Source organism: Lactuca virosa, chromosome 5, assembly GCF_052849685.1.
Source record: "Lactuca virosa cultivar CGN04683 chromosome 5, Lactuca_virosa_CGN04683_v6, whole genome shotgun sequence".
In the NCBI taxonomy this organism is placed as follows: domain Eukaryota; kingdom Viridiplantae; phylum Streptophyta; class Magnoliopsida; order Asterales; family Asteraceae; genus Lactuca; species Lactuca virosa.
This window is the reverse complement of record NC_136430.1, coordinates 419,306,340-419,378,428: the sequence shown is the minus strand read 5'-3', so window position 1 is coordinate 419,378,428 and position 72,089 is coordinate 419,306,340. Positions and strand designations below refer to the sequence as shown.

At 37.0% G+C, this 72,089-nt stretch overlaps 1 protein-coding gene and 1 pseudogene across 1 annotated transcript; one reads left to right on the top strand and one right to left on the bottom strand.

Moving 5' to 3' along the window:
* Positions 1-30,749: 30,749 nt before the first annotated feature.
* On the bottom strand, positions 30,750-31,286 carry LOC145114060 (uncharacterized). Its single transcript, XM_079050069.1, has one exon. The coding sequence runs from the start codon at positions 31,284-31,286 to the stop codon at positions 30,750-30,752; it is 537 nt and encodes a 178-aa protein (XP_078906195.1).
* A 13,110-nt stretch (positions 31,287-44,396) lies between these two features.
* LOC145114058 (uncharacterized) lies at positions 44,397-45,353 on the top strand (annotated as a pseudogene).
* The last annotated feature ends 26,736 nt before the right edge of the window (positions 45,354-72,089 follow it).

Below are 72,089 nucleotides of genomic sequence, written 5' to 3'. Positions count from 1 at the left end.
GCGTATCAAAGACATTCTGAAATACCCATTCCAGACTAATCCAACTTGTTCCAGATATCGATTTACAAAACCGGGCTCCAGATTTTATTCTGACACATTCCGGAAAAGTAACCACACTACAAACACATTCCAACCACTACTACACATTTTGGAGTTAAGAACCAAAGAAAGTATGAAACACGATCTTGATGATCTTGTCATTTTACGAGTAAGTCATTTCCTCTTACACTTTTAGTAGTTTAATTTTAAGATTATTGGTTTTAGTAACTTAGTCCGGAATGAACAGAACACGTTCCACTTGCAGTAGATGCTTACATTAGATTTATGACCAACCCAATACTAGTTTACTTATTTATATTAGGCTATTATACATCGAAAACTTGTATTCCGAAACAAAAAAAGTACCATTCCGGAACATCTTTGGAATGTCCGGAACGCGAGGAACTACTCCGGAATGCGAAGAACAGGTATGGAATGTTCATCACATTTTGTTCCGGAACACCATTTAAACTTATGATTTACCTTAAAACCAGTTTGTTTGTTTTTATTTGCAGCATGACAAAATTTTTGAAGCATTAATTACACTAACTTGCAAACCCGCAATTGTTGTGGATATTATTGCGGCCTCAAAGGTAGACCATCATGTGAGATTATGTTCAAAAAGACCTGTTTTGGGAGGTGGTTATTCATTTGGGGGTAGAAGATGATCTTTTACTTCTACATTACGTGTTTTTCCATGAAGTTATGACGGACATTCAAAGCGAAGTAGAGAAATGGTTGTTGAGATTGGGGGTACGAGTTGTCTTTCGGGAAGAAAGAATTATGTCTTCTCACCGACTTCCATTTTGGTGAATATTTTCTTTCCTCTGTTTCCGGTGCCTCCTTCCAATCTCGTGTATTTCCTATGGTTAATAAGAATGTCTTTGTGAAATTAGAACAAGTGTTCATGTGTTTGAAAATCCACTTAATGACTTATCGGACGAGGATGCGGTCCGTGTATGTCTTTTATATTTGTTAGAGAAGGGTTTCAATGGGCGGTTGCCTCGTCAACATGTGATAGAGGAGGATTTCGCTTTGCTGTCTAACCTTGATGAATTTAACAAGTATCATGTCGTTAATTTATAATTATCATTACTACTATTTTAAAAAAATTTAATTGTGATTTTTTATATCGCAAAGCTGGACTCTCAGCTACGCACTGTATTCGATAAGGTTAAGAAGATTATACATCCAGTGCTACGAAAACCTACACAACCTCAAAAAGTAACGTACACCCTAAATGGATTTTTATACGCTTTTTCGGGAAAATATATGATTAACAATTAAGCATTTTTTTGTTTGATAATATTCTAATACGTGATTCTTTCATATATGGAATTTTGAGAATTTTCCTATGAGTAGTTTGTTTGGTACCCGACAACCGAATGTGATCCCTCAGGCTGTTAGATGGTCGAAACTGAAGAAGATGCATGTGGATAAGTGTAAGCAGTTTCTAATCATTAACGACGTATGATTACTTATATAATTTATCACTTTCACCTATATGTATAATTATGCTTATTTATAACTTTACAATTTTGTTAGCAGGATAATAGACTTATAGAGAAGTTGGGGTCGATAGAAGATGAGACTCATGTTGAATGGTGGACTTTTAGCTCGGCGTGGAATGAACGCCCTGCTTTAGCTACCACAAATGCTCACATGACACCTTCTCTAACACCATCACCCTAGCACTCGTCTAACTATGAGTCTCGACAAAAGAAGGCACAAACAGATGCTACGAAAGGTTCATATGCATTTGACCCTCCAAAACCACCTATTGTACCATCAACTGATAAGGACCGAATTGTTATTAAGTTGCAAAATGAGATTCGTGAATCTCTCAAGCATTTAAGGGCACATGAGATGAGTTTTGTAGAACTTGAAGCTATGGTAGCCATGCTTCTAAAACTTAATAATAATGCTATGAGAGATGATGTTGGTACCGCAATGGGGGTGGAGGTACTTTGTTAATTACTTCAATCTTGTACATTTTTTATTTAACTTTATGGTATACCCGTTATTAAATCGTTTATCATTAAATATTGTTGAACCATACAGGTACTTATCATGGATGATATTGGTACCAAGTGAAACAATGACTTATGGGAACATAATTATGGGTTAGGTACACCTGAACAGCCGCTGAATGACAGACCTGAGCAGATGTCTACACATATTGACTCGTCGGATATAAAAGTGATTCCCCGGGAAGAATACAAAACGTTTGCAGCACCTCTTAGGTGTTTTCATAGAGAAAGACATGTATTTGTATGTTATAAGTCCTCATATATATAAATGAAAAAGCAAGGCATTGCACGTCAATAACCAACACCATTGGATAGTCTTTTAGACCCTACCATTCACACTTTATATAAAGAACGAGATGTTTCGCTGTTGTTTTCACTCCATTTTATCACTACTATACCGACGATTGAGTTTTGTATGCGCTTATATAGGGATAGTCACACGAGCTGGTTGGAATATGATGTAAGTTATATAATTATGTGATAATTACATAGCACACCTTTAGTAACAATACTTACTTTATTATATACATGTCTTGGTTGGCAGCACATCATTATGTGGATCTCGTTATTGATAGAGCGTAGACCGGATGATTCTCGGCGGGCATTTGTGGCAACAGCCTTCAGCACAGATGCATATGACTTGAGTAACATGGTTGGTGCACCCATTTACACAGCTTGGTCGGATTGTGATACATTATAATTGGGTTTCGATTACATTACCTACATAATAGTCATTTATAATAAATTATTATTTGAAGATTACTTAATTCCAACATTTTGTGAAGCTTTACATCCTTATCAATATAGTGAATGCCCACTGGATTGTAACATTCACGGTTTACGGGTATGTTCCTTTTAACCCATGCGTGTAAATTCTTTTCATTATTGGTCCCTAGCTGAGTACGATGGGTGTACTCTATGAGTATGTTAAGCGTACTGGCTCGAAGAATGGATGTGGAGGCTGTTGGGTTTTGGTATACTACAACATCCTATGGTGCACATACAACCCTAAATACCTTGGATCTATGTTTTCACTAATTATACATGCAAATGGTTTCCAAGGTATTAATCTTACAACTAGCATGCATTTAACATAAAATTATAATATACTAGTTAACATGACATACCTTTTGATGGAGCTTGAATTCTTGGTGTATTTGGCCTTAAAGAGCTTAGCCCCAATAGTGTGGAAGCCTCAAATTGAATCACAACACACCATGGACAAAGGATGAACTTGAGAGAGAATTCCATGCACACAAAAGACACCATGAACTCTAAAAAGATACAAGTGGCGATTTTGGGCAATGAAGTATCTATTTATATGTGGGATTTCTAGGGTCATGGATATAACCCAAATCCATACCCATGGGTTTTATGATCCATGGTTCATGTGGCCCAACTCTTTATGTATCCATACATAAACTTGGTCCAACATGGATCATAAGCCCAACACATATAAATATAACTAATTATCATAATTAGTCCCCATAGATTTAATTAGTCTCTTTCGACCACTAAATTAATTCCAAATTAATTCTTGATCACTACTAATTAAAACATATGATTTCATATTAATATATTATTACTTATAATATATTAATAAACCATAAATAACCTTCTCTCAAAAGTCCATCCTAACAAATTGTCCTGATGATATGCAACCCAAATGGACCATGCTACTCTCGGGTCGAATACATACCAATAATAGTTATGGGCTTAGACACCTAATCCAACAGTCTCCCACTTGGATAAGTCTAAAACTATTATTCAAGTATGACTCCAAGATCCCGACTAGCAATCGTAGCTCTTAAAGCCGTTGTCAAACTCTAAACAAATCAAATGACATGTCCATTAGATAGGGGATCATATATTCCTCCATTCTAGATATCATATGGACTGAGACATGGATTATAATCATTCTCTCTGTCCATTTGTTGTTTCCCGATTTCCGATTTATGACGACTGACTAATTGAACAAATCAAATCAGTCCAGGCCCGGCCGAGCACTTACGTTTGTCATCACTAAATCATCGAGGGGCCCACAGATATCACTTTTATCCCGAAGGTAAAAGGAATGGATAAACTTCGACTCATATGGCTTGTTCTACTACTTGTTGAATCATACACAAAGGCACGTTTTATAACATCGAGTTACCAATGCGTTTTCGTGCAATCAATGTATAACCAACTCATAGTAACAACTCATATCTCTAGGTTTGAAGAATATAAGATATTATCGTCTCATGATCACTCGTGATAAAATCCATGAAGTGATTCCAATGAGCGCGGGTTGAATCCAATACTCAGAACTTATGAGCACTCATGAGTTTTGTAGCCCTTTGTCCAACATCTTAGACCTCTACAAGCCAACCCATGACAGTCTTAATTCATATCTACTTCGAACATATGACCGACTGTGGATGGTTTGAATAACTTAGTCATCCAGAACAATGACCTAGTTTATTCTGGAAGTCAAAACATGCAAAATGAAACACAAGAATAATTGAATCGAATATGGTATCAAAACCTATGAACGTAAATAAAACACCTTTTATTTATCACCATATGATTACACATTATTCATTGTATACTGTTTTAGCTATCAACTTTATTCTTGAATTTAAAACAATAGTTGTCCCATGCTCCAAGCATGTACATTATGTTTTCTAAACACTAGTCATGCCATACACCAAGTATGCATACTATGTTTGTCTATGATCTTTACTTTGTGAAATAGATCAATTGAACATAACTCCAATGATCCTCTTTTCATAGTCCCAAATCCTTACTACAAATGCAAGAATTCCAAATTCATGCCATTTACTGAAATATGTTAGATTCTAAACTTATATGCATTGATCCTCTTGTAATGATTATGCACAAAGTCAGATAGACTTGACAAAAACATTACAGAGCATTCCAAAGGAGATCAACTCCTTGGAAACATCCTTCTTGCATTAAGTTTCCTAATCTTACACAGATTGAATAATTTCTAACTTTGAAACATATCCATATTCCATTTTGACTATCACTTCTGAACAAGAGTTTCCTCCTTACAGATTATGTCAATATGGTCCTTCCATAATTATCATTATACTTCCAACTGTCCTTCAGCAACCAATCTTTGGTAAACCTTAGATTGTCCTCGACAATTGTTTAATCCTTTTAGTCATATCCAATTCTAGACCTTTTCCCTTCTTAATGCCCCAGGCATTTGGAAAATTTTAGAAAGGATGAATATAGCACATGCAATCGATCCTATATCCGAAGCATATGGGACACGATTCATGATGTATCACATAAAGACTAAACCAGTCTTTTTCTATAATATTTCCATTTCAATTTGCCAAGTTCTCATAATTCAGATTATGAAAAGGGATGTCGTAATCATAATCGAATTTTAGAACGCAAATAATGGACCCTATATTAGAATTTTCTTATGTTGAGCCATTCCAACATAACGTTCATATATATACTTGACTAAATACGATTAAAACCTCAATCTAAGCTTTTAGATTTGAGATGAAGTATAATTTCCTCTCCCTTAATTATAGCAAAACAACTTTTTCCCAATTGAAACCTTTTGTTTTCTATAATTAACATTGCTAACTTGCAACCTTTATCATAATTATCATGCTCCCACTAACATGATGATTATTAGCATAACACTTATGCTCCCAATAGCTTTGACATGTACTCAGAAATTAGTTGAACTTCTAGAAAAAACAATACTTTATTGACTTTCTTACCAAAGTTCAGATTTCTGATACTAGATTGCTTTGATAAAACTTTATCAATATCATACACCTTATCTTAGATAGCTCACAGGTGTGTCTAAACAATTTCAGAACTATGAAAAGGGATGCCGTAATCATAGTCTCAATTTTTTAGACCTTTGCCACTTCTCACAAGTCCATGTTAGTGTGTCGGTTAACCACACAGCTCCACTAACGACTTTGAGAATGCAAATATCGCAATTGCTATCTACTTCAAATCTACTTGGTGGAAGTGTTTCCTCACCATCATTTTCATGAATCGGAGAGAAACCTTATGACCCTTAGATTTAATGGTGTATGTGTTCTTATCCATGTGAATTGTCAAAACCATAGTCACAAGACAAGGATAATGACAAATCCAAACTCATATGGACTGAACTCAATCTTAATTTCTTGCCACCTGGCAGCTCAAGGGCCTGCCATTGCTTCCAAGTTGTTGTGCAACCAATTGAGAACTCTAAGAACTCATATGCAAAGCCAACTTTAACTGGAATGGGCACAGAATATGTCAACACGATAGGTTATAAACCTCAAGTCGTGTGCTAGTGAAGAACTTCAGGTTTTATTCTTGATTAGTTCTTGAGACTTTCAAGACCTTTAAGACTCCCACTGTCCTCTTGACATATAAGACTTTCTTGTCAGATATTCAAGAGATAGTGTGGATTCTAATCAAGATAAACACTTCACACAATTGGCCTTAGTTGGTCTTTGTTTTATCCAAAACATCACAACTTACCAATTTCAAATGTACAAGAGTAGAAAACTTTTACTCTTACATTTGATAAGTGTTTTAAACCTTCTTTAAGACATGTCACTCAAGTTACAATCTGAGAGTATAACTCTAAGAATTGTTTTTGGAACAAAGTATGAATCATCTTCTTGATTTAACCACTTCAATAATTCATAACTCCTCTTCTTAACTATCAGAATGCACTTAGAGGATGAATTGTGATAAGGTCTCAAAATCATTAAGATGGTCTTAAAACATGATACTAAAGTACTCTCCCATCTTTTCAGATTTGAGAAACTTTTATCTTTCTGCCTAAATTGATTCTTCTTATTCGCTCTGCCATACATTGGAACCTTTTCCAATGTCTCAGAATTACACTTAAGCTTGTAAGTATAACCATATTTACTGAGCTATAGTAAATTATGACGAATAGTCTTATCGATCTTTTGTGGTGGACTCTGACCAGTGCACAAGAATGTGTACCCGATCCCTTAGTCCTTCACTTGACTCACACACCCATGTGAACAAGTAGTTAGTCTTAATTTTTCCAATGCTCGAAAGTTCTCATTCATCATGCTATACAACTTGCATGATTCCAAGTTTCTATCCAACTGAAACTTGGGTGATGAGAATCTTTCCTTATTTGGTAAATTTAGACACTACCACAAATGAAAGAATCAAATTCCTATTTCCACTCTTGCTCTTAATGGAATCTTATAAGCAACACAGATTTTCACAAATGCCATTGTAAGGATATTTTAAAATAAATAAAATCAAAAGATTTACCTTTTATTTTAAAACTTTGCGGAAAAACTTATCCTTACAATCCATATGAAAACTTGTTGTTATCTATTCTTAAGCAAAATATCATAACTCCTAAGAAGTAGCTCAAGAATCCGATCTTCAAACTATGCGATAGAAATCCATCTACGCGATCAGATTCAGCATATTCTTTCTTTAAGTTTCTTCATTTTTCTTTGATTCTTAAAACATCAACATGTGACCCAGTCACATCATGTATCAAGAATCTCAGAATAGAAACTTAGCAGAGTTAGATAGTGGACTTTACCTGAAGTAGAGTCAAACTTATTGACTTTAACATCCTTAGGTAAATTTGGCAGCTTCGCAACCAATGCCTCTTTCTTTGGCAATATAAACATATGGACCCTTTGGTAATGGGACTATCTCAGACTTAGCTTTTCTCTTTACCATTTGGTCAACCGAGTTGACTATGGCCGATCCATTTCCATTGGGAAGAGAATGCTTTTTTGGATTCCCAGTGTCATCATTGTCAATGTCCATAAAGTTTTTAGGAAGTTGATCTTAGCAAATAGATAAGATCATTAAGGGTCTTGTCATAGTCTGTTTCATAGGTGTTCCAAAAGAACTCACTATGTGACTTAGAAAGTAGTTGAGCCACCAACTTTCTCAAGACTTTGACACCCAACTCTCACGGCTTGTCAATATGTGACTACATCTCCAAGATGTGATCACACATAGACCTTTGCTTGCCAATAGGGCTTGAGTGACCTTAAACTTTTCAGGAACTTGTGGGTTAGGGAGAATAATTGGAGGAGGTGAAAGAAGTATGATTTCCATGGGACATCATCTTCATTTAGGAAAGCTTGTTTCAAGAGATTTGGGAAGATCATAAATGTCTAAACCAGACATCTTTTGGGAGATACTCAAGATAGTTGATTTAAAGTCCTTAATATAACACCCAATATGAAATATTAAGGCTAGGACCCAACACAATACTTTTATAACTTGGAAGAGGGATGCCGTAATCCAAGCTATAAAATATTTGAAGGTAGGCGAATGACGATTCACCAATTTCCACCATGAAAACGAAATATATATTATTAGGTTTTAATTGGTTTTTGAAACTCCTAGATCTTTGAGATTCATTAAACTGTTCAATGGCATGTTTCAATCTCGAGTGTGCCCTTCAGGTTTTGTGACTGGGATGCCGAGGATCATAAAACAAGGTGTGAAGTAACCATGCAAATTACTTGGTACCCTTAAGTGTTTACCCCTCAATCGATGTGCCGGTTAACCACACACGCTCCATCGATACTATGATAAACATTAGGTTACCCTTTGCCTACCTTGTTAAATACGAGTTAGTGTGCCGGTTAACCACACACGCTCCACTAACCGACTTAAACAAAGTGCAAAGTGTAATTTCATAGATTAGCACCTTATTCACTTTTTCCTAAGTAACTAAGATTGGGTATTTATAAAAGGTTTAATTACTTAGTATTTATCATTAATACTTTTAATGAAGGGAGAATTATAGTCCTTGTCCTACCCGTTCGGCTAACGACCCTCCACCGGTCAAGGAAGCGGTAGGTGAGAGTGGACACCCATTAAACTGCCATTTTATAGGCAGTAACCTTATACCCCCCTTATAGACCGGCTTCGTGAATGAGGCCTACTAACGGTAAGACTGACTTTGTTCTTATATATATATATATATATATATATATATATATATATATATATATATATATATATATATATATATATATATATATATATAAGTATTAACTATTAATATTATAATAGTATAAGGGTGTATTTTAAACATTTAAAATACTTGGTGGTTTAATCTATTAATTAAACTATACTCTTAATTTAATTAAACTTAAACCATGTCTTTATGGAATTATTAACTCTTTTAATTAGACACTTTAATTAATTTAATGAAGTCCATAAAGTTTGAACTTTAACTTTTAAAATTCTTGGGTTTGGAATTAAAGTGTATATGGGGTTTGACTTTATAAATTCCAAAACTTGAGGACAAGTTTTGAACAATTCAAAAAACTTATGGTTTCCATAACTTATGAATTTTAAAGTGGTTTAATGGAAAAAACCCTTCAAGTTCCATAACTTGTAGACAAGTTATGGAAGACTTTAAAAGCATTAAAAATGTGACTCTTCATTTTTTCATAACTTATGGAATTTTTATGGGTTTTAAAATTCATAAATGTGACTTTTCATGTAGCTTGAGGACAAGTTACAAAAACACATATTATGAACAACTTCAAGATTAATTTGGATTGAAAACAACTATCTCATAATTTTTCCTATTAATCTAAACAAACTCATAAACATGAACATTCATAATCAACATTTTTCAAGCATCATATAAACATGTATAAAACTTGAAACTTTGATTATTATCCTTTATTTGGATGAGAATAAACATTACCATAGTATCAAAAAACAAATTTTATGAACAAAAAACCCTTTGCGGTAATGATTCTAATCCAAAACAGGCCAAAAAACTCGAAAATAAGCTGTCAGGGGGTCCAACTCGTCGAGTGCATGAAACAACTCGACGAGTTGGATGAATTTGTTCATGGACTCGTCGAGTGTGCTGTCCCGACAGCAAAAAATTCGATTTTTTTCAGTTTGTTTTTCAGCAACTTGCATCAAGTATAATTGAAAACAACCCATGGCTCTGATACCACTGTTGGGTTTTGGTATACTACAACATCCTATGGTGCACATACAACCCTAAATACCTTGGATCTATGTTTTCACTAATTATACATGCAAATGGTTTCCAAGGTATTAATCTTACAACTAGCATGCATTTAACATAAAATTATAATATACTAGTTAACATGACATACCTTTTGATGGAGCTTGAATTCTTGGTGTATTTGGCCTTAAAGAGCTTAGCCCCAATAGTGTGGAAGCCTCAAATTGAATCACAACACACCATGGACAAAGGATGAACTTGAGAGAGAATTCCATGCACACAAAAGACACCATGAACTCTAAAAAGATACAAGTGGCGATTTTGGGCAATGAAGTATCTATTTATATGTGGGATTTCTAGGGTCATGGATATAACCCAAATCCATACCCATGGGTTTTATGATCCATGGTTCATGTGGCCCAACTCTTTATGTATCCATACATAAACTTGGTCCAACATGGATCATAAGCCCAACACATATAAATATAACTAATTATCATAATTAGTCCCCATAGATTTAATTAGTCTCTTTCGACCACTAAATTAATTCCAAATTAATTCTTGATCACTACTAATTAAAACATATGATTTCATATTAATATATTATTACTTATAATATATTAATAAACCATAAATAACCTTCTCTCAAAAGTCCATCCTAACAAATTGTCCTGATGATATGCAACCCAAATGGACCATGCTACTCTCGGGTCGAATACATACCAATAATAGTTATGGGCTTAGACACCTAATCCAACAGAGGCACCCATGTACGTTGGGTGTACGTGGAAGTAGGTTGAGCATATGCTAAGCAGGGGAAAACCCTAATTTTTAGGGTTTGTGCCCTATATAAACAAATTATGATGCCTTGGGTGCATCTTATGGTCAGCCTCCACTTCTCTCAATCCTAAGAGCAAAACCCTAATCTTCATTGAGTATTTGTGAGCCTTTGTATGATTTTTTTGGTTTTTTTGTGCCCCTTGAAGGAAGTGATGCTTGGTGGAGAGGCGATGGCGGACTTGGATCTTGAAGGGATAGGATCTTCATCAACTTTGCAAGCAATTTGACGTATAAAGCTCCTAACTTGATGGTTCCTTATGCCAAATCTAGTTTACGAATTCATTTGTGCACTTTTGGGTCCTTTAAGCTTGGTTTGGGAGTATGGGCTACTCCAACAGCTTGGGATGATAGATCTAAGCTTTTCTAAGGTCCCTTGTACATAAATATGATAACTTAATGGGTTTAGCTCAACCATGCAAGGTTGATGTTCTTCTTAATGGAGTTAAGACGCTAGAATTGGACTTTGGGGTGTTTTTAGCCATGAAAAGGCTTAAAGTCTTCGACTTTATGGTTTAGGACCTTAATATGATGTTAGTTTGAGAGATAAATGCTATTTTCTTAAGTGATTAGGACGTTTGATCAAGAGCATGGACTCAGGCCAGTACGTGGGGCATACTCATGAGTACGCTAAGTGTACTGGGTGCGAGCCCGTCACCGAATTAATCACGAACGTCGGGCGTACGAGCTTGGTACGCCAAGCGTACGCAAATCAGTGAGCCGATCGAGTTGTGAGCTTGGCTTATTTGGGCTTTTTTTTTATTGGGCTTGGACCCTTAACTTCTATGGATCATTTATGGACTTTGGGCTATTATTGGACATTGGGCCTTCTTGGATTGGGCCATAATGGGGTTTGGGTGCCATTTAGGATTTTGGGCTTTTGGAGCTATTGGGTTGGGCCTTGGCTACTGGGCCAAGTGAGAAAAGGGTATAATGGTCTTTTACCCTGGAGTTGGGCTGAAGAATGAGATTCATAGCTTGGTTTATGACCCAACTTATTAATCAGGTTTTATTTTATTGGCTAGCGTGGGGATTTTCTGGATCGGCGTTCCGAGCTTTTATCTGAGATATTCAGCATCTTGAGGTGAGTTTCCTCACTGTGTTTGGAGTGTCGAAGGAACCAATGCCGACCCATGATTTATTACGGTTATGATGCTAGTTGTTTGTGTGACTCTTGCATGTGATGTATGTGTTATGTATAACGGGCGGGTCCTGATGCCCGGCGGGGCCTGATGAGTGTATTGTATGTTATTTTTTTTAGTGATTATGATATGTGTTTATGTTCCTATATATATATCGGGCGGGGCCTGATGGATGTGATGAAGCGGGGACCATCACATGATATTGACAAATCTGTTCCGAGCGGGGCCCGATGGGTTTTGGTCTACGACCCATTATATGTTAGATATATATGGTATATGGTGTTTTGTGGAACTCACTAAGTTTCATGCTTACAATTTTCAGTTTATGTTTCAGGTACTTCCGGATCGAAGATGAAGAGCTCGGGTTGATCGCATCGCACATACCACATTGTTCCACTTTTTATTTGACTTTGATGTAACTGGATGATTATTGATATACTCTGATTTTGTTATGGTTTTTATGAAACGTTTTAGATGATGGTTTTATTGTTATAAAAATGAAATTTTTGGTCTTAAATTTTGGGACGTTACAAGTTGGTATCAGAGCCTTTGTTTGAGGGATTCATGCATACTCTCGGGTGTGTCTGAACTCAAACTGAGGATTTGTTAGATTTTTTCAAAATGAAATGTTTTATAAAAATAATTTTCTAATAAAAGGAAGGGTGTGGTGCATGCAATCGACTGAGCTCAAGTAAGTTTTCCCAAAATACCCATACATGTTTTATGAATATGCTTGATCTGTGAATTTGTGAATCACATGCTAGATTAGGGCTAAGGATCTACGAGATGCCTTTGTATGCCTGTTGTATGAGCTTGTAGACTTGCATGCTAGTACTGATCAGTTAGTGATAGGATGACATGTTTAGGTTATGCTATATTTTGATTACTCAATGCTCGAATGATGCTTGCTTTTTGCTATTAGGAGTTCTCATTAACTTCAGTTAAGTAGTAAGTGAATATTCCAAATTACATATTCTTGAGACTAAATAATTTTAGAAGGTTAGGTTTTAACTCTATTGTGTAGCTCTTGTTTGAGTCCAACCGTTGTAGTGTGAGACCTTTCATTCGAAGAATTATCTGGTGTCGATGATATGTAATTGTATTCATGAGCTAGTTAGAGGGTGTTGGGAGGAGTTCCTTCTACAGTTGATGGCGGGGAGTAGTGTGGTGGTTTTCCTAGGAAAACCTAGGAAGAGATTTAGTGTTGGGAGCCTTCTCTTGTTGAGGGTTTTATGTATGGATAAGGGAGTGACTTGGAGGATTCAGAGCAATCCTTGAGGAAAGTATGGATAGATGTGGAAAGTAGTATGAGCCCGTACTACTGGAAACAGAGGATCCATACTCAAGTCAAGGAAATCCACGATGATACTAAGAAGCTTGTAGAGTATGGGATCTCTCAATGTTTATATATGTGTTTGAAAGGTCTATTTTCAATATGTTGGTCACTCGAGGAGGATCTGGTAGTGGTTCTGGTGCTGGTGAGGGTTCAGGTTCGGGTTCTGGAGCCGAACATTTGGATGATCAGATGCGGGAGTTCATTTCATCAGATATTACCCATAGTATTCTTGAGCAGACTCATGTGATCTTTGGAACGGTCAATGAGGGTGTCATGGAGATTCTGGATTAACGCTTGATCGCTTTTCGTTCTGAGATGGTGGCATTAATGGGAGCTCCCACATTGAATTTCAAGGAGTTACAGGCATGTGGGGATCCATAGTTCTTCAAGGAGAAGGAACTGGTCGCGAGCAGACATTGGTTAATGGATGTCGCTAATGCATTCCGTACTAGCAGTAGTCCCGATGGTGAAAAGGTCAGACTTGCTTCCTGTCTTCTGAAAGACAAAGCTTCTGATTGGTGGGAGGAGGTCGGACGCGTAGTATGGGATGTGGCGGTTGATTCTATGTCATGGGATGACTTTGTGTCGAGGTTTCGAGCTAAGTTTGCATCGGTGATTGGGGTGTACTAATTGGCAAGGGAGTTTCAGGATCTTCGCCAGATTATTGAGACGGTGGCTAAGATCACCTCTATGTTCCGCGAGAGGGCGTTGCTGGTTCGCAGTATGTGGAGGATGAGGAGATGAAGAAGGCGAGATACCATGAGATGTTGAGGAGTGATATTTGGCCGTTTGTGAGCCAATCCAGTTGCAAGACACTAGTTGAACCCAATTAGGGAAGAGATTGATTGCGAGCATAAGATGGTATGTATTCAGACCCCAAGTGGGGGAGAGTTGGTAGTTCAGGGAGAGGGTGTTCAGCATGGGTCAATTCTATGTTCAGCAGCTAGGGCCATACGCTATCTTCAGCAGGGTTGTTCCGGATATGTTGCCTATGTTATGGAATCCCAGGAGAAGGGTAGGGTGACTGTGGATGATGTGTCGGTTGTTTGGGAATACCCGGATGTGTTTCCGTAGGACTTTCCCGGAGTGCCTCCGAAGAGGCAGGTGGAGTTTAGGATTGAATTGGTTCCTTGTGCAGCTCCGATAGCCAAAGAACTTTATCGGTTAACACCTCCAGAGATGTAGGAGTTGTCTACACAGCTGCAAGAGCTGTTAGATAAATGGTTCATTCGGACGAGTAGTTCGCCATGGGGAGCACCAATCCTGTTTGTGAAGAAGAAGGATAGGACACATCAGATGTGCATCGACTACCGAGAGTTGAATAAGCTAACGGTGAAGAACCATTATCCACTCCTGAGGATTGATTATTATTTGACCAGCTTCAGGGTGCATCTTGGTTTTCCAAGACTGATCTACGTTCGGGTTATCATCAGATGAGGGTCAGAGAGGACGATGTGCAGAAAACGTCCTTCCAGACTCGTTATGGTCATTATGAGTTCATGTTGATTCCCTTTGGGCTCACCAATGCTCCAGCCACGTTCATGGACCTCATGAACCACGTATGCACGCCAGTGTTGGATCAGTGTGTGATTGTATTTATTGATGACATATTGGTCTATTCCATGACCCCAAGAGCTGCATAAGGAGCATTTGAGGGAGGTATTGGATACTCTGAGGGGGTAGAGATTGTATGTGAAGTTCTCCAAGTGTGAGTTCTGGTTGCGCGAGGTGATTTCTGGGGCGCCTTGTCAACCAGAACGATATTCTGGTCGATTCGGCCAAGGTCGAGGCTGTGATGAGATGGGAGATTCTGAGGACACCATATGAGATTTGTAGTTTCCTTGGGTTGGTAGGTTACTATTGGAGATTCAATCAGGATTTCTCCAAGATAGCGGTTCCTTTGACTCGATTGACAAAAAAGACTATCACTTTTTGTTGTGGCCTGAGCAGCATGCAACTTTTGAGACCCTGAGACAGAGATTGTGTGAGGCACCGATTCTGACCTTGCAGGAGCGTGTTGAGGATTTTGTAGTTTATTGTGATGCGTCGATCATGGGTTTGGGTGCAATTATGATGCATAGGGGCCGCGTTATTGCTTACGCTTCGAGGTAGCTAAAGCCTCATGAGGCGAATTATCCGATGCATTATTTGGAGTTAGGGGTGTGGTGTTTGCCCTCAAGATTTGGCAACATTACCTCTACGGGTTCCGCTGTACTATCTACTCGGATCACATGGGCCTGAGGTATTTGATGGATCAGTCAAATTTGAACATGAGGCAGCATCGGTGGTTGGATGTGGTGAAGGATTGCGATTGTGAGATCCTTTACCATCCGGGGAAGGCCAATGTGGTGGCCGATGCTCTCAGCCTCAAGGCGGTTGCGACTCCGATCTTAGATATTTGTTTGAGGATGACAGTGGTTACTCCACTCTTGGAGCATATTCGATAGGCTCAGGTTGAGGCTATGAAGGAAGAGCACCGAAAGAGTGAGCGCAAAGTGGATCAGCTGGCTTCCTTCGAAAATGATAGTCAGGGGTTATTGACTCTCCATCGGAGGGTGTGGGTTCCTTATTGGGGTGGTGCACTTCAGGTTCTGATGGAGGAGACGCACATGTCAGGGTTCTCTATCCATCCCGGAGCAACAAAGATGTATAGAGATCTCCGTCTTGATTACTGGTGGCCCAATATGAAGCGGGATGTAGCTTTGTATGTAGAGAGGTGCTTGACTTGCAGGAAAGTCATGGTCGAACATCAGCGACCTCATGACAAGATGAAACCGTTAGAAATTATCGTTTCAAAATGGGAAGATATTACCATGGATTTCATCATGAAGTTGCCTCGGACAACACACAAAGTGGATTCGATATGGGTCATCGTAGATCGATTGACCAAGAGCGCGCATTTCATTCCGATTGTGGAGAATATCTCTGCCGAGAATTTGGTCTACATTTAGATCAGGGACGATGTGGCATGGCATGGGGTGCCGGTTTCAGTGGTTTCAGACAGGGATGTCCGGTTTACTTACAGGTTTTGGAAGAGTTTTCACGAGGAGTTGGGTATTCGTCTGTATTTCAGCACGACTTTCCACCCGCAGACCGACGGACAGAATGAGCGGACTATCCAGGTTATGCTACAGGAATGTTTATTTGATTTTAGTGGGAGTTGGGATACGTATCTCCTTTTGGCAGAGTTTTCATATAACAACAATTATCATGCCGGTATCGATCGGCCTCCTTTTGAGATGCTCTATGAGAGGTAATGCAGGACCCCGATAGGTTGGCTTGAGGTCGGTCAGCGAGTCATGGGGAGTACTGAAGTAGTACTAAAGACTACTGAGTTGATTTAGTAGGTTCAGAGTAGACTTCAGACAACACAGAGTCGTCAGAAGAGCTATGCCGACAAGCGTCGATCATACCTAGAGTTTTAGGTTAGGGATATGGTTCTCCTGAAAGCGTCTCCTTGGAAAGGTGTCATCCGATTCAGGAAGAGGGGAAAGTGAGGCCACAGGTACATCAGTCTTTTCACGGTTTTGGCTTAGGTGGGCCAGGTTGTTTATCGCTTGGATCTTCTCGAGTAGCTTAGTCAGATCCATAGCACATTTCATGTCTCTTAGTTGCGGAAGTGTTTGGTGGATGAAAATTTTGTGGTTCCATTGGAGGATATTCAGGTGGATGATCGCCTAAATTATATCGAGAGACCAGTGGTCATCCTTGATCAGAAGACGAAAACCTTGAGGAAAAAGGTTGTTGACTTGGTGAAAGTCTAGTAACAGCACCGCAAGGGTTCATAATGGACGTGAGGGCATGAGCACAGGATGAGGGAGCATTACCCAGATCTGTTTGCGGCAGCGGACTTCGAGGACGAAGTCTGATTCAAGTGGGGGAGAACTGTAATATTTGCGGTTTAGGGGTATGTTCCTTTTAACCCCTATGTGTAAATTCGTTTCATTATTGGTCCATAATCGAGTACGTTGGGTGTACTATATGAGTACGCTGAGCGTACTGGCTCGAAGAATGCACGCAGAGGCACCCACGTATGTTGGGCGTACGTGGGAGTACACTCGGCGTACGCTATGTAGGGGCAAACCCTAAATTTTAGGGTTTGTGCCCTATTTAAACAACTTATGATGCCTTGGGTGCATCTTATGGTCAGTCTCCACTTCTCCCAACCCTAAGAACAAAACCCTAATCTTCATTGAGCGTTTGTGAGCCTTTGTGTGATTTTTGTGCTTTTTTTGTGCCACTTAAAGGAAGTGATGCTTGGTGGAGAGCCAATGGTGGACTTGTAGCTTGAAGATCCAATATCTTCATCAACTTTGCAACCTATTTGAGGTATAAAGTTCCTAACTTGATGGTTCCTTATGCTAGATCTAGTTTACGGCTTCATTTGTGCACTTTTGGATCCTTTAAGCTTGGTTTGGGAGTATGGGCTATGCCAACAACTTAGGATGATAGATCTAGGACTTTATAAGGTCCCTTGTACATAAAAATGATAACTTGATGGGTTTAGCTAAACCATGCAAGGTCGATGTTCTTCTTAATAGAGTTAAGATGCTAGAATTAGACTTTGGGGTGTTGTTAGCCATGCAAAGGCTTAAAGTCTTCGACTTTATGGTTTAGGACCTTAATATGATGTTAGTTTGAGGGTTAAATGCTAATTTCTTAAGTGATTAAGACGTTTGATCAAGAGTTTGGAATCAGGCCAGTACGCTGAGCGTACTAGGTGCAAGCTCCATCTCCAGATCAATCACGTACGTCGGGCGTACGAGCCTGGTACAACGAGCGTACGCTAATCAGTGGGCCGATGGAGTTCTGAGCTTGGCTTATTTGGGCTTTTTTTATTGGGCTTAGACCCTTAACTTCTATGGATCATTTCTGGACTTTGGGCTATTGTTGGACATTAGGCCTTCTTGGATTGGGCCATAATGGGCTTTGGGTTCCATTTACGACTTTGGGCTTTTGAAGCTATTTGGTTGGGCCTTGGCTATTGGGCCAAGTGAGAAAAGGGTAAAATGGTCTTGTACTCTGTGAGTTGGAGTGATGAATGATATTCATAGCTTGGTATATGACCCAACTTATTAATCGGGTTTTATTTGATTGGCTAGCGCGGGGATTTTCCAGATCGGCCGTCCGAGCTTTTATCTGAGGTATTCAGTATCTCGAGGTAAGTTTCCTCACTGTGTTTTGCGGGTCGAAGGCACCAATGCCGACCATGATTTTTTATGGTTAGGATGTTATTTATATGTGTGACTTTTGCATGCGATGTATGTGTTATGTATACCGGGCGGGGCCCCATGCCAGGCGAGGCCTGATGAGTGTATTGTATGTTATTTGTTTTAGTGATTATTGTATGTATTTATGCGCCTATATGTATACCGGACGGGGCATGATGAATGTGATGAGGCGGGGCCCATCACATGATATTGACAGATCTATTCCGAGCGGGGCTCGATGCCGGACGGGGCTTGATGTGTGTTGGGCTATGACCCATTGTATGTTAGATATGTATGGTATGTGGTGTTTTGGGGAACTCACTAAGCTTCATGCTTATGATTTTCAGTTTATGTTTCAGGTACTTCCGGATCGAAGGGGAAGAGCTCGGGTTGATCGCATCGCACACACCACACTGTTCTGCTATTTATTTAACTATGATGTAACTGGATGATTATTGATATACTCTGATTTGTTATGGTTTTTATGAAATGTTTTAGATGATGGTTTTATTGTTATAAAAATGAAATTTTTGGTCTTAAATTTTGGGAAATTACCTGATTTTTGGGTGTTTTGGATTTGAAGACATTCAAAATGACTATATATGATAGTCAGTGGGCGAACGGATTTTTTCAAAAAATGAATATTGGTTTATAGATATGTAAGCCCGCATCAACAAAATTGTAGTTGGTATCAAGTATTAGGGTACAAAACCCACTAATGTAATCTCGCTTGAGATTGGCAGGAATTTATATGGTACGAAGATAAAATAGGCTCAACCGAAACCTTGGTCATGTCATATTGCAAGCGATTGGCGGTAGTTTTGGGGGTACGAAGATAAAATAGGGTTCACTTGAATGTTGTAGTATTATTCAAAACATATATAAGTTTATGTAATTATTATTTATTGTAGATTTAAAGATTTCAAACACTATAATTTTTTGCAATATATAAAACCATAAATATATATAAAAAATAGGATCCATTTCATTTAAATACTATATAAAACCATAAATAAACAAAAAAAAATGAACACACAACACATATAAAACCATAAATATAAAACAATAAATAAAATAAATTTAATTGTTCCGGAACGCTCTCTGGAATCCTACTCCGGTATCCAGGACTATGCTCTCGAATGCCTTGTTCTAGACATACTCATCATTTTACAAAAATTAAAAAATGTTGGTATTTAAAAAAATCATTTATATGAATTAGATTACTCAATTTCCCCAAAATAAAAATATTTTCACAAATGAGTAGCTGAGTAGGATTACTAGCGAGACCCACGCTCTCACTCACATGTTTCTTTTATCTTTCTTGGAAAGAGAATTTCTAATTTTTTATCAAATTGTCAGCAAAAAATTACAAACATCAAACTAAGTTCCATAATAAGTAATTAGCAACAAAGTACAATTTTCGATAAGTATTTATTAATGAATCAAAACTCTAATATAAGAGATAGAGAGATGAAAAGGGGGGAAAGGTCGGTACCGGTGGAGGCCAGGAGTGGCGGTCGGCGGCGATGTCTGGTGTTGATCGGCTTAGAGAGCGCGAGATGAGTGGTGGTGGTGATCTGTTTATGCATATGGCGGCAGTTGTCCTGCGATAGCCCGTCGAAATGAAGTGTTGGTCAGATGAGAGTTGAGACGAGAGTTGTAGATGAGAGGCCAAATAAATTGAAGGTGTTAACTGTTTAAAGTTTTGAAGTTTCAAAGGGAGTTAAATGAGTTTGTAATGGGCTTCTTAAGAGGATTAATATTTTAAAAATAGTTTATAACATTAGTTATTAATACCAATTTTTTGAAAACATTTCTTTTTATAAAAAGATACATGTCAATTAATAGTAAAGAACTAAAAGTTAAATTTTAATTTTAATTTATTTATTAATGGTGTTTAATTGATTATAAGGATAGATGTTTTGAATGATTATCTTTTACTAAGGCTACACATAATGCATCTCCAACTTAAGTGTATGCTGACTTGGCAATGCCAAGTAACGCGTGACTTGTGGCGGAACACTACCCTGCATGATGGTGGGGTACGGACTCGTGAGTCCAGCTTTGGTAAGTTACAAGAGAAAGAGATGGTTTTGACCTTTTTTGTGTGTTGTTGGGAATAAATGTAAACTTTAAAAAAAAGTAATATAAGTGGTAGGTATGAGTAAGGATTAGTATGGAAACTGTGGCGCTGAAGTGACATGTTTTGAGTATGTAAATTTGTAGATCAGATACAAACAAGTTATAATGAAGAATAAAGGATTATAAAAAAGATGGTTTTTCTCTAAGAAAAGTTCTCACCAAGAGAACGGAATATAATACTATAATTACAACATAATATACAAAATATTACACGCTAACGTTGGAGTTCTAGAGCTTGAGCTGACACTGACGCTGGTGCTGATAGTCGACATATGTTAGTTCTTGAATCATCATATCATAAGGATTGACATTACAATACCCCCTATCTAATGATGTCAAAACTTAGGCTTGAAAAACTTTCTGGTTCAGGTCCCCCTGAGATGAGGAATCTCCCCCTTAGAAATAGAATACGTTTTCCTGAGAGTTTGAATCTCCCCCTTTTTGACATTAGCAGCACAAGTGGCAGCGAAATAATAGGCTAGATGGTGATGTCTCCTGATAGTATGTGATTATACTATTGATTGTTGACATAGTGTTGTGAAGTCTCATCAGCGTATGTTTTTATACGCTGAATCATGAACTTCATTTGGTAAAAGAACAGGGACAAGAGGGGAATGATGGGTGTAATACATTTTGGTGTTTAAATGTATCCATCGACATAGAGATTCAAAGTTTTATCAGTGTATGGTTATTACAGTGAATCATTAACTTCTTTGATAAAAGAGTTTTAGGGCGAGAGAGGATAGGTGTGTGTAATATATCACGGTACATGATATACCCATCGAACCAGTTTTTCAAGTTCTCATTAGTGTCTGGTATCATACGCTGAATCATAAACCTTTTAAGAATAAATTAAGGTAAGAATGGGTTGGTGCGTGTGATAACCTACGGTACATAGCTTAACCATCGACACATAATTTTGAACTTTTTATCAGTGAATGGTATTGCTCAGTGGGTCATTAAGTTCTATAAAGAAGAATTGAGGGTAAGCAATAAGATGTCTCAATCACACTTAGCTTAAATCAGCATAAATCATTGATAGTGAGTGACTCGTCAACAAGAGATGGTTTAGTCCTTGTATCATAGAGTAAAGTTGCAGGATAGAATTAAATTCACCATTAATTAAAGAAAAATGGTGCATGACAGAATAGGAAAATAGATAAGAGTAAGCAAAATAGTCAAAGAAGAATACGTCAAGAGGTAAATGTGCAACTTTTTTAGGAGAATCATAAATACCAGATTTTGCGGATCCTTTGAGTTAAAAGGCCATTAATGATTTATCTTCTTACGAGATATTTGTTCCTGGACATCTATCTACAAAAGGGTACACAGGCAAGATCAAACATGTCAAAACAAATATAAACATAATATGGTAGAAATGTCATTAATCGTTGAGGTATTGCAGATAGATTCCAAGCTCCATGTTCACCAAGAACAGAAGAGGAGCAAGAGACAGTCTTTGTAACCAACGAGTTAATTGGCTCAAATTTTTGTAACATTCGAGTTACTAAAATCAACCAATAGGAACTTGAGGTTTTAACAGAATATGAGTCATCAGATGAAAGTAAGAATCATTGTATCAACAATGACTGCTTGCATCCATGATAGGGAATAAAGGAATAATGAGGCATTATCAACAAGAAGAAAACTTGATGCCAACTTTTCCTTCACATCCCCCGTTGCATCAGATAAAGGTGGCTGAGGAAGCACCAAGAGCAAAAGATATGTTGATATCAAGACACATTGTAACGTCGTGAAAATTCAAACCAAAATTTTCATTTTTAATTCATAAAAACATATATCATATTGTTCAACATCAAATATTCATTTAACAAAGTTTTCGAATCATCTCATAAAATCCAGGATCCACAGTAGCTCCTCCCAAAACATAGTGTGTGTGTGTGTATAATCATGCCGGTGCCTTCCCGCGGTCCTCTGAATTACCTGAAACACATATCACATAAACGGTAAGCACGTATGCTTAGTGAGTTCCCCAAAATACCACATACATACAACTAGACACTCAAGGATATAGCTCTACGAGACCTTCCGGTCAATGTGTCTTAGGGGCCTTCCGGTCCCACCCTTTGAGTAGACCTTCCGGTCCTACTCTGTCGACCTTCTGGTCCATACACTGCTGACCTTCCGGTCCATACCATGCTACTCATAACATACATAATATATACATATCACATAGAAACATATATCACATACTCGTCATAGCACATAAGACCTTCCGGTCACACATAACTACCACTCTAGGTAAGGTATGGTGAGAAGACTCACCTCGTATGATGTCTAGTAACTCTCGTGTTCGATATTCCCGAACTCGAAACAATGACCTAGCCCCCGCCTAATCACATAAAGTAATTATCTCAAATCAATAACGACTCTCAAGACTAGACAAATCCCTTCGTATGTTCTCTCAGAAGGTTAAAAGACCATTTTACCCCTCTGATGGTCCAAAAGTCCACATGTTGACTAAACCCTAAAAGTCAACCCTCCGGAGTACGCGGCGCGTACCAGCTCTGTACGATGGGCGTACTCGAAGGCTTCACAGAATCGGGGAGCTCGACCCCCTACGCTGGGCGTACTGGGATTACGCCCAGCGTAAGTCCCGGTTTCACTATTTCCTCACTTAAGGTCTTAATCAGTTAAGACCTTGGCTTAAAATACAGATCTGGACCCCCTATAGCCTCCTAATCCATAAAGTCGAAGGCTTTACGCCTTTGCATGGCTGTAATGGTCATCAACACCCAAAACACATCACTTCCTTCACTAAAGAGCTCATATCTCATGCATGGCTCACTTCTAACGTCCAAGATTGGATTTTTATGACTCTATAACATGAAATACACTAACAAGGGACAGATCTCAGATTCTTGGGGATCATCAACTCATAAAGTCATCAACTTTGGGGACAAAAACCCTAAAACACCCCATACATATACACAAAAGAAAAAGTAAGAAAGCTTGAAGGTTTATACCTCCAAATGAAGCTTCCCACACCGCTAAGCTCAGATCCAAGTGCTTGAGCCCTCACTCCTTCTTCTCCAAAGCTTCCTTTCCACTTCTAATGTTCAAGAACACACCAACAATCTCTCAAAGGCACTCTCTGGCTACAAGAACGAGGATTAGGGTTTTTGGTGGACAAGTCTCTGGAAATGGTGGCTAAAAGTGAGGCCATAATGTTCCTTATATAGGGCTCACCCCCACAATTAGGGTTTCAATCTAAACCTAGTACGCCCAGTGTACACTACGGTACGCCCAACGTATTGGGTGGACTCCGCGTCAAGAACACGCTCATGAGTACGCGCATCATACTCTCCCTTACGCCCAGCGTACTCGAAAGCCAACTTTTCTTTCAAGGACTAATTTTGACAACTTGGGGAAAGAAAAGGATCAAAGGAATATACCTGAATTCCGGGATGTTACACACATATATTTCTTTTCTAGTGTGGTCAATGATATGATCTGTGTTTAAGGCAAAAAGATCTCCTTCAGTCTGAAGATTACAGCCGTTGATGAAAAATGTTGGAGAAGCAGCTCTGAATTTTGAAGATGATTTATCCTGAAATGAGTGCTCGAGAAGGAGAGGACATGATGGATAGACATTAGAATCATGAAAGAATATAATGTATACTCCTTTGGAAACAATAAAAAAAATTATTTTTGTAAATTTTGTATGTTTGAAAGTAATAAAATGACAAAAGCTTATTTTTGTGGTTTTATAAATTTTAAGACGATAAAAAGCAAGTAATGTAAACAGAAGCAAAATGTTTATATTTTTGAATTTTTTTTTGGAGAAAGGAAAATGCAATGGAGAAGAATTTAGATCATTGTAACCATGTCGAGATCAGCAATCAACTTGTTCACGGTCTTCTCATCCAGTTCCTTAGTAAAGATGTTTGCAAGTTGATCAGAAGTTGGAATATAGAACAGCTCCAATGTGCCCTTTTGAACGATATATCTGATGAAGTGATGATGAATATCAATGTGCTTGGTCTTAGAATGTTGCATCGGATTTTGAATCATCAAGATTGCACTGGTGTTGTCACAACAGATAGGAGTCTTAGAAAAGTTGAAACCATAGTCCAAAAGTTGATTTTGAATCCAAAGAATCTGAGCACAACACCTTCCAGCAGCCACGTATTCAGCTTCTGCAGTAGAACAAGCCACAAAAACTTTCTTTTTGCTGGACCAACTCACAAGTCTATTTCCCAACAGTTGAGATCCTCCTTGAGTACTTTTTCGATCGATACCGCATCCACTATGATCAGAGTCAGTGTAACCAACAAGTTTGAAATCTGAGTCACATGGGTACGATAACGCAAGAGTTGGTGTATGCTTGAGATACCGGAAGATTCTCTTAACAACGTGAATGTGAGATTCTTTGGGATTAGCTTGATATCGAGCACATAAAACCGTTGCAAACATGATATTAGGACGGTTGGCGGTGAGATAGAGCAGATAGCCAATCATTCCTCTATACATAGTTGTATTAACATCAGGGCCAGTGGGATCACCGAAGATGGATATAGATGGCGACATTAGGGTCTTTGTCGGTTTGCAATCAGAGAAGTCAAACCTCTTCAGTAGATCAATGATATACTTAGCTTGGCAAATAAAGATCCCATCAGCGAGCTGCTTATCCTACAAACCTAAGAAAAAGGTTAGTTTACCCATCATGCTTATTTCGAATTTTTTGCCATTACATCAACAAACTTAGTACTCAGTGTCTCATCAGTAAATCCAAATATTATGTCATCAACATATACTTGAGCAAGAATGATGTGAGACCCTTACTACTTGATAAACAGAGTGTTATCAGTAGCCCCACGCTTGTAACCATTCTTCAGAAGATAATTAACCAGTGTATCATACCATGCCATGGGAGCTTGTTTCAAACTGTAAACTGCTTTATCCAGGCGATACACATGATCTGGAAACTCCTCACTTTCGAATCCTGAGGTTTGTTTCAGAAAGACTTCTTTAGTATGGAGATCATCGATGCGAGCCATTGACCACTTTTTTCGTTTTTGATCCTTGACAACAAAAGAGTGATAACTTGAATGTATTAGAAAACCTGCTCTGGTACCACTTGTTGATTCGTTGATCGGATACAAACAAGTTATAATGAATAACAAAGGATTATACAAAAATGGTTTTTCACTAAGAAAATTTTTCACCAAGGGAACGGATGCACAAAGCAGCACAAAACAATGCACAAAGCGATCATTAGGGTTTAACCCTACACATGATTATATAATACTCTATTTTAGAGAATCCCTTTAAACCGGGGATTGATTCTAATATGATCTAAATATGTAAACTGATCCTTATCACCAAGATATCAGATTAGTTATCTAGAATAAAATATAATACTATAATTACATACAACAAAATATACAAAAGATTACACGCTGACGCTGGAGTTCTAGAGCTTGCGCTGACGTTGGTTCTGATGGTTTGGATGATGGTGGTGATGGTGAGCATGTGTTAGTTATTGACTCATCAGATCATAAGGTTTGACCTTACAGAGTAGAAACATTGTGAGTCACTCCTTATAGCCTAAGGTGTATTTCTAGTAAAAAGATGTCAATTTAGCCATTTCATTTTTTTGTCCTTGAAAAAAGTGTAAATAATCCAAATAACCTATTATAAAAAGTGTAAATAATCCAAATAACCTATTATATTTTTTTGTCCTTGAAAAAAGTGTAAATAATTGAAAAAAGTGTAAATAATCCAAATAACCTATTATAAAAAAGTGTAAATAATCCAAATAACCTATTATACAAAAGTCATAATAATTCACGAATATAATTTATGAACACAACATGTTGATACAATAGTAATTCACGAATTGAACTTATTAACACAAATGTTGATACCATAATAATAAATTAATAATACACCATGAAAAGATTATGCAATTTACATGTAAAGTTTAAAGACATGCGAAAGTCATTTGACCATGGTTTATCTTTATGTGGTACATCACTTGCTTGTACACTATGATGCAGAGAGAACAAGTAAGCCTAACTTTGGACCATCTATGTTGGCGGCTATATAAAGAAGAAAAAAGAAAATCGAAGAAATTTACACGAATTCTTGCTTTTCAATTATTCAATATATTAATTTCCAGAAACATTGACAAAAGGTGATTGAATATCCTAACTCATAATATAATAAAACTTCTTGAATTTCACAAACAAGTGAACAACACACTCAAGTTACAAGTCGAAATACAACAGAGGGAAAAAGGAAGAGAAATACAACAGAGGCGGAGAAGACCCACCTCCGCCGGGGTAGGCATTTTCAATATTTTTTAATTTTCTGGTTGTTTGAAAATTCAAACAAGTTTTTGTTCTGTAAATTATCCGGGTGAATCAAATCTACAAAATGGAACTACACATATAATCGTTCAATTCTTTATTTAAAAGTGTTTCAAATACAAAATTTAAACCACAAATACATATAATCATATGATATTGACGAGGTCAACAAAACTAGTTGATAGTTGGTAGTTGATAGTACATAGTTGGAAGCAATAACATTTATTTGTATACGAGTGTTCGGTAAAAATAACTATTTTTTATTTTAAACACGTAAAACTACATAAAATGACATCGAAAACATGTCATTGAATTTTAAAAAGGATAATTAAGTCAATTTGTAAAATCATGAAAAATTTTCTTATTAAGCGCTACTTAAAGTAAATTTTGGATTTTTTTTTCAGATTCAGATCACGATTTTATAAATTTTCAGATATTTAGGATATCCGATATACAAAATGATATATATATATATATATATATATATATATATATATATATATATATATATATATATATATATACTAGTTTATAACCCGTGGAAACCACGGTTATAAATGTAATTCAATTTTCATAGCAAAAATTCGTAATTATTAATCAATTATTTTAAATAAATAATTTTAAATAAATTATTAATTAAGAGATATACCAAAATTTTAAAGTTAGTGAAAATTTCAAATTTAACATATAATTAAAAAAAGTAAATGTTTCTATAAAAAGTTAAAAATCTATTATTTAAAACCTTAACCTCATTAATTGTGATAATGATTTGCCTAATATATCTCTTTGATACATGACATAATATTAATGTGGAGTTGTATTAGAGCGACACATGGTAAAAGTAGATTAAAACTATTCTTTTATATATATATATATATATATATATATATATATATATATATATATATATATATATTATTTTTTTAAATGAAAGCGGTGAAAGAACTACTACTAATATTGATTTCATAGCGTAAAATTGGAGACTTTTCAAATCCACATGAACCCTATATATATATATATATATATATATATATATATATATATATATATATATATATATTAATTTTTTAAATGAAAGCGGTGAAAGAACTACTACTAATATTGATTTCATAGCGCAAAATTGGAGACTTTTAAAATCCACATGAACCCTATATATATATATATATATATATATATATATATATATATATATATATATATATATATATATATATATATATATATATATTAATTTTTTAAATGAAAGCGGTGAAAGAACTACTACTAATATTGATTTCATAGCGCAAAATTGCAGACTTTTAAAATCCACATGAACCATTTCGAAAAAGAAGTTTAATGCAAGGACGTTGCCATACAACAAAAAGCTCTGCACCGACCTTTTGTTTTCGTAAAACTAGTGAGTGTGGTGTCATACTTGTCATGGTCCATATAGGCGTCACGTTATTTTTGCCACATTTTAGCAAAAACTTGTCATTTGCATGGCGTGGGTTGTTGTACTTGCCACGTTAAATATCTTTTTTTAATTAATTTAGAAAATAAATTTTTCAAACATATATATTTAAAAAAAAAACTTAATATTCCTTAAAATAACATAGAAATTCAAAAAATAAAAAACATAGAAATTAAAAACATCACAAGACCTCTATAAATTTAGAAAATCACACTACAAATTCAAACACACAACTCACTAGAAATTAGAAGAGAAAGACGTCAAATTTGACGTGATTTGAGACACTCGCTCATAATTTGCCAAAATTCAAAAAGTTTAAAATCTTTGTCAGTTTCAACACGGTAAGCCTCAAGAGCATTCTCTAGTAAAGTATTTTCGTTTTCACCATTTCCAGCTTCATGCATCACCCTACGAAACACAATGGTAAACCGAGTTGCGAGCGCATGTACGTTTCTCCATTTGGCGTAGAGTATATCTTTTCATCGAGGTTCAAGGATTGGCGGTTGCATATGTCGGTGACTCTCCTCCAAAAAGTAGTTGAATGACTGTCATTGTGGGTTGGATCTTCAGGCACATCAATCCATAAATGAGCGAATAAGTTTTTTTCTTCAGTAGACCAAACAATAGTTATTTTTAGTGATGAGATGTAGAAAAAGATGAAAAAAATAAGAAAGTTAAAAGAACAAAATAAAGAAGATTTGAATGTGGTAAAAGTGTATAAATATGAGGGTATTTATAATTAAAGATTGAGGGTTAAATTTTGAAATTAAAAAAAAAAACGGTTATATTTTTGAAATTGAGTATTTTTTTGGGAAATAGAGAATTTTTTGAAAATGGAATTTGAATAATAAATGGTAAAAAAAAGGAAATTGGGTATTCTCTCTCATCGGTAACTCTTTGCCGAATTGCCAAGCCGAGCTTGGCATGCCTCGGCCTCGGCCCGATATTCGCCGAAAATATCGAATCCGTTCCCGAAGCCACACCGACTAGCCTAATTAAATCAAATTTTCATACATAAAACTACGCATTCAAATGATTACTGTAGTTTAAAAACCCAGAATTGGATATTTAGAGGTAAAAAAAGAATCGGTGATAATTAGATATGCATCATTTACCTTGGAATATTTGTTCTAATAACTTTTTACTTACTTGATTACGTTGAATTTACCGATATTCACAGCATAAAACTATAATTATTGGATTGACAATATTCCCAAAATACCCCTTGACCCTCCAAGATTGGATATCTTTATTTTTGTTAAATTGCTTTTCTAACAAGAAAAGGAGTATGAATGTAAGATCACAACCCGGGCCCATTCCACCACATGCTACCAATCTAAAAAGGTGATTGATTTTCTCTTTCCTTTCCTAGAACTAAAAAGACAATAATCCTTATTTTCATTATATTCTCATCCATATTAAGATAAAATTAATTACCATACTAAGTAAACCATTACGATTTCCAATCATTAGTTAGTAGCTAACCAAAAAAAAGGTATTTTTTGTTCATTTCTAAATAACCATGATAACACGAATTGAACTTATGAGCACAAATTAATGTTGAGACTTGATATCATAACTACATGAAAAGGTTAGACTATTAGGTGTGGGCAACATGTTATTACATGTTATCACACCTAAATTGTCCACCTCATCATCCTAGTCACAATTTGGTGTTATAACACCAAAGGTGGAAATGGGCAACACCAAATAACATGGGATAACACAAATACTATTTTCTATTTCTTTTTTTATTTTTTTTGGATGTTTTTAATTTCTATTATTCTAATTGGTTTTATTTTTTTTATTTACTTCATATATATCTAATTCGTTTTATTTTTTTTTATTTATGTCATATATATAAAAAAACATATAAATTAATAAAACATAATTTCATTAACTAGAAAATTAAAAATACCATACAAACTTAAAAAAACATTGCAAACCAAAAAAAAACATTGAAAAAAAAAACACACGATAGTCCAAATAATTAAAAAAAAAAAAAAACACCGACAAACTATTCTTCGTCCAAGTATTTTCTCTCGGTCTTTGCCTTCATCCTCCGTATCACTTCAGCTCGTCTTGGTGGCAAATTTTCTTCGTTTGTCGTAAGAATTGTCAAATCCTTCGATATGCGATCTTGTTCGGCTTCTTGACGAAGGAAATCCAAATGCTCCCGTTGCAATTCATATTTTTTATTTGCGATTTCCGTGTGGGCGTCGAATTTTTTTTTCATGTCCTCGTGCTCTCGAAGCCGACTTTCATTCTCCTGTGCATGTCGTTGCGCGCGCTTGGTTTGTCGCGCCCCATCGGTCGTCGTGGCGGAGAGATTTCCTCGATGTCATCAAACTCGTCCGGGATCTCATCGGTGTCCGCGTTGAGGTCGATGTTCGTGTGTCCGTCGAAAACGTCAACCGAACCCGAACCACGAGACCTCTTTGATTGTTGTTCCGATGATATTGGCGTTTTCACCCATTTTGGATCTTTCCTCACTATGTCCCATACTTTTTCATACTCAAATATGTGCCCCATTTGCACGTGATATTCCTCCCTCGCGGCTCTAAACACATCGAAATCATTGGCACCACTTTGACGTTGCGAAGAAAGTTTGTTGTATATGGAATTGAATTTGGTGCACTTCCGGCTAATTTGAGTCCATTTGCCACTAAGCATATCATTATTGCGATATGTGTCACCCTTGTTCAAAATCGTGCGGAATTTGACAATTACAGCATCCCAAAAAGCAACTCTCTTCATATCGTTCCCCATAGTTGGTTGTTTTGAAGTACCGCACCAAGCCACCGCCAACGCATGCTCTTCCTCCGGTGTCCACCATGTTGGAGGTGCTTCCGTTTCATCTGTCCCGACAACAACCTCTTTCCCTTTCTTTTTTGGTCTCCCTTTTTTTCCCGATGCTCTCTAACTACCCCCGGTTTGCGTCTCGACAACCGTTTTTTGCGTGGGTGTGGGTTGTGTGACTGTTTGGGGCATGGGACCGAATGTGTTAAAAAGGTTTTGTTGAATGTTTGCATTTTGTTGCATAAATGGCGAGGTAGGGAATTGTAGTGGGGGTGAGGCGGGATTGAAAAAATTGCCGGAATATGGAATTTGTGGTGAGTTTTGGGAGCTTAGAAGGTTCATGTATCCCTCATATCCCGCAAAACCTAACGGAGTGGATGTATTTGTCTTCGGATGATGGGTATTCAGGTTTTGATCCATAATGGTTATTTTGTTTTGAATGAAATAGAGATAGATATAGAGAAATAGATATAGATATACAATAGAGGAATTGAAGTGAATAAAATATATATATATATATATATATATATATATATATATATATATATATATATATATATATATATAGTTAAAGTAAATTAAGAAGTAAATTTTTTTTTTCATTTCACCGTATCAAACAACTGTAATATTACCGTTTTTCAACGGGACTAAATGCACAACGGTCAAAATTTTGGCGTTATGACTCGTTACCACGGTAACGCCTGATGGCGTAACGCACAATAACATGGGGCTGGGGCGGTGTTCCCCGTTATGGCGCCGTTAAGCGCTCCTGCCACGTAAGATAACGCGGGTTCCGCGTTGCCCACACCCGGTTGTCTTATGCAATTTACATGTAAAGTTTGATGACCTATGAGAAAGTTACTTGACCCTGGTTTATGTGTTACATCACTCACTTGTACAGTACAACATATGACGCACATAGAACAAGATAAAAAAATTTTGGTCCAACCTTAAAATAATTAAGATGGGATCTTTGTTGGCGGCTTAAAAAAAGAAAACAAAAAAATGAAATAAATCTAAACGACTTCATGGATATATCAATATATTAATTTCCAGAAACATAGAACAAACATGCATAATCGAATCCGACTGAATATCCTGACTCAAAAACTTCTAGAATTACAGAAAAACACATCCAATTTCCCAGTTATTCCTCACGATTCATACACAGGTTTTAGTTTTACACACGTACGCTACAAGTCGAAATACAACAAAGGGAAAAAGAACAGAATCCGTGATAGATCAGGGACTACCGGTGTTGTTTGGAGGAGGAAGAGATTCACCTCCGCCGGGGTCTCCATCGCCGCCGGCGGTGTCGTTGTTGTTGTTGTCAGTGGTGGTGATAGGGTTGTTCCTGATGAAACCAAGGGTTTCCACTGTTTTGATGGCGATTGAAACGACAACATCGGAAACCTCGTTGTACACTTGAGTTTTGATCTTTCCTCTTTTGATGGATGGAGCCATTGGGATCAGAAATTGGGCGGAATTTGGTGACGGAGTAAGAGTAATTGCCGACTGCCGAGTGAAGTGCTGTTTGATCGGTAATTGGTTTCACAGTTCATACTTCATACCTTATATAGTTGAAATGGGTACAACTACGGTGGATCAGAAAAATTCCGACCCGTAGTTTGGAATTCGGGTTTTTAGACATGATTTCGGGTCGTGATATTTTCCATGTGTTAGATACGTGGTTATTTATAAAATCAAGTTATATGTTTTTTAGTTCTTAAAAGTGGTTTTTGTTAAATATGTCTCCTTATTTTCATATTTTGGCTAGTTTATAGAAAATTCTAAAATTTATTTTTTTAACAGAAAATTCTCGATTATTACGTAAGAAATTCGAAAAATTCTTATACGGTGGAATAAACATAAAAGTTTAAAAAAAATAGAGGGGGAGAAATGATATTTTACAAAGTACAAAACGAAGGGGGTGTAAAATGACAGTTTACAAAATAAAAGGATGAAAAATATCAATTTAGAAAAATATTTTAAAAAGGATGAGATGAAAAATACCATTTTTGAAAGTTAACGGTGAGCAGTGAAAATATTTACTGACACTGTCTTTTGATATATAATATAAGGTTCAAGGGTGTGGGATGGCATATAGCTCGTCAACCCCATGACATCCATGGTATACACTGTCCCATGATGGTGACGTGCAAAGCTTCTTGGCTTCAAACGACATTTGAGAGAGAAAGAGAGAGATCTTCATTGCAAAATTGGTATACTATGTCTAGTGTATGGTTTAGTTAGTAGCAAAATGAGGAGTGTGGTAATGGTGGCACCACACCCTCCAGCCTAATTTCACTCGTCCGAAAAGGAAACAAATTTAAATTCATCCCTAGTTAAGGTTTGTTCCTATATTAGAGTAAGATTGGTGGGTGTTATTGATTGGTTTTGATAAGCTAAAAATGATCATTTTTATAAAAACAATTTTAACGGCAAACAAAAGACTTTTAAAATAACTAGTTTATTTTTATATCATTTTAACAAAACCACCAAGAGGATCCAAATACATGAATTAGAAATATAATAATAACCAAAGGAAGTTAAAGAGATAACGTTTGAAGCCTTTGATCCCACTTGGAATTGGGGAGTTGATAAAGATAGCAAAAACTCAAGAAAGAGTTTCTCTACAATGTATCCACCTTCAAGAGTAAGACACTTGAAATGCTAGTTCACATATTGTATTTTGATTTTCTTAAGCCTTTAAGTGCTTACCACAAATAAGCACTAAAGGAAAAACACAAAGAAGCACCAAAGACTTGCAACAGTCATCAAAAGAAAGCAAGAGGATGAGCATGAAGTGCATGCTACAGTTTGGAGAAGAGAAGAAGAAGAGAGTGAAGACTAGCCTCAAATGCAAGCCCCATGCACTTCTTTTAAGTCCCATGCAAGTCAAAAACTACCCCATTTAATAATATCAAGTAATCACTAGACATTAGAGGCATGAGGAACAAAAGAGGGACGTTGGCAAGCAACATCACGTGCCCCTCAAACTTTCGGTCATACATGATATAAAGAGACAAAATGATTTTCTAGTTAAAACAACTAGATAAATGTAAGTAGTTAGTTAGTCAAAAGTTAAGCAATATGTCCAAAACTTTGTACACGACTTATTAAATCCTATTATATGATATAATAACTAGTTATACTCTCTTTAATTATTTTTTTCACAAAACAATAATTATTCTCTAATTAAATACAAGAGTCGATTTTATTTATTAATAATCACAATAATAATAAATATTCAAAATATGCCAACTTGATAAAGGTGTGACCCTATAGGATCATATGTTATTAACAATATCATTCAATAATGATTCAGGAGCATATAGATCCAACAATCTCCCACTTGCACAAGATTCATTACAGATTGACATAGACAGTAGTTGGCGTTTAGCAACGGGCTACTGGCCCTAAAACACACTAAGGTGTGGCTATTCCAGAAGCTCAAAACTACAATTGTTAGTAAAGGTGTGGTATCGATTATTCTTTTTTCTCATACATCATGTTGAACATGAGATATTGATCGCGATCAATCTCATGTGGTGTTCAACTTTTAGTAAGGCCATAGATGTCTAACTCTCAACGAATAATATGTACAAATCTCATCTTGACTACATACGCTCATTATGTAGTTCATGTTCTACCCAACGATGACCCTTATAACTGCCTTTTACGGAACAACGTTAAACCATGTCAAAGCACAACAATTCCTACACTCAAGTCCCAAATATGTATCTTAGGTGGAATAATACAAAAATACTACCTTTTATCAAACATCATTTATGACTACGATCCACAAAGGGATTTTGAAGCGGGTCATGTCCAATACTCATTCTCCTAATCAAGTACCTATGAATTTGGTCTCAGCTCTTTGTATTTTCATCTTTTTGAAAGTCAATCAATATGTTCATATTAGTCTTACCTTATAGCTAATCTCTCAACTATGAATGACTATGGACAATTAGAATAACTAAGTTATTCAAGGATCATGTCACACCCTCAAACCGGAACGGCGGAAACGTTCGAGGGCAGAGGACGTCATGTACAATATCACAACAATTGTATAATAGTAATCAAAGCAACAATAACCATTGTATTAATAACATAGTATTTACATTGTGTTCAAAACATTACTTGTTTAACATAAAAACTATAGCAAAAGATAAGATGTGAATGCTACTATGCTCCGTCTTTGCAACGCTTGAGAGCGTACCTGTCTACTAACTTTCCTGAGAATACAAGTGGTTTGAAAAAGTGTCAACATTTAAGCTGGTGAGTTCATAAGTATTTTGTTGGAAAAGATATGTTCTTTGTTATTGAAAATGTTAATGTAATCTTCCAGAAAATCCAATATTTTGTAGTAAATAAATCGTAGTCTTAGTACTTTGAGACTAAAAAGTACTAGTTTCTTATGTTTATAACCTGTGATTCGAGGTTCTGATTCATGTAATTGGTATGACTCGTACTGTTACCTCCTATGATTACTTAGTGTATGCAAATTATATATAATTAAAATCGAACGGACAGTCGATTGGGTGATTATGCCCTAAGCCCACAACCAAACAAGGAACAGGAAGAAAGGCGGAAATCACACATTCCATTTCCTATCGGATATTACTTATATATAACTCTAGTGTCTACATTAAAGAATCATATAATTAATAATTAAGGTTCCTTTATATTATACTAGTTTGTAAATAAACACTGAATCTTTTATAAAAATGTTCCCAATTCCACCCGCTCTATTGTAAAGTACTGTCTTCGGTAAGTAATCGTATTTGTTTTCAGAAAGTTGAAATGTAAACTATTTGTTTGAAAATCATGATGTTTATCCTAGAAAATCCTGTATTTTCCATAAAAACCGATATGTAGTCATAAACGTTCTGAGACCGAAAAGTACAAGTATAATTGTCATACTTAATTTAATGATACCTAGTATTATTCATAAGTAAAACTAATTGAAGTTGTGTTTGCTCTGAAATCCGAATGTAAAGTTAATATTCAAATAAAATTATTTGAAAATATATTATTCGTAAATATGTCGTTGTTTTCTACTTGTGAGTTCTTATAACCATACTAACCCAGTCGGTCTGATCGCGACGTTTTTCAGGCGTCGGAATGTTAACGACATTTGTCACCCCAGGCCTGCCGTCCTGACTGTAGCTAACAGTCGGGATGTGGGATTATTAGTCTCAAATAGATCTATACACAAATATCTCGCTCTCCCTACAAGAGACTCTGGTGTAACGCCCGTGTTTCTAGGCTAGGCATTAATGATGATGTAATAGTCTAGGTTAACCTTTGTAACTCATTTTGAAATAATAGAAATGTATTATTTGAGTATTATGTGTTTTATGCTTAATTGTGTAAATTAAATGAATTAAGGATAAAAATGGATGTTAAAATGAAATATTAGATAAGCCTGGTATCTATGAAAGAAGTCGTAGTGGTCGTGACGAGGATTCCGGAAATATAAAGAATGCCGAAATCCGAGTTATAACGAAGAAGTTATGACCTGTCGAAGTTTCGCGACAGAACAGGTACGACACTGTGTGACGTAAATAGTGAATTTACGATAGAGCAATTTTTAGCCTTAGTGATCTAAACAAAAATTGTAGAATACGTTAAACCGAGAGCGTGCATAAAAAGAACGTCTAAATCTGACTTCGTATGAGGAAGTTATGATTTTTCGAAGTTTCAACTTAGCAGTATGCAACCCAAAGTTCTATTATGAGATCGAATGATTTCTAACCGAAACAATCAAAATGATAATCGAAGATCTCGTTAATAGTAGTGCAACGGTAAAAAGGCAGACGAAAACGGACGTCAGATGAAAGAGTTATGAATTTTTAACGGACTTTTCCTGTCCCGGCCTGTTAAAAATATAATAATAAAAATAAAAGTCAAAGTTAGCCGACGGAGTCTAAATGAAAGTTGTAGAGCATAGTCTCACCTACGCGTGGATACAAAGAACGTCAAAAACGGAGCTCATATGTGGAAGTTACGTATTTTTAAAGTTTGATAAATCGGAGTATGCCCAGCGTACTCATGATTCATGGTCTGAGTTGGGCCACGTTGCCCTAGTCCATCACTTGAGTGCCTCGGGGCCGAAGCCTTGACGCATCCGATCTGATTCGCTTAGTACGCCCAGCGTACATGTCGACGAGCCAGTACGCCCAGCGTAAATCGAGGGTTCAACCCCTATAAATAGGAAGCGAGACCTCCGGGTTTTGTTGCTAATTTCCATTCTTTCACCCCTTTTTCTTTCTTCTACTTTGCGAGAAATATCCCCGAAGTCTCGGTATCATCCCGAAACCCGAAGCAAGTCCCGAAGCACCGAATATCCCAAGAAGAAAAGAGTTTTCGAGCCGAAGCTCTGCCCGCGAGAAGCCCGGTGTGTGAAGATATCCTGGTTTCACTGAAGAATACTGCTTTAAGAGTTGTAGTGTTGTCCGCTAATCTTCTTATCAAGTGAGTGTGTAGGTGCTTTCTTCTAACACATAGATATGAATTAATCTCTATAAAATACGTGCTATGTGTTTATATATTATCTATTATCTGGAATGAGTATGGAATGGATATATTATACAGGTTTTAAAGTTGTATAAGTATATGTGTGTGTGTATATATATATATATATATATATATATATATATATATATATATATATATGTGTGTGTGTGTGTTATACAAAACTATTGGGTATAACATGGGTAGATAGTTGATGTGTGATGAAATAAAATGATGAGAGGCCTCGATATTGTTGTTGATCTAGTCATCTAGCGGAGTATGGATGACGACCACGGACTCTTTCTAGACTGTCCAGTGGAACGCTGGCAGGTTCATAACATGTAGGTGTTGTGAACGATGTGTTCACCGGTGTACTCTATCCCCCTCATGGTTGCCTTTAGGACATCTATTGTCGAGGAAACCCCTTTGCAGTAATGTGCATCCCGATGAAAAATCCTAGAGTAGGTCCCTTGTGATAGTTGTTGTTTTAGGGACGTAAAGTGAGGATAACGGGAATGGGTAATCGGGTTATTGTTGGTTTGTGAAATTAAATATAATTATTTGTTGTGGGTTGAAAACCCTATATGCTCACCAGGCTCTCAAGCCTGACTCACTAAGTTTTATTTGCATTACAGGTAGTGGCGCGAGAGCATTAGTTGGACAACTTGTGAAGATATTTTGTTTATAGGCCAGTAGTTGTATATAACTGTTGTAAGGCTTATAATGTGCCGTTTATGCTTTTGTTCTGTATCAGAACATGACATCCCGATTTTTGTTATATATGAAAATACATTTCTTTAAGAAATGCTTTGATAAATTTTATTTTATCATATTTTGTTTTGGGAACAAATTCCGCAACTCTTTTAATCAAAGGATTATTCTGAAATTATTTTAAAAGCATAAATTAAATCGGTCTTTTCTAGCCGTGATTTTGGGAATGTCACATCTGGTTATAAGTCAGGACTTTTACCAGTACTTACATAAGTACACAAAGACATCTCACAAATTGCTTCAACGTCTTTACGAGTAATAACTGAAAACCCTATTATAGTTTATAAGTTTGTTTCCGTGTTGTAATCTGAACTTTGTAAATTCAATAGTAATGATATTTTTCGTATTTAGTAAATTTCAAGTTTAACTTCTTATTAATGGTAAGAAAACATAATCAGAAATTTATATTTTTAAACACAAGATTTCTTGTGTTTTACTTGTATTCTCCCCCTAAAATAATTTAAAATTTGTGAAAACGTAGAGGTATGAACTCACCTCGAGTGTGATAACGGAATAGAATCGGTGACTTCGATTTAAAGTACGTAACGATAGTCCTATTCTAATAGTTTATACACATATTAACAAATATAAATTAGATAGTCTAATAATTTAAAGTGTTAAATAACACTAGTTTTTATGAATAAAACTTACCAAAATTTATGACTAATTTGAAATGAAGATCTTGGAATGAAAGGAAATAATCTAATTTTTGAGAGAGTTTTGTGAATAAGTCGTCCACTGGAAGTATGAAATGGAGAAGGATCCCTTTTTGGTTGCTTAAGTATAAAGAAATATGTGGCGGTTATAAGCTAAATATCTAGGGTTTTCGGCCGAGAACTCTACCCGAGAAGGAGATTGCGGTCCGAGGGATGTTTGCGGTCCGAAGGATGTTTGCGGCCAAGAACTCGTTTTCGGTCCGAGGAAGGTGAGGCTTACGAAGGTTTTCGGTGGAGTAGTTTTCGGTCCTCGCATGGAATCACCAAAACAAAGATGATTTCGTTCTAAGTGTTTTAGATTCCAATTTTCTAAAACACAATATAACAAAGTTATTTCTATTATTAAATCAAATATTTTTATTTATTTGACTTGTGTATTAAGTTATATGCATAGTTTTCAATATATAAGTGTTTATAACTTATATAAATATGTTTTCAAAATATATATAAGTATGTATTCTTGGTATCTAAAGTTCTTATTGTATTATTGTTATAATGTTAATTCACTTATACACGGTTGTAGCTTAGACTTTTATTTGAATAAGTTTATCTTACATGGACTTCAAATAACGGATTGTTACATTACCTCCCCGTTAGAGGGAATTTCGTCCCAAAATTATTTCTATTGCGGTTACTTATGATCTAGGGAAAGGATGTGGATACTTTTGTTTAATTAGACTTTTCTGTTCCTTAGTGAATTCAGGTCCTCGCTTAGCATTCCAGCAAACCTTCACTATTAATGTGCGACCTTGTTTCATTTAATTTGACTGTCTGTGTTGGGATGGTAAGTTGTACTTAAGATGGGAGAAAGTGTGGGTTTGGTTTACTTGTCTACGTTTACTTGAATAATAGCATGCCCATTCGTAGTCTTGGGCAGCTTTGCTCTGAAGTTCATGGTAGGACTCATACTTGGATCATCTATCATCACCTCGTATATACAAGTCGTATATAATTAAGATTGAAAAAACGTTTGGACGGGTGGCTCTGCCCCAAGTCCACAACCAGACAAGGAACAGGAGGTGAGCGGAATCACACATCCTAAGTTTGTAGAATCTTAATTATATATCACCCTCGCGTATATATTTAGCAGTGATAGGTTAATCGCATGGGTCCTTAATCTCTATTCTCGAACTTGATTTGTAGTACAAGTGGTATTCCTGGGAGGTCTGCTGAGGATACTTCGGGAAGATTACGGACTTTCAGAACATCCTCGGTGTTTTTCGCTTCAAGTTTCTTGTATACGGAGTAAGTTAGGAAGGTGTGATACCCCTAACATGGGTACTTATGAGTTTTGAAGCGAGAGACGATATGGAGGTTTGTGTCGGGTTTGTTGTTATAGGTTGAAAAGATTTCTTTTGGACGGTCGGTTTAAGGCGAATGGTCTTTTTGTGACACAGGAAATTGGTATGGTGAGGACCAAGACAATTCATGTCAAATGACGATATTGGAACCTATTATGGTAACAGGTGTTAAGTCGATTAGGAAGAAGCGTTTGTTAGAATGATAGTACATTCTATGTTTATGTCTTTAGTGTTCTCTGTTTTATCCTTGTTATTACTACTGCGAATATTAGTACTGCACTTAGCGAATATAGACAGTAAGAGTGTTCCTATGGTTAGTAATGAAATCTCGTAATATGATCCCTACAAAGTCCCTCTATAATCTCTTAGTGTATATAAATCGTATATAGTTAAGATTGAGAAGACAGTTGACTGAGTAACTCTGCCCTAAATCCACAATCAAACAAGAAACAGGAAATAAGGCGGAATCACTCAAATCTTAACTATGTATGACTCCAATGTTATACTAAGCCATCATAGCTCACCTTTAAGGATCCTTAGTTTTTATATGAATGATTTGTTTCATTTGAATGAGAAAGCAATTATTGATTTTGTTTTTAAGTGTCAAAACTTATGTGAAAATTCGATGCTTAATTATTGTTATTTGGAAAACGTACCAAAAATCTCAGTAGGTTCTTCGTTGCTCTTTTATGTCATGTCGTTAAACTCCTCCCTCTCCTCCGTCGTTCCTCTCTGTTGGACAATCTCTCTTGAAATGTCCCATTTCACCGCATGCATGGTATACTTGACTTGTACCAGCATCGGTGGTTGAAGTGATGTGTTGGGCCGGAATGCTACAGAAACGAGTAGTATGTCCATTCTTGTTGCAGTTCTTGCAATGCAACTCCCGACAAACTCCCTTGTGATGGAAGTTACACTTGTTGCACTTCGGTAGTGTTCTAGCATATTGATCGGCTGGAATCGGAGCGGCATATGTTGTGGCTGCAAGGGATGCCATAGGTTGTTGTCTCTTGGCAAGACCTTGAGATAATTTGCGCTCCTTTTTGTTCCAGAACTTTCATTTCTTGCTCTTAGCTTTGTGGTCTAGGATGCCCTTGATGACCGACACTCGTTGGTTTCCTTGGTTGTTACTACGGTTTGAATTGTCGATACTGTTTCCATTTTCGTTTGTGTTGTTAGCGTTGAATTGCGCCATGACAGCTGTCACGGCAGCTGTTACGACAGATTGGAATGTAGCGGAGTCTATATGTAGAATCGGAGCTTTGTCGGTTGGTCGGTTATTTCCATGTGAAGACATGATTCTGTTGCATGATGTAAAACGAGTTCGTAAGTAACTATGACCGTTCTAGTTGTACTCTATCTATTTATATATACATATAAATTTCTCGTTTTGTTGTACAATTCTCAATTTTTCGACCCACATTATTGAGAAATATTTATGGCAGTGATTAGGAGTAGGTATCGTACAAGTGCTAAGTTCTCTCATCCTAGTACTACTCTCACCCAAGCACGCTTAACCGTGGAGTTCTGATGGGATCTGGTGCATTAGTGCTGGTATGATCGCACCCAATAAGTCTACGGGGAGGCATCTTTCTACCGTAAGGTTTAAAAGATGAAAATGTGATAAGTTTTTAGTAGTGGCTATAAGTCGTGTGTCAATTGAACTATGTTATCTTGGTTCTGTGTCTATCATGTTTTGACTTTTATAGAGTCTTGTAATCAATTCATAACAGAGGTCTATATAAAATAGACTTATGAATTTTACTAGTTATCACCCTTATACGAAATTCTGTGACTTGATGTACTAGTATTATTTGCTACGAAAGAAGTGATAAGCCTAACACATAGTGTGAGTAGTATAATCAGTAACTCACTAGTTATATTTATTTGTTAATTATTAGTATGACACATAAAGTGCTCTTTAGTTTGTTCCTGATAGGGTAAGGTTCGTTAATGATCTCTCTAGTGCTTTTCTCCTCGTTTGGTCCTTTCTCGGAATTCTCCTCATGAACCCTCTTTTGGTTCTTCCTCAACTCCTATGTTGGCTATTGTAACGGAGTGGCTACATCTACCTATGTTGTTTGTGTGAGAATGGGAGTATCTAAAGAATCTATGAAATTAATAAAAGTATCTCTATTGAAATTTTTATGATGATCATTACCGGGTCCTCCAATAAGCACGTAGTGTATACAGATTATATATAACCAAGATCAAATAGACCTTTGAATAACTGATCCTACTCTAAGACCACAACCAAACAAGGAACAGGAAGTAGAACGAAAATCACCAATTCTAAGTCTATAAACTCTTAATTATATATAACCTTAGGGGGTGTTTGGTACAGGGAAATAAATGCAGGGAAAAAGAATTGATTCATTTTCTCTTGTTTGGTTAATAAAAAAAAAGTAAGGAATTAAGAAATAAATCAATTCCTTTTCCATAAAATCATTCTCTATTTTTAAAAGAGAAAAGAGAAGAAAAGAGAGAAATGACGTGATCGAGAATCAAAAGAAAAAAGCCGATAAATCAAATTGCCCCACATTCGAACCTCACTACCTCCAATCGATCAAGATTTTTCAAACTTGGCTACTGGATTTTCATGCAATCAGCCCACGTAAGTGATCAAAACCAATCCTTTTTGCCCTACATATGTCGATACATAGGATCAAAGTCAGCAGTATAGGATCGAAGTCACGACTGTATAGGATCGAAGTCAAGATTGTTTCTCCATTCACGCATTATTTGTAGCTTCTTCTTGGGCGATTTTGGCACTATCCTCTTCCAATTCAAGGTGTGATTGTTAATCTTGATATCAATTCTTCCAATTAAAGAATTCAGTTTTTTGAATTGTGTTAAAATCTTTCCAAGATCGATTCTTTAAACATGTTTGAATTCTGTTTTTGATGTTAAAATCTGGTAACATTGTTAACAGTACAATGGGAATCGTTTTTCTGATGCAGATTTTTTTTTTTGAATTGTTACCCTACTTTGAACCACCATAAAAGCATTATACAAGCTTGCAATGATGCGATTTTTTTTCAAACTGTACTCCTCTGTATTGTCTACGTTTTAGAATCAAAAAACAACTTATTTGGTTAAGTTTTGGTTGAGTTATACAGCCACAAACAGGAGCTGTTATGATTGTTTTATGATATTTCTGCACTTTTTAAAATTTTTGTCCAACTCTGAACCATCATAAAAGCTTCATACAAGCTCGGAATGATACAGTTTTTTTTCAAATTGTACTCCTCTATATTGTCTATGTTTTAGAATCAAAAAACAGCTTAATTGATTAGGTTTTGGTTGAGTTATACAGCCACAAACAAGAGCTTTTATGATTGTTTTATGATATTTCAGCACTTTTTATAAATTTTGTCCAAATTTGAACCATCATAAAAGCTTCATACAAGCTCGGAATGATACGATTTTTTTATTCAAACTGTACTCCTCTGTATTGTCTACGTTTTAGAATCAAAAAACAGCTTAAGTTTTGCTTGAGTTATACAGCCACAAACAGGAGCTGTTATGATTGTTTTATGATATTTCTGCACTTTTTATAAATTTTGTCAAACTTTGAACCATCATAACAGCTTCATACAAGCTCGGAATGATGTAATTTTTTTCAACCTGTACTTCTCTGTCTAGTATACATTTTAGAATCAATAAACAATTTAATTGGTTAAGTTTTGGTTGAGTTATACAACCACAAACAGAAGCTGTTATGATTGTTTTATGATATTTCAAGCATCTATTATGTAAATTTTTTTGTAGACATGGCAGGGCGAAACAAACACACATGGACTACTGAAGAGGATGCAAAATTAATTGAGGAGTTGTTGGAGTTACATGCATCAGAAAAGTATGGTGGTGCCGACAACGGATTCAAACACGGTTATTTGAAGGCAGTGCAACAATTACTAGATGTAAGTCTTCCTAACTCGGGTTTGAAAGCAGAGCCTTATATTAAATCGAGGATGAAGACATGGAAAACCATTTCAACATCGTGCACGATATGGTATATGGAAGAAACACAAGTGGATTCGGCTGGGATACGGATAAATGTTGTGTTACTGCCGATGCTGAAGTTTGGGATGAGTACATAAAGGTACTATATGATTATGTTTGTAGTATTTTTTGAATCATTTAAACATATTGTAAATGAATAGTAACCAATTAATTTTGTGCCATTCTTGTAGAGTCATAAAGGTGCCGCATGTTTTCAAGATAAACCATTTCCCCAATTTGATAACCTATGTAAAATCTTCGGGAAGGATAGAGCTACTGGTCATGGAGCTACTGATCTTGGTGAAGATATGACTGAAGAGACACAAAGAAACTCTCATGTTGATGTGGATGGGTTGGAAGAGATTGTTGAAGAGACGCAACAAACTGCTCGTGTCAATAGTAAACGCAAAAGGCCTCCAACGGATGACACGGAAAGCTCTTATAAGGAAGAAGCGAAAGAAATGAAAGAGACTTTTAAGGAGGTTGGTGAAAAACTTAATGAAACAATATACAATATAGGAAGGCAAGAAAATAAGGAAGCATGTGATATGATAGATAAAGTTATCGAAGATATACAACGCATGCCAAATATCAATGTCAAACAGCGAATTAAGGCGATTGACATGTTTAGCAAAGATCAATTTCGTGTCCGGGCGTTTTTTAAGATGACAGAAGAAGAAAAGATTTGTTACATGGAAATGATTGGGGATGGCTCAATATCATGATTAGGTTATTTTAAGTTATGTTTTTATTTTTTTATTTTTTAGGAATTTTGAAGTTGATTCTTTGCACATTTTGTATTAGACATAGTTATGTTTTTTTATTTGTTAGGAATATTGAATTATACTTTTTGCATATATCCTACATTGGACATAGTTTTTGAATAGTATGATTTGCATATTTCTTTAAAATCTATTTGCAAGTTATTCTTTTATATTAGAAATATGTTTTCCAATACAAGATGTATAAAAAATCATATTAATTGATTAGAAAATAAATTATTTAGTAATAATTAATATTAAAATAAAAATAATTAAAAACATAAAAGGTGAATATTTTGACTAATTAAGATGTACATCATAATGCATTTTTATAAAAATCTTGTTTGAAAATAAATAAACAAGGTAAAAAAAACCCATTTCCATTTCATTGATTAATACAACCAAACAAGAGAAATGATTCTCAAAAACATTTCTCTAGTGGATTCTTAGTTCTACCAAACAGGGGAGTCAATTCTCTTTCTCCAGCTTAATTCTCTTTCTCTGCGTTTCCATTCTCTGCAACACTTCCATTTCTCTGTACCAAACGCACCCTTAGTGTATACACTAAGTACTTATAGACTTACCAGTAAGGGTCTTTTAGTGTTCACATAGGTTATTTATGGTACTTAAAATACTCCTATAGTATTTTAATTGTATTTTTGATTCTAGAGCTTCTTGATATACGAAGTTGATAAGTTTTTAGACTTGTTGTTATTGTATAGTATCATAAAATACTCCAATAGTATTTTAAACTTTATGTTTGGTTCTAGTGTTCCTTTGTATATAGAGTTGGTAAGTTTTAGACTTGTTGCAACACCACTATCACTCCCAAACACATGTTGGTCGTATCTCAAATAAATATAGTTGATCAGGCTATATTTATCTCAAATATGATTACATAACTGTCTAGGTTTGACTGTAGTGTCCAGCATCCAAATACTTTTGTTTTGTTCTTCTTGTGATACTTGTTCTAGTATATGTATTTGCATGTATGTATACTTTTATAAAAATATTAATATATTTTAAAAGTATAATTCTTAGTCAGAGTGTTTTTATCTCATTGTATTTATAGTTGTATATCTTTTATAGGTTGATATACTTAGTTCACTATAAACAATTCTCTGATACCAATCTGTCACACCCCCAAACCGGAACGGTGGAAACGTTCGGGGGCGGAGGACGCCATGTACAGTATCACAACAATTGTATAATAGTAATCAAAGCAACAATAACCATTGTATTAATAACATAGTATTTACATTGTGTTCAAAACATTACTTGATTAACATTAAAACTATAGCAAAAGATAAGACGTGAATGCTACTATGCTCCGTCTTCGCAACACCTGAGAGGGTACCTGTCTACTAACTTTCCTGAGAATACAAGTGGCTTGAAAAAGTGTCCAAATTTTAGTTGGTGAGTTCATAAGTATTTTGTTTGAAAAGATATGTTCTTTGTCATTGAAAATGTTAATGTGTGCTTCCAGAAAATCCAATATTTTCTTAGTAAATAAATCGTAGTCTTAGTACTTTGAGATTAAAAAGTATTAGTTTCTTATGTTTATAACCAGTGATTCAAGGTTCTGATTCATGTAATTGGTATGACTCGTACTGTTACCTCCTATGATTACTAAGTGTATGCAAATTATATATAATTAAAATCGAACGGACAGTCGATTGGGTGATTCTGCCCTAAGCCCACAACCAAACAAGGAACAGGAAGAAAGGCGGAAATCACACATTCCACTACCTATCGGATCTTACTTATATATAACTCTAGTGTATACACTAAAGAATCATATAATTAACAATTAAGATTCCTTTATGTTATACTAGTTTGTAAATAAAAACTGAATCTTTTGTAAAAATGTTCCCTGTTCCACCCACTCTATTGTAAAGCACTGTCTTCGGTAAGTAATCGTATTTGTTTTCAGAAAGTTGAAATGTAAACTATTTGTTTGAAAATCATGATGTTTATCATAGAAAATCCTGTATTTTCCATAAAAACCGATATGTAGTCTTAAACGTTCCGAGACCGAAAAGTACAAGTATAATTGCCATACTTAATTTAATGATACCTAGTTTTATTCATAAGTAAAACTAGCTGAAGTTGTTTTTGCTCTGAAATCCGAATGTAAAGTTAATATTCAAATAAAATTATTTGAAAATATATTATTTGTAAATATGTCGTTGTTTTCTCCTTGTGAGTTCTTATAACCATACTAACCCAGTCGGCCTGATCGCGACGTTTTTCAGGAATCGGAATGTTAACGACATTTGTCACCCCACGCCTGCCGGTCTGACCGTAGCTAACAGTCGGGATGTCGGATTGTCAGTCCCAAATATATCTATACACAAATATCTTGTTCTCCCTACAAGAGTCTCTAGTTATAAGTCAGGACTTTTACCAGTACTTAGATAAGTACACGAAGACATCTCATAAATTGCTTCAACGTCTTTACGAGTAATAACTGCAAAACCCTTTTTGTTTATTTGTTAACTGAAAACCTTATTATAGTTTATAAGTTTGTTTCCGTGTTGTAATCTGAACTTTGTAAATTCAATAGTAACGATATTTTTCGTATTTAGTAAATTTCACGTTTAATTTCTTATTAACGGTAAGAAAACATAATCAGAAATTTATATTTTTAAACACAAGTTTTCTTGTGTTTTACTTGTATTCCCCCTAAAACAATTTAAAAATTGTGAAAACGTAGGGGTATGAACTCGCCTCAAGTGTGATAACGGAATAGAATCAGTGACTTCGATTTAAAGTACGTAACGATAGTCGTATCCTAATAGTTTATACACATATTAACGGATATAAATTAGATAGTCTAATGATTTAAAGTGTTAAATAACACTAGTTTTTATGAATAAAACTTACCAAAATTTATGACTAATTTGAAATTAAGATCTTGGAATGAAAGGAAATAATCTAATGTTTGAGAGAGTTTTATGAATAAGTCGTCCACTGGAAGTATGAAATGGAGAATGATCCCTTTTTGGTTGCTTAAGTATAAAGAAATATGAGGCGGTTATAAGCTAAATATCTAGGTTTTTCGGCCGAGAACTCTACCCGAGAAGGAGATTGCGGTCCAAGGGATGTTTGCGGTCCGAAGGATGTTTGCGGCCAAGAACTCGTTTTCGGTCCGAGGAAGGTGAGGCTTGCGAAGGTTTTCAGTGGAGTAGTTTTCGGTCCTTGCATGGAATCACCAAAACAAAGATGATTTCGGTCTAAGTGTTTTAGATTCCAATTTTCTAAAACACAATATAACAAAGTTATTTCTATTATGAAATCAAATATTTTTATTTATTTGACTTGTGCATTAAGTTATATGCATAGTTTTCAATATATAAGTGTTTATAACTTATATAAATATGTTTTCAAAATGTATATAAGTATGTATTCTTGGTATCTAAAGTCCTTATTGTATTATTGTTATAATGTTAATTCACTTGTACACGGTTGTAGCTTAGACTTTTATTTGAACAAGTTTATCTTACATGGACTTTAAATAATGGATTATTACATATTAAACATGATAATGCAGAACACAACAATTATTTAATGAAAAGTGTAACACCTGGTTTCTAGTCATTTCTTAATTCAGGGTTGTGGACCGAAGGTCGATTATTTAAAGGATTTGGGCCTTAAGGAAGTAACTTTTAGACCTTTTAGGAGGTGATAGTGTTGATTGTGAGATCTAACCCTTGAATTGTGTGTTTGACCGAAGGGTAGAAAGGGGAAAAGTTATGGACCATGTTTCTTGCATGAATTAAGGATTTTAGTTCGATATGTTTTTAGTCCAAAGTAACTAGATAAGATTGTGGGGCTCTTCAATACCTTTCATTACAATATAAATAATGGCGAAAACGGAGTTGAAACGAAGTAGTTACGACCGTTTGAAGTTTAAGTGGAAATTGGCGATTTTTGGATTACGTAGGGCGTAACAAAAAGTTACGCAGGGTGTAACGAGACTTTGATGAATTATGCGCGGCATAATTAAGAGGTACGCAGGGTGTACTCGACCAGAGTTCAAACCCTAAATTCAGGGTTTTGAGCCATATTTAAACACCTTAACCTCCATAAACCTCTTCCACTCTCAGCCTCCATCTCTCCAAATGGCTCCCTTGAAACCCTAACCTTATATTTGAGCCTTGTGAGCTAAAAAGTGTGATTTTGGGTGCCTTTGAAGGAAAAAGAAGTTGGTGGTGTTGCTTAGAAAGCTTCAAGCTTTATGGATATGTGATTTCCACCTCTCAAGCATTCTCTAAGAGGTATAAAGTTCAGAACTTGGTGAATGATTTGTTAGATCTAGTTAGTTCTTACCTTTATGTCCTTTTTGTCCCATATTCTTGGTATAGTTGAGTATGAGCTACTCCATACCTCATGAGAAGTATTTTTAGACGTTTTTGTGGGCATGGAATCATAAAAATGAAATCTTGATTCTTTCATTCCATGCATGCATGAGTTATAGAACTTAAGATCTTGTGATAAGTTAGGATTTGGTTTTGGGCACTTCCTAGCCATGAAAAATCATAAAGATGGAAACTTTATGATTTACGATGTTTTTTGGGATTAAATCTGAGTTTGGATGAAAGGTCTTTAGGGAATAAGTGCTTAATCAAGAGTGTAAATCTGGCTTGAGTGTGCAGGGCGTACCAAAGGGGTACGTATCGCGTATAAGGTCTGAGTACCATACGCCATGTGTAGAGATGGAGTACGCAATGCATACTCAGCCTGATGTGAACTTTGACTTTCTTTGACCTTTGACCATTGACTTTTTGACCAAGTTTGACTTTGGGTCAAACTTGAGGGTTTTGGACTTTGAGTAAGATTCTACCTGGTTTTGGTGTTAGTGGATTCGCGGGAGCAAGCAGTGCAGAAAGGGGAGCGTGTCACAGTGTTTCTAGATTCTTCGATTTAGGTGAGTTTTCCTTGTTGTACCCGTGGATCGAAGGCACCAATGCCGTCCCATTAGTTTTGGTTATCATTTATTAGAGGGATACCTTAGGGATTGTATGTAGTCACATAGAATAGACTGGGGACTCTTGATCTAGGCTTTCTTGCCTGTTCCTTGTCTGGTTGTGGCTCTAGAGTAGGATCATCTATCCGGGTGTCTATCTCACCTCTGGGTATATATGGTTACGCATTCCTTGGAAAGTTGGTTATGTATCCTTGTGTATAGAATGTTGTTATGTTGTACTGATTTGCTTTATATATATATATATATATATATATATATATATATATATATATATATATATATATATATATATATATATATCCTGGTGATAGGATGCAACAGTAGCGGTAAGCTGGTTAGAGTACCAATAGGCTATTCATCGTCTAGTGGAGTTCCCTAGGGGTTGTATGTAATTATGTAGGATATCCTGAGAACTCGTGATCTAAGCTTTCTTGCATGTTCCTTATTTGGTTGTGGCTCTAGAGTAAGATCATTTGTTCGGGTGGCTATCTTACCTCTAGTAATTTTGGTTACACATTCCATGGAGGTTAGGTAGTAGTGGACCAGTGTGTTGTGAGAGGTCTAGTTGGCGGTAGTGAGTTGTGATATTTGTCTATATTATGTGCCCACTTGATCCTTGATTGTTTATATGTCAATGTATGGTGGCGGATGAGGTTGAGGCGATCCTGTTGTGTGTTGTAGGCCAAGATACCAGGTCCAGGTTGGATGTATGTCATAGGCATGGAAGCTCGAAAAAAGCAGTTGGGTTGAGGCGGTAGGCCAACATACTCGGGGTAATCCAATCGGATGATTGAGGAACCGATATGCATGCTTGTATATGTTCTGTTGTGTTTGGTATTTTGGGGGAACTCACTAATCTTTATGCTTACCCACTTGATGTTGCTCTTCAGGTATCATCGGTTCGTGGGAAGGCGAAGGTGTGAATGTACCCACTCATTAGCACCACTGAGGATCCGCGTTATTATATTACTCTGCTTTTCGATAAATGTAACTTGGAATAAATGGTTTCTCTTAAAAATGGATTTATAAATGGGAAGTTTACCGTAATAAAAATGAAAAATTTTGGTGGTGAAAATAGGACGTTAAAAAAATACTATATCAAATATTTTAACTCATTACAATATTGTTGGATATAGTGTCTAAGTCCATAACTATATTTGGTATGTATTTGGCCCGACCCGGCATGGTCCATTTGGGTTGCATGGCATTGCAACACTTGGATAGACAAAATGAGAAAAAGGACACTTACGGTTTATTAATATATTATAAGTTCTAATTGTAGGGTTTTCAGCAATTCTAACACTCCTAAGTGTACATGCAACCCTAGAAAACCTTGGATCTATGTTTGTCTAAAATACATGCAAAATACTTTTTCCAAGGTTCATAAACCTATCTAGCATACATGGGGAACTTTATAATATGAAAGATAGCTAGAAATACATACCTTGTAGTTGTTATGATTCCTTGAAACCTTGAGAGCCTAGCACCCCAAGTGTGATGCCTCAAATGCTTCACACAACACCAAATGCTTTTGGAGTAAAATTGAGAGAAGTGTAACACTTGCAAAAATCGGCCAAGCCCTCTTGTAACTATGTGTAGCCGATTTTGGTGGAGAACATGTTGCTTATATAGTGTGTCACATCTAGGGTTACACCATGTAAAGCCTAATGTGGCATGACTCTTCATTTCCATAACCCATGGGTTTGTAACTCCCATGGAGCCTCCATGGAGCATCCAATGGGTTTAACCCAACTTGATTATCCATGAAGCCTTTTAGCCCACTATACAAGTTATGGATGATTTACATAATCAACCCATATATTTAATTAGTCATCTTTTGATCACTTAATTAATCCTAGATTAATTCTTGATCAATACTAATTAAATAATACTATTAATATATTAGAACTTATAATATATTAATAAACCACAAGTGTTATTTCTCTCATTTAGTCTATCCAAATGCATGATGCCATTCAACCCAAATGGACCATGTCGGGTCGGGTCAAGTACATACCAGAAATAGTTATGGACTTAGACACCTTATCCAACAGTCTCCCACTTGGATAAGTCTAATAACTATAACTGCAAGTATGACTTCAGGAATCGATCAGCAATCGTAGCTCTTTTCAAGGTTTCTCGGAACTGAGAAGATGATGGTACACAATTTCAGATAAGTGATCATATAATCCTCTGCTCTAGATATCAGTCGGACAAATACATGGAACAGTGTCTTACGTTTTGTCCAGCAGTTTGTTTCCCGATTTCCGATTTGTTTGACATAGAACTTAATTGAACACATCAACTTAGTTCTGACCGGGCCCGGTACATGGGTCAAAACAAAATCTTCGAGGGGCCCAGATATCACTTCTAATCTAAGAAGGAACAAATAAACTTCGACTCATATGCTTGTTCTACTACTTGTTAAATCACACACAAACGCACGTTTTATAACATCGAGTTACCAATGCGTTTTCGCACGATCAATGCATAACTAACTTATAGTCAACAAGTCATATCTCTAGGTTTGAAGACTTATATGATATTACCATCTCGCGATCACTCGAGATAAATTCCATGAAGTGATACCAGCGAGCGTGGGTTGAATCCAATACTCAGAACTTATGAGCACTCATGAGTATTGAGGCCATGTCCAACATCTTAGACCTCTACAACCAACCCATGACAGTCTTACTTCATATCTACTTCCAACATATGACTGACTGTGGATAATTTGAATAATATGTAAACACAACATAAATATTCTGGAAGTCAAAACATGTAAAAGAAATAATAGTAAACGATTGACAAAAGATAGCAACACTTTACTCATAAATAAACACAACTTTTATTCATCATCAAATGTCAATTACACTTTACATATTTCAAAATTATCTAACTACTAAAACTAATATCATCCTTCAGCCCTGTGCTCCTTGCATGCTGGAGATGCTTAACCCTACCCAGTCCCTTCGTGAGGGGATCTGTCGGGTTCTCATCCGATGATACCCTCTTTGCCACGAGGAGTCCTTCTTCTATACGATGTCTAATGAAATGATATTTTCTTTCAATGTGTCTGGATCTCCCGTGATCCCTTGGTTCCTTTGCTAAGGTAACAACACTTTCACTATCACAGAAGATTTCCATAGGCTCCTTAATAGTTGGTACAACTCCAAGATCTCCAATGAAGTTCTGTATCCATATCGCCTCCTTTGCTGCCTCGCTTGCCGCTATATACTCTGATTCGCAAGTTGAATCAGCCACTGTCTCCTGCTTGGAACTTTTCCAAGAGATAGCTCCTCCATTTAAGGTAAAGACCCAGCCCGACTGAGAGCGGAAATTATCCCTATCAGTCTGGAAGCTAGCATCACTATACCCTACAACTCTCAAGTCATCACTCCCACCAAGGGTAAGGACCCAGTCCTTAGTCCTTCGCAGATACTTGAGAATATTCTTTACCGCTGTCCAGTGAGCCTTACCAGGGTTCCCCTGATACCTGCTAACCATGCTTAAAGCAAAGGCTACATCAGGACGAGTGCAGGTCATAGCATTTATGATCGAGCCTACTGCAGAAGCATAAGGTACTCGACTTATTTCTGATATCTCAACCTCGGTACTCGGGCTCTAAGTCTTACTCAGTCTAGCGTTACTCTGGATGGGTAACTCTCCTTTCTTGGAATCTTGCATGCTGAACCTCTTCAGCACCTTATCCAAGTATGTACTCTGACTAAGCCCAATTAGTCTTTTACTCCGATCTCTCAGAATCCTTATCCCTAGAATATAGGAAGCTTCTCCTAGGTCTTTCATAGCGAAACACTTCCCGAGCCAGGACTTCACCTCCTGCAAGGTCGGGATGTCATTTCCGATAAGTAGTATGTCATCCATATACAGTACCAAAAAGCTAACTATACTCCCACTAGCCTTGACATATACACAAGATTCATCTTCACTCCTCGAAAAACCAAACTCTTTGACTTTCTCATCAAAGCAAAGATTCCATCTGCGAGGTGCTTGCTTTTAATCCATAAATGGATTTCTCAAGCTTACACACTCTATTAGGGTATTCTGTACTTACAAAACCCTCTGGCTGGTTCATGTAAACATCCTCAGCCAACTTTCCGTTGAGGAAAGCGGTTTTGACATCCATTTGCCATATTTCATAGTCATGAAATGCAGCTATGACTAACAATACTCTAATAGACTTAATCTTGGCCACTGGTGAAAAGGTCTCATCATAATCAACTCCTGGAGTTTGAGAAAAACCTTTTGCCACCAGTCTTGCCTTATAAGTGTGTATATTACCATCCATGTCGGTCTTCTTCTTGAAGATCCATTTGCACCCTACTGTCTTACGACCTGGTACATTGTCAACCAAGTCCCAGACCTGATTGTCATACATGGACTGTATCTCGCTGTCCATTGCCTCTTTCCATTTAGCAGACTCAGGGCCTACCATGGCTTCCGCGTAGCTGTTAGGTTCATCTAGACTTACCAATGTCTCATCACTGATAAGTGTCTCACCTTCCGCAGTAATATGGAAACCATAGTAGTGCTCAGGTGCATTCCTAACCCTTGTGGAACGCCTCAGAGGTACGGATTCGTCAATTGGATCAACAGGAGTTTCCTCCTCAAGTTGACTGCTAGGGTTTGAGGTTCCTTCACCACTTGACTCTTGAATTTCTTCAAGGTCAATTTGCCTCCCACTGTTTCCTTGGCTTATGAACTCTCTTTCTCGAAAGACACCCCTCCTTGCTACAAAGACCACATTCTCACTAGGTCTGTAGAAGAGGTAACCAAAGGATTTATGTGGGTAGCCGATGAAAATACACCTCTCACTTCGAGGTTCGAGCTTGTCGTGAGTCTCGCGTCTCACGAAAGCCTCGCAACCCCAAACCTTGATGTGGGCTAGACTAGGAACTTTTCCGGTCCACATCTCGTGAGGTGTTTTGGCAACCTTCTTTGTAGGGACCAGATTAAGGATATGGGCGGCAGTCTCTAAGGCATACCCCCAAAATGAGATTGGTATAGTAGCTTGACTCATCATGGAACGAACCATGTCCAACAAGGTTCGATTATGCCTCTCAACTACACCATTCAACTGTGGTGTCCTGGGAGGTGTCAATTGTGAGACAACCCCACATTCCCTCAGATAGTCGAGGAACTCAGTACTAAGATACTCACCACCGCGATCGGATCAGAGCATCTTAATGTTCCTGCCCAATTGATTCTCGACTTCCTGTTTAAACTCTTTAAACCTTTCAAAAGTCTCTGACTTATGCTTGATTAAGTAGACATGTCCATATCTACTATAATCATCTGTAAAAGTCACATAATAACGATTAGCATCCCTTGTGGCAGTTTTGAAGGGTCCACTCACATCCGTGTGCACTAGATCCAACAAACCTTCACCCCTAGCACAAGAACCTATGAAGGGTGACTTTGTCATTTTTCCAAGTAAGCATGATTCACAACTATAATCTGACTTTAGGTCAAATGATTCCAAGACTCCATCCTTTTGGAGTTGGCCTATGCGTTTCTTTCTTACATGTCCAAGACGACAATGCCATAATGATGCTTTATCCAAGTTATTATCGTTAGTAGAATCAATACACAACACATTATTTGCTAAATCATCTACAACAGACACAGCTTCATACACACCATCACAAGGTAATGCTTTAAATAAAACTCATTATTGAAGAAAGCATTTATTCCACCAATTTCATTATCAAAAGAAAAGGTAAAACCCTGTTTGTACAAAGCATGAAAGGAAATAACATTTCTTGCCATTTCTGGCGAATAACAACATTTATTCAAATCTAAAGTAAACCCACTACTTAGCAACAAAGTATAAACTCCAATCTTGGTGACAGGTGAAACTTTCCTATTCCCCATGATCAAGTTTATCTTTCCATGCTCCACATTCTCACTTCTTCTTAGTCCCTGCAAATCAGAACAAATATGAATACCACAACCGGTATCAAGGACCCAAGAGTTAGAATAAGGTGAGTTATTAGATAAGATAGTGTAAATACCTGCATGGTTGGGTTTCACTTTCCCATCCTTCAAATCTTGCTGGTACTTTGGGCAGCTCCGCTTCCAGTGCGCCTTTTCGTGGCAATAGAAGCATTCAGTCTCTTTGGGATCAGAAGAAGGTGTAACGAAACCTTTCTTGGTTCCGCTAGAAGAAGAGCCATCAAGAGTCTTACCCTTGGTACCCTTCGAAGGGTTCTTCCTCTTCTTCCCTCTACCTTTCTCGATTTCCAGGACAGGTGTTGAGTTTGGAGTAGTAGTAGGAGTGGTCACAACCGACTTACCTTTGAGACCTGATTCTGCGGTCTTTAGGAGTCCTTGAAGTTTGCTAAGTGTAACTTCCTCCTTGTTCATGTGGTATGTCATGCGGAATTGATCATAACACGAAGGTAAGGAGTGCAAAATAATATCTATTTCTAACTCCTCTGGGAAGTTCACATTCAACTTCATCAATCGGTCCACAAACCTTTGCATTTTCTGCATGTGGCCCGTGATGGGTTCACCATCTTTCATTCGGGTTATGATCATAGAGGAGATGATTTCATATCGCTCTTGACGAGCACTCTGATGGTAGCAGTCCATCAAGTCCTGGTGCATCTCAAAAGGATAGTAGTCCTCATAGGACTTTTGGAGCTCGGCTGTCATAGTGTCCATCATGATGCATGCCACTTTTGTAGCATCTCTTTCATGTGCCTCATATTCAGCAAACTCCTCAGGAGTAGCAGTTGGCTCAGGTACCTTAAGCTCCTTGTCGAGAACATATTCCTTGTTCTCGTATCGAGTGACCATCCTGATATTTCTGATCCAGTCAGTAAAGTTGGATCCATCAAAGATGACTCTCCCACAAAGGTTCATGAGAGAGAAGGAGCCAGTAGGGTTTGAGCCATGAGCAGCATTGTTGGAAGACATCTAAAAAGAAGAAAACAATTTTAGTTTAGATATAGAGATAGTCCTTAATAAAACACCCAAGGCTAGGATCCGATCACAATATATTATAACTTAGAAGAGGGATGCCGCAATCCAAGCTATAACATATTTGAAAGGTAGGTGAATGACGATTCACCAATTTCCACCATGAAAACGAAATATAAATTATTAGGTTTTATTTGGATTTTAGAAATTCCTAGATTCTTTTGAGATTCATTGAACTTTTCAATGACATATTTCAATCTCGAGTGTGCCCTTCATGTTTTTGTGACTGGGATACCGAGGATCACAAAACAAGGTGTGAAGTAACCATTTAATGTTTTTCACTCAATCGATGTGCCGGTTAACCACACGCGCTCCACCGACCTATGAAAAAACCTTAAGTCACCCTTTGCCTACCTTGTTAAGTCCAAGTTAGTGTGCCGGTTAACCACACACGCTCCACCAACGACTTAATCAAAGTGCAAAGTGTAATTTCATGGGTTAGCACCTTATTCACATTTTCCTAAAGTAACTAAGATTGGGAATTTTATAAAACATTTAGTTACTTTATAATAATCATTATACTTTTTAATGAGAATTTTAAGTCACTGTCCTACCCGTTCGGCTAACGACCCTCCACCAGTCAAGGAAGCGGTGGGTGAGAGTGGACACCCATTAAGTTGCCATTTTATAGGCAACAACCTTATACCCCCCTTATAGACCGGCTTCGTGAATGAGGCGTACTAGCGGTAAGACGACTTAATCTTATACATATATATTATTAACATATAATATTATAAAGTATAAGAGTTGAATTTTAACTTTTAAAATTCTAAGGGTTGGAACTAAAGTTTTAATCATGACTTTACTTGTTCCAAAACTTGAAGGCAAGTTTTGTAAACTTTCAAAACTTTTCATTTTTTATAACTTATGAGTTAATTGAGTATTAAAAATGAAGACCCTTCATTTTTATAACCCTTGTGTTCTTTTAATGGCTTTTATTAAAGTGTGACCTTTGGTTTTCCATAACTTGAGGACAAGTTATGGACTCCATTAAAACACATAATGATCATGAATTAAACTACCAAGTAGGTTACAAATAATTCATATGATCATCTAATCTTCATAAGTTCAAGAAACATGAATATGAACATTTTCAAGAATCATAAATTACTCTTAAAAACTTGTAATTTTTTATAATTGCCATTGTAAATGGATTAGCATAAACATTACACCATCTAAAACAAGTTTTAAAACACCAAAACAGTTTAGGGTAATGTTTCTAGTCCATTTCCAGCAACAAAAGTCGAAAATCTGCAGTCAGGGCCTCCTACTCGTCGAGTGCATGAACCTACTCGACGAGTAGGATGAATTGGACTCGTCGAGTCCCCCCATGGACTCGGCGAGTTTAGTCGTAAGACAGCAAGCTGTTTCGATTTTTAACACATTTTTGCACAACTAACAAACAAACAAGCCTAGGCTCTGATACCACTGTAGGGTTTTGAGCAATTCTAACACTCCTAAGTGTACATGCAACCCTAGAAAACCTTGGATCTATGTTTGTCTAAAATACATGCAAAATACTTTTTCCAAGGTTCATAAACCTATCTAGCATACATGGGGAACTTTATAATATAAAAGATAGCTAGAAATACATACCTTGTAGTTGTTATGATTCCTTGAAACCTTGAGAGCCTAGCACCCCAAGTGTGATGCCTCAAATGCTTCACACAACACCAAATGTTTTTGGAGTAAACTTGAGAGAAGTGTAACACTTGAAAAAATCGGCCAAGCCCTCTTGTAACTATGTGTAGCCGATTTTGGTGGAGAACATGTTGCTTATATAGTGTGTCACATCTAGGGTTACACCATGTAAACCCTAATGTGGCATGACTCTTCATTTCCATGACCCATGGGTTTGTAACTCCCATGGAGCCTCCATGGAGCATCCAATGGGTTTAACCCAACTTGATTATCCATGAAGCCTTTTAGCCCACTATACAAGTTATGGATGATTTACATAATCAACCCATATATTTAATTAGTCATCTTTTGATCACTTAATTAATCCTAGATTAATTCTTGATCAATACTAATTAAATAATACTATTAATATATTAGAACTTATAATATATTAATAAACCACAAGTGTTATTTCTCTCATTTAGTCTATCCAAATGCATGATGCCATGCAACCCAAATGGACCATGCCGGGTCGGGTCAAGTACATACCAGAAATAGTTATGGACTTAGAAACCTTATCCAACACTAATATATTAATAATAGTATTTAATTAGTATTGGTTAAGAATTAATTTAGAATTAATTTGGTGATCAAAAGGAGACTAATTAAATATATGTGGTTGATTGTGTAAATCATCCATTTTTATCTAGTGGGCTAATGATCCATGGTTTATGGAGTTTGGCTAAAACCCATAAGGTGCGTCATGGATAGTTCATGGGGGTTTTAAACCCATGGATCATGGGAAATGAAAAGCCATGTCAATTAGGGTTTACATGTGGTAACCCTACTTGTGACACAACTATAAAAGGACCCCTTGACTAGCAAAATCGGACCACTAAGTGTAAAACAAGAGGGCAAGCCGATTTTGTGTGATAGTGAACTTCTCTCAAGTTATTCTAAGTGTTGTAGTGTTGTGTGAAGCATTTGAGGCATCACATTTGGGGTGCTAGGCTCACAAAGTCATCAAGGAATCCAAGCTACTAAAAGGTATGCTATTCTACTTGATTTTTGTATTAAAAGTTCCCCATAACATGCTAGTTAGGGTGTAATCCTTGGAAAATCAAATTTGCATGTATATTAGAGAAAACATAGATCCAAGGTTTCTAGGGTTGCATATACACCATAGGAGTGTTAGAATGATCAAAACCCATCAGTGGTATCAGAGCCTAGGCTTGTTTTCTGTATACTTGATGCAAACTGCTTAAAAAAGTCGAAAACTATTCACTGTTCGTATGAACTCGCCGAGTCCATGGGGGACCTCGACGAGTCCATGAGTAAATTCATCCTACTCGTCGAGTAGGATCATGCACTCGACGAGTAGAAGGCCCTCTGAGCAGATTTTCGAGTTTTGCTGCTGGAAATGGACTAGAATCATTACCCTTAACTGTTTTGGACTTATAAAATCCTTTTTTTGAAGTGGTAATGATTATGCTAATCCATATTCAATGGTTATTATCAAATTTCAAGTTTTATATGTGTTAATATGATTCTTAAAATTGTTTGGTATGAATGTTTATACTTATGAGTTTCAGAAGATCATAGGAATTATGTGTAAACCTTGGAAAATCAAATTTGCATGTATATTAGAAAAAACATAGATCCAAGGTTTCGAAGGTTGCATATACACCATAGGAGTGTTAGAATGATCAAAACCCATCAGTGGTATCAGAGCCTAGGCTTGTTTTCTGTATACTTGATGCAAACTGCTTAAAAAAGTTGAAAACTATTCACTGTTCGTATGAACTCGCCGATTCCATGGGGGGACTCGACGAGTCCATGAGTAAATTCATCCTACTCGTCGAGTAGGATCATGCACTCGACGAGTAGAAGGCCCTGTGAGCATATTTTCGAGTTTTGCTGCTGGAAATGGACTAGAATCATTACCCTAAACTGTTTTGGACTTATAAAATCCTTTTTTTGAATTGGTAATGATTATGCTAATCCATATTCAATGGTTATTATCAAATTTCAAGTTTTATATGTGTTAATATGATTCTTAAAATTGTTTGGTATGAATGTTTATACTTATGAGTTTCAGAAGATCATAGGAATTATGTGTAACTTGCTTGTTAGTATGATTCTTGATCTTAATGCCTAATGATGGAGTCCATAATTTATCCTCAAGTTATGGATAACCAAAAATCACTTCTTTAAAGGTGTCATTAAAGACTAAGAGGTTACATAAAGTGAAGAGTCTTCACTTTAATGGACCATTAAACTCATAAGTTATGAAATGAAAAGTCTTGAATAGTTTCAATACTTGCCCTCAAGTTTTGGAATTTATAAAGTCTTACACCCTAATACTTTAATTTCCAAATTGAACCTTAGAATTTTAAAAGTTTAAAATTCAACCCTTATATTATTATTATATTAAAAGTTTAAATATAAAGATATGTATAAGAATAAGTCAGTCTTACCGTTAGTAGGCCTCGTTCACGAAGCCGGTCTATAATGGGGGTATAAGGTTACTGCCTATAAAACGGCAGTCTAATGGGTGTCCACTCTCACCCACCGCTTCCTTGACTGGTGGAGGGTCGTTAGCCGAATGGGTAGGATAGTTACTAAATGCTCATTAAAAGTATAATAAAATTATAAAGTAACTATACTTTAATAATTCCCAATCTTAGTTACTTTAGGGAAAATGTGAAATAGGTGCTAACCTATGAGATTACACTTTGTACCTTACCAAATCGTTAGTGGAGCTCGTGTGGTTAACCGTCACACTAACAAGGACTAGTAAGAGTGGCAAAGGGTAACTTAATTTTATCATAGATCGGTGGAGTGCGTGTGGTTAACCGGCACGTCGATTAGGTGATAAAAGTTAAGGGTACCAAGTCAATTTGCATGGTTATTCATACCTTGTTTGTGATCCTCGGCATCCCAGTCACAAACTTGAGAGGGCACAATCGAGATTCAAACATGCCATTGAAAGTTCAATGTATCTCAAGAGATCTAGGAATTTCAAATCAAATAGAACTTAATAATCTATTTCGTTTGTGTGGTGGAAATTGGTAAATCGTCATTTACCTACCTTCAAATATTTTATAGCTTGGATTACGGCATCCCTCTTCCAACTATAAATAGTTTGTTGGCTCCTAGCCTTAATATTTTATTTGGGTAACTTATTAAGGACTCTTTATCTAATAAAACTTGTCTTTCTTTCTTTTAGATGTCTTCCAACACTGCTACTGGCTTAAACCCTACAGGATGCTTTTCCCTAATGAACTTGTGTGATAAGGTCACTTTTGATGGTTCCAATTTCAATGAATGGATTAGGAACATCAGAATGATTACTCGCTATGAGGGCAAAGAGTATGTCCTCAATAAGGAGCTAAAGGTTATCGATGAGTCGACTGCTACTCCTGAGGAGATTGTTAAGTAAACTACCCATGAGAAAGATGCCACTAAGGTGTCTTGCATCATGTTGGCCACAATGACAGCAGAACTCCAGAAATCCTATGAAGATTTCTACACTTTTGAGATGCACCAGGATCTGATGGATAGATACCATCAGAGTGCTCGTTAAGAAAGGTATGAAATCATTTCCTCCATGATAACAGCTAGGATGAAGGAGGTAGAGTCCCTCGCCGGTCACTTGCAGAAAATGCAAAGGTTCGTGGACCGATTATTGAAGATTTATGTGGACTTCCCTGAGGACATGGCGATTGACATCATTCTCCATTCCTTACCTCCAAGTTATGATCAGTTTCGTATGAATTATCATATGAACAAGGAGGAAGTCACACTAAGTAAGCTTCAAGGACTTTTAAGGACCGCTGAAAGTGGCCTTAAAAGTAAATCAGCTGTTACTCCTACTCCTACTACTGCTCCTGTTCTGGAAATTGGGCAGGGAAAGGGGAAGAAGAGGAAAACCCCATCTAAGGGTACCAAGGGAAAGTATCTTGATGGTTCCTCTTCAAGTGGAACCAAGAAATGTTCCATTCCTCCTTCTTCAAACCCAAAGGAAGCACAATGCTTCTACTGCCAGGAAAAGGGGCACTGGAAGCGAAGCTGCCCCAAATACTTGCAGGATCTAAAGGATAGGAAAGTTAAACCCACCCATGCAGGTATTTACACTATATTGTCTAATAACTCATTACATACTAACTCTTGGGTGATTGATACAGGTTGTGGTATTCACATTTGTACTGATTTGCAGGGCCTAAGAAGAAGTGAGAAAGGGGAGCACGGGAAGATAAACTTAATCATGGGGAATAGGAAAGCATCACCTGTTACCAAGATAGGAGTTTATTCTTTATTGCTTAATAATGGGTTAATGTTAGATTTGAATAAATGTTGTTACTCATCTGAAATGGCGAGAAATATTATTTCCTTTCATGGCTAGTACAAACAAGGGTTTACTTTTTCATTTGATAATGATAATCGTGCTATTAATGTTTATTACAATGATGTACTTTACTTTAAAGCATTACCTTGTGATGGTGTATATGAAGTTGTGAATGTTGTAGATAATCTAGGAAATAATGTGTTGTGTATTGATTCTTCAAATAGTTTAGACAAAGCATACTTGTGGCATTGTCGTCTTGGACATGTTAACAAGAAGCGCATAGGCCAACTCCAAAAGGCTGGAGTTTTGGAATCATTTGACCTAAAGTCGGATGATAGTTGCGAGTCTTGTTTACTTGGAAAAATGACAAAATCACCCTTCACTGGTACTTGTGAGAGGGGTGAGGGTTTGTTGGACCTCATACACACTGATGTGTGTGGACCCTTCAAAACTGCCACAAGGGATGCTAATCGCTATTATGTGAATTTTACTGATGATTATAGTAGATATGGATATATCTACTTAATCAAGCATAAGTCAGAAACCTTTGAAAAGTTCAAAGAGTTTAAGCAGGAAGTGGAGAATCAACTGGGCAGGAACATCAAGATGCTCTGATCCGATCAGGGAGGAGAATATCTTAGTATCGAGTTCCTTGCATATCTTAAGGAATGTGGTATTGTCTCACAATTGACACCTCCTAGGACACCACAGCTGAATGGTGTGGCTGAGAGGCGCAATCGAACCTTGTTGGACATGGTTCGTTCCATGATGAGTCGAGCTTCGTTACCAATCTCATTCTGGGGGTATGCCTTAGAGACTGCCGCCCATATCCTGAATCTAGTCCCTACTAAAAAGGTTGCCAAAACACCTCATGAGATGTGGACTGGGAAAGCTCCCAATTTGGACCACATCAATATTTCGGGTTGCGAGGCCTTCGTGAGGCGTGAGTCTCATGATGAGATCGAACCTCCAAGTGAGAGGTGTATTTTCATCGGCTACCCACAAAGATCATTTGGTTACCTCTTCTATAGACCTAGTAAGAATGTGGTCTTTATAGCTAGAAGAGGAGTCTTTCGTGAGAGAGAGTTCATAAGCCAAGGAAACAGTGGGAGGCAAATTGACCTTGAAGAAATTCAAGAGTCAAGTGGTGAAGGAACCTCAAACCCTAACAGGCCCTGAGGCTGTTAAATGGAAAGAGGCTATGGACAGTGAGATACAGTCCATGTATGACAATCAAGTTTGGAACTTGGTTGACAATATACCAGGTCGTAAGACATTCGGGTGCAAATAGATCGTTAAGAAGAAGACCGACATGAATGGTAATGTACACACGTATAAGGCGTGACTGGTTGCAAAGGGCTTTTCTCAAACTCCGGGAGTTGATTATGATGAGACCTTTTCACCAGTAGCAAAGATTATGTCTATTAGGGTTATTCTAGTCATTGATGCATTTAATGACTATGAAATATGGCAAATGGATGTCAAAACCGCTTTCTTTAATGGAAAGTTGGCTGAGGATGTTTACATGAGTCATCCAGAGTGTTTTGTTTGTACAGAGTACCCTAATAAGGTGTGTAAGCTTAAGAAATCCATCTATGGATTGAAACAAGCACTTCGAAGATGGAATCTTTGCTTCGATGAGAAAGTCAAAGAGTTTGGTATTTCGAGGAGTAAGGATGAGTCCTGTGTATATGTTAGGGCTAGTGGGAGTATAGTTATCTTTTTGGTGTTTTATATGGATGACATACTACTCATAGTAAATGACATCCCAACCTTGCAGGAGGTTAAGTCCCGGCTTGGGAAGTGTTTTACTATGAAGGACCTTGGGGAAGCTACCTATATCCTAGGGATAAGGATATTGAGAGACAAGAGTAAGAGACTAATTGGACTTAGTCAGAGTACTTACTTGGATAAGGTGATGAAGAGGTTCAGTATGCAGGATTCCAAGAAAGAGGAATTACCGATCCAGAGTAACGCCAAACTGAGTAAGACTAAGAGTCTGAATATAGAGGCTGAGATAGCTGAGATGAGTCATGTACCATATGCTTCCGCTGTGGGCTCAATCATGTATGCTATGACTTGTACTCGCGCTGATGTGGCCTTTTCTTTGAGCATGGTCAGTAGATATCAAGGGAAACCTGGCAAGGCTCACTGGACTGCGGTAAAGAACATTCTCAAGTATTTGCGAAGGACTAAGGACTGGGTTCTTACCCTTAGTGGCAGTGATGACTTGAGAGTGGTAGGGTATAGCGATGCTAGCTTTCAGACTGATAGGGATAATTTCCTCTCTCGGTCAGGCTGGGTCTTTATCCTAAATGGAGGATCAATTACTTGGAAAAGTTCCAAGCAAGAGACGGTAGCTAACTCAACTTGCGAATCAGAGTATATAGCAGCAAGTGAGGCAGAAAAGGAGGCGATATGGCTAAAGAACTTCATTGGAGACCTTGCAATTGTACCAGCTATAAAAGAGCCAATGGAAATTTTCTGTGACAGTGAAAGTGCGGTTGCTTTAGCTAAGGAACCAAGGGATCACGGAAGATCCAGACACATTGACAGAAAATACCATTTCATTAGACATCGTATAGAAGAAGGACTCCTCGTGGCAAAGTGGGTATCATCAGATGAGAACCCAGCAGATCCCCTCACGAAGGGACTGAGTAGGGTTAAGCATTTACAGCATGCGAGGCGCATTAGGCTGAAGGATGATATTAGTTTTTATAATTAGATAGTTTTTTTTTAAACTCGTAAAATGTAATTGACATTTGATGATTAAATAAAAGTTGTTATTTATTTATGAGTAAAGTGTTACTATCTTATGTTAATCGTTTACTATTGTTTCAATTTTGCATGTTTTGACTTCCGGAGTAATTATATTATTCAAACTCTCCACAGTCAGACATACTTTGGAAGTAGGTATTGAATTAAGACTGTCATGAATTGAGTTTGTAGATTGTCTAAGGTGTATTAGACATAGCAATGGTTACTGCAACATTCATGAGTGCTCATAAGGTCGAGTATTGGACATAACCCACGCTCACTTGTATCATTTCATGGAATTTATCTCGAGTGATCATGAGACGATAATATCATATAAATCTTCAAACCTAGAGATATGAGTTGTTGACTATGAATTGGTTATACATTGATTGTACGATAACGCATTGGTAACTCGATGTTATAAAACGTGTTTTTGTGCATAATTCAACAAGTAGTCAGTACAAGCATATTAGTCAAAGTTTATCTATTCCTTCTAGGATTAGAAGCGATATCTAGGCCCCTCGATGATTTTGTTTTGACCTATGTACCGGGCCCGGTCAGAACCTAATTGATGTGTTCAATTTAGTTCTATGTCAAACAGATCAGAGATCGAGAAACAAATGCTGGATAATAAGTAAGACCATGTTCCATGTATTTGTCCGACTGATATCTTGAGAGCAGAGGATTATATGATCACTTATCTTAACTGGCGCATCATCGTCATCATCTCAGTTCCGAGAGACTTTGAAAGAGCTACGATTGCTAGTCGGATGCTGAAGTCATATCTGCAACTATAGTTATTAGACTTATCCAAGTGGGAGACTGTTGGATATAGTGTCTAAGTCCATAACTATATTTGGTATGTACTTGACCCAACCTGGCATGGTCCATTTGGGTTGCATGGCCTTACAACACTTGGATAGACAAAATGAGAACAAGGACAATTAAGGTTTATTAAGATATTATAAGTTCTAATATATTAATAATATTATTTAATTAGTATTGGTCAAGAATTAATTTAGAATTAATTTGGTGATCAAAAGGAGACTAATTAAATATATGAGGTTGATTGTGTAAATCATTCATTCTTATATAGTGGGCTAATGATCCATGGTTTATGGAGTTGGGCTAAAACCCATAAGGTGCTCCATGGATAGTCCATGGGGGTTATAAACCTGTGGATCATGGGAAATGAAAAGCCATGTCAATTAGGGTTTAGATGTGGTAACCCTACTTGTGACACAACTATAAAAGGACCCCTTGACTTGGAAAATCGGACCACTAAGTGTAAAACAAGAGGGCAAGCCCATTTTGTGTGATAGTGAACTTCTCTCAAGTTTTTCTAACTGTTGTGGTGTTGTGTGAAGCATTTGAGGCATCATATTTGGGGTGCTAGGCTCACAAAGTCATCAAGGAATCCAAGCTACTAAAAGGTATGTTATTCTACTTGATTTTTGTATTACAAGTTCCCCATAACATGCTAGTTAGGATGTAAACCTTGGGAAATCAAATCTTCATGTATATTAGAGAAAACATAGATCCAAGGTTTCTAGGGTAGCATGTACACCATAGGAGTGTTAGAATGCTCAAAACCCATCAAATATATGTTGTCTGTACTATTCCAATATCCAAATACAAAATATCAATTGTTTGCAATCACTTGAAACAACAAGGTCATATAGCACCAACTTGACTTTCATGCTTTGGCTAATGAAGGAACTTAGATAAATAGATTCGACAAACTTGATGTGTATAAACTTTGCGAATACTAACATTTTCAGTTATATATATATATATATAACCCGTATATAGAGAAAACTCTTGAGAATGTATTAGATGCTTAAATATGACTTAGATACCAATACGACGTAATGGGATTACTCATAGTCATGAATGAGCTAAACATTTTAAGCACGTATATATGTGGTTCTCCGAACAATAATGTATTCTAACTCTGTAATGTAACTGTAATTAAAATCTATATGGAACTAACATCCACGTAACTTTCTCATCATTCATAATGAGGAAACACCCGATTTGTGATTGAGAGTTATCTTAATCTATTTGGAAGTTTGCATATGTGTAGCAGTTTACACATAGCTTTAATTTAAATACTCTGCTCATTAGGAATATGTAACATCCCAAAATACGAGGGTGAAAATTTTATTTTCAAAAAAACCAAAACACACATTTATCATTTACTCAAACACTTAAAATATTTTATAATAAAACAGTTATCAGAGTACAATCCCAAAATCACACAATTACAGAAAAGCATGGGTGTATGCGCTGCGATCAAGTCGGGCCCTTTCCCATCGAACCGGAAGTATCTGAAACCATAAAAAACAAGAAAGTCCAATAAAGTCACAAAATCCCAACCACAAAAATCCAGATAGCCCAACATGGCCCAAAGACAACCAAGACCAAAACCGAAGCCCAAGACGAAGAAGTCCAAGCCTGTGAGTACACGGGGAGTACCCAGCCTGTACGCTTAGCGTACTATATAAAAGGCTTGTACACGCAGCGTACAAACTTGTACGCCCAGCGTACTCACCAACCATGGCCAACTTTCCAAAATCAGCTCTTAATTCATTAAGACTTTGATCCAAACGCAGATCTGACTTCCCCAAGGTGGTTAATCACATAAAGTTGCCAACTTTATGTGCATGCATGGCAAAATGGGACTCTAGAACTCAAAGGGGCTTAATACTTGACTTAATACATGCATGGGACCAAAACCACCATAAAGTTTGCACCTGTATGCCCAAGGAAGCCATAAAATATCCAGATCTACAAAGACAAGCTCCAAAATGACCTTAAGTCCCAATCATCAACCAAAATGACCAAAATGACTAAAAATGTGCTAAGAAGTAGATCCATGAAATGAAATGGCAAGATTTGAACTTTATACCTTCCAAGTCACCAAAAGGAGATGCTAATATTGGATTTCAAAGCCTTTCATCAAAGAACAAGTCTTCGAGCTCCTTCTTCTTCTTCTAGATCCACAAAGCCCTCCACAAAACCTCACAAGAGCTCAAGATCACCAAAAATGGACTATGGAACGAATGAGGGTTTTTTGGATATGTAGGTTGGCTAGGAAATGATCAAAAGACGCTAACATAAAGCTTACATAGGGTACAATATGAAATATTAGGGTTTTCTACCTCCCCCTCATATGCCCAGCGTACGAGGCTACAGACCCGCGGCCAACATCCACTAGTACGCTAAGCTTACACCAAAGGTACGCCCTGCATACTACCTACAAGGGCCATAATGCAAATCTTTCTATTTTAAAGGTCAACAAGGAACATATTCATTTACAAGTGTTACAACTCTCCCCCACTTAAATTAGATTTCGTCCTCAAAATCATTCCTTATCATTCCTGACACACCATACAGCTTAAACAACACAATCACAACCCCATGTGCACTACAGCCTCCCAAAGGGCGACTAAACCCAACCCTAGCAGAAACTCTCCAAACCCGAAGAAGAAAGAATCCTTAATCCCATGCAGAAAACCACTTCCACTTTCCCTGAAACCTGAAATCTCAAATTGTTCTGACTCCTCGACAGACCGCCCACACTGAACCACTACCATGCCAAATCCTCATTGAATTTCGAACTTAAACAAAACGCTTCCAACCCTTGATTATCTTGATGCTTCTAATGAGAACAAAACCATTGACCATTGATTGGTGCAGAACACTTATACTTGACAAAAGGCTCAGATAATTCTTCGAGTAGAAAATTCATCCCTACAACGATTATACTCAAACGAGAGTTGCGCAACAGGTTCAAATCAACTACTCTGAGATTATTTAATCCAAACTACAAGACTTAGCATTTTCCCCGAATAAAAAGTGACTCCACACACGAATCCCAAAACACTAATACCGCCCCGACTCATCTTGCTGCCCCCTAGCTACTTTCTAAAAGCAGTCGAGACCTCCCTGGTCCCAACTTGTCTACCAACTAACTGAAACACCAGATTCCCGCCCGGCTGCTGAGTCAAAAGACACACAGAGTCGCCCCACGCGACTTCTGAATGAAAGCCTCATCTGGCAATAATTGCCCTAGCTATCTCGCCACTTATGGCTCCAATCAATCTTTCTGATTAACCGATCATAACATCCCAATCCAACTGGCGCCACCAAATCCCATGCTAAGAGTGAAGGCTACATGACCAACTGTAGTCTTATATCACACCCGGTCTCCAATGACTTACCACTTTCCTAATTTCGGAAATGTTGTGGCCTTCCCACAAATCAAACTGACCAACCCGGGTCTAATCCATCTGAAGGAATCCATGACTAATCATGGATTTGCCACACCCTCACCGCTGTACAGGGATCGATGAATGCTACAGACCACCCTGTAGTCTTACAACACTCCCACACTGACTGCCAACTAGTAAATGTTATGGGCCACCTCGCAGTCTTACAACACTCGTACACTAACTGCCAACCTAGTAAATGCTACCAGTCACCCTGTAGTCTTACAAAACTCCTACACTAACATGCCAACCTAGTGAATGCTACGGGCCACCCCACAATCTTACAACACTCCTACACTAATTGCCAACCTAGTAAATGCTACGGGCCACCCCACAGTCTTACAACACTCCTATTTTTTCATGGCCACCGCCCATGGTCTTACTACTTATCTATCAATCCATCCATACATATCCAGAGTCGAACACGCACCCGAACAAGCGCCCAAGCTGGGCTCGAGTCATGCCTGGAACCCCAACCTAGGTCCACCAAAAGCCTGTTATATATCACCAAGAAGGTTCTAACCAACTATTGGGAAGTCTCCTGAACTCCCAAATCACACCATCCTCTATCTAGACGGTCACTTGGGCCGCCTTCCTCCCCGACGGGGATGGAAACTCATCCTAGTTGCACGCCTGATCCCGCTCCCGGAAATCTGAATGGTTCTCCCCCACTATGATTCGACAAATCCCACCCAGCACACAAGGTTTGAAGGATTCCCAATCCATCTTACCCCTTATGATTGAACCGTTGACAACCTATGCTTACCAATGCTAGTGTCCCATCACTAGCCAAGCCCAAAGACCAGACAACCCTTGAAGACCATATAAACACTCCCCGAAATTCCAACAAATATGATAACTACAGACGCTTTTAATGATATAGAACCTAAATCTTGAAGTCCTTTATGCTAGCGACAAGACCAAAAACTTAGCAATAGACCACTTCCCTTGGTGCTCCCAGTGGCAAACCAAGCTCAAATGCTAAACTACTGAACCCCGAAAATACTAGAGAACTAACCCGCTGAACCTAACCATAAACCTTCCACACAATACCCCTGAACCGATATTGACCGATAACCAGAATAGCAACTGAACACATCGAAACCCGCTCAACAAGATGCAACCCCTTCTGACCCACTAATGATTCATGGCATGAAAATGGCATATAACAATTCTTGATGATACAACTCAAACAATATCACAGAATTAAACCAAAGATAACGCTTACCCAAATCGATACAAAATTCCAAACAACATAAATACTGCTAACAACCGAAAAGAAGGAAAAAGATAACATACCCGCCATATCACCTGCTGGAGTCCTGGCCTCCCCTTTCTGAAAATATAAAGCCATGCTCCTCTCTGTTAGGGCTCCTGCCTTACCCTCACGATCATCAGTGATCCTCAAAGTAGTCGGTGTTGGATTAATGTCTAAGCCCGTAACTATTTTGGTATGTACTTGACCCGGTTGTGCATGGTCCTTTTGGGTTGCCTTCACCAAAGCAACTTGATAGGATGATTTATGATGAGAAAGGTTATTATGATTTATTAATATATTATATGAATAATATATTAAGAGAGAAATCATATTGTTTAATTAATATTAGTCAAGATTTAATAAGAATTAATTTTGTGGCTAAAAGACATTAATTAAATAAAGCGGACTAGAACTGTCAATTGTGTGATAGTTGGATATTGGGCTAATG

Coding starts and splice junctions, on each gene's coding strand:
- LOC145114060 (XM_079050069.1), bottom strand. CDS start 31,286: ATGGGGAACGATATGAAGAGAGTTGCTTTTTGGGATGCTGTAATTGTC.